At 35.4% G+C, this 72,089-nt stretch overlaps 2 protein-coding genes across 2 annotated transcripts in view; one reads left to right on the top strand and one right to left on the bottom strand.

Moving 5' to 3' along the window:
• The window catches only part of MGAT4C (MGAT4 family member C), a gene marked incomplete at both ends in the record, with an annotated part of 10,902 nt that extends 7,063 nt beyond the window's left edge, over window positions 1-3,839 (top strand). Inside the window, one exon of the mRNA XM_082850024.1 lies at window positions 2,698-3,839. Within this exon, the coding sequence (XP_082706150.1) occupies window positions 2,698-3,839 (1,142 nt within the window). The remainder of the gene's footprint in view (window positions 1-2,697) is intronic.
• A 50,880-nt stretch (window positions 3,840-54,719) lies between these two features.
• On the bottom strand, window positions 54,720-65,602 carry NTS (neurotensin; the record flags this gene model as incomplete). Its single annotated transcript, XM_082850353.1, has 4 exons — window positions 54,720-54,872; window positions 57,561-57,785; window positions 63,705-63,766; window positions 65,530-65,602. The coding sequence occupies 4 exons, from the start codon at window positions 65,600-65,602 to the stop codon at window positions 54,720-54,722; spliced, it is 513 nt and encodes a 170-aa protein (XP_082706479.1).
• Between the last annotated feature and the right edge of the window lie 6,487 nt (window positions 65,603-72,089).

Genomic DNA, 72,089 nt, shown 5'->3' with positions numbered 1-72,089 from the left:
GGCCTAATCTGAATCCGATACGATTTCATCTCGAGATCCTCAACTAATTACATCTTCAAAGACTATTTCCAAATAAGGTCACAGTCTGAAGTTCCAGGTAGACATGAAATTTTGGAGGAAACTATTCAATCCACTATAGACACTTTGGATCCAAGAAGTAACATACTACATTTCATGGATTTCAAGACATTATAGATTACAGAAAGTATCATGATCTAATTGATGTACCACTAAGAAAGTATAAGCATTATCAGTTTTAAGTTGTAAGATGCCATCAGTTGTGATATACAAGCTGATTTTAAAATATTTCTGTGTGAAAAATATGAATTTTAGAATAAGTGATACACCATGATATCATGAACTTCTTAGTAGATCGTGTGGAGACCACAAAAATTGAGTTCCCTGTTAAGAAGTGTTTATGCAAATGAGTTTGTGATCACCAGGTTGAGGAAATTGTAACAATTCAGCTTTCTTTAGATCTTTCTTCCATTTCAAATGTCTACTGCTCTTACACACTACTTACTAGGTATTACACCTTGCACGAGTTTCCTCATCTCACTGTGACTTAGTTTCCTTATCTATAAAACAGGAATGTTGATAAGTGCAAAGCTATCTCAAAAGACTGTTTTGAATATTCAAGATGCATATTACATGTAAAATACTCAGACTTCTGCCTTTTATGTAGAAAGTATTCTATAAATATTGGCTGTTATTGAGTATTAATGAGGGCTGGTGTCTTGAGTTAAATTGTAACAGATCACATGTTAGCTTTTCAGTAGAAGACAGGATCGTAAGCCCAGGTATTTCAATGAAACATGTAAATTTCTACCTCTCTAATAGACTAGTAAAAAAGATTTTTCTTGGAAGGGGCTTTTTCAGTATCGCGCAAATCAAATCATGTAGGTGTCTGTCTTGAAACAATGATCTTGGTGAATATAAACATTTCCCTATTTTCCAAATGGTGGCTCTGAAATTTTATTCAGTTCTGAGTCATGGTGAGAATGAGAGCTTTAAAAAGTGAAAACATTTTAATTAGAAGACATCTAACGCTTCTCAGAGGTGAACTGCCATTTCACAAGGTTTTATTTTATTCTCTAAAAATATCTAATTTCTAATTTTAGGTTTCAAATATCTGAATAAAAATTTCACCAGACAAAATTACTACAAAATGTGTTTTACAATAAAGAAATCAGTTGAAATATCTGTTAAGGTCTTTGTTAAGGTCTTTGGTCCATTAACAGATATTTTATCAAAGAATATACACAGATGTCAGAAAAACATATTCAAAAATGTTCTACATCATGTATCATCAGGGAAGTACAAATTAAAACAATCAGATAGCACTAAACACCTTTTAGAATGAACAAAGTGCCAAACATTGATAACACCAAATGCTGGCAAGGATGTGGAGCAACATGAAATCTCCTCTGTTGTTGGTGGGAATGCAAAATGGTACAGCCCCTTTGGAAGAAAGTTTGGCAGTTTCTTCCAAAACTAGACATACCCTTATGACATGATCTAGCAAGCACATCCCTTGTTATTTACCCAAAGGAATTGAAAACTTATGTCACACAAAAACCTGCACATGGATGTTTATAGCAGTTTTATTCACAATTGTAAAAACTTGGAAGCAGCCAAGATGTCCTTCAGTAGATAAATGGATAAGAAAGCTGCGGTACATCCAGACAATGTCTGGTAGGAGCACAACCACGCCTGATGGTTCAGTCTTATAGTTGATGACAAAACCCATTAAAACAGAGATGGAAAATCTAGAGACCTATAGTAACAGGATGAGAGTGAGCCTGGTGAGTTCTATAGTAAATTGGAGAAAACATGGCCTGTCTTGAGGATATAACTTTACCTGGCCCAAGATAAATGTTGCTTTCTATATTGAAGACACAGTATTACCAGATATTTTGAATTTTTAGTAAAAGTTGGCCTTAAGGATTATTTTTTAAAATATCCTAAAGCTTTAAGTGTTGGCAGCTAAAAAAAAAAAGAAATCAGTAACATTTATGTCTTAGAACAATACATCATACGTTTAAGCAATAATGCAGGTTTTCAAAAATAGCTTATGATATTGTTTTCATTCTAATTAACATACTAGATAAATTTCAAAATAAAATTGTGAAGTCCAGTTATGAATTATTCTGGTACAAGATAATCACAGTGATTAAAGAAAGATGCAAATATATGGCATGTTTTCTATGAAAAACTTAAAGGTGATTAAAAGAATGAGTGACCCTTAATTTTCTTTTTCATCATTTGAGACTAGTTTGTCATTCTTAACTGGATGAATTCTTATCTCCTTTTGCAGGTTTTTTTTTTTAAAAAAAAAAAAACAGTGTCAATGTTATTTAAATATCTATCTTCTCTAATGGGCATATATGAGAATATTAAGCTGCAGAACACTTTAAACCATATATCTTATTTCATAAACAAATGTTTAAGCAATAGAGCTCATACATCATTGTGCTTAAGGTGCAGTTTTTCCATAGAAAGTATCAATTATATATAAAGTACTATAACCTTTATATATTTAGCATAAGTCTTTAATGACAAAATGTTCTATATATAATCATTCACTTAGATTTACTTAATAGAGTAGCAGGCTTAAAGAAAAAAGATCTTTTTTTTATGTTATTCAAAACCTAATTTCACATTTAATTTGTCTTCCTTCTGAATTCTTTTGTTCAGGGTTTCTTACAATTGGACTTTCATCAGTGAGACGAAAAAAAGGAAATTATTTACTTGAGACAATCAAGTCAATTTTTGAGCAATCCAGCTACGAAGAGTTGAAGGAAATTTCAGTGGTGGTTCATCTAGCTGACTTTAATTCATCCTGGCGTGAGGTCATGTTACAGGATATTACACAGAAATTTGCCCACCATATTATTGCAGGAAGATTAATGGTTATACATGCTCCAGAGGAATATTACCCAATCCTGAGTGGCCTTAAAAGAAATTACAATGATCCAGAAGACAGAGTGAGATTTCGTTCCAAGCAAAATGTAGATTATGCTTTTTTGCTTAATTTTTGTGCCAATATTTCAGACTATTATGTAATGCTTGAAGATGATGTTCGCTGTTCAAAAAATTTCTTTACTGCCATCAAGAAAGTCATTACATCCCTAGTAGGAACTTACTGGGTAACCCTTGAATTCTCTAAGCTTGGCTATATTGGAAAACTTTATCATTCTCATGATCTCCCACGTTTGGCGCACTTTTTATTAATGTTTTATCAAGAAATGCCTTGTGATTGGCTACTAACTCATTTCCGCGGTCTGTTGGCTCAGAAAAATGTGATTCGTTTTAAACCATCTCTCTTTCAGCACATGGGTTATTACTCATCATATAAAGGAACTGAGAATAAGCTGAAGGATGATGATTTTGAAGAGGAGCCATTTGATATCCCAGATAACCCTCCTGCAAGTCTATATACCAACATGAGTGTTTTTGAAAATTATGATGCAAGCAAGGCTTATAGTAGTGTTGATGAATACTTTTGGGGAAAATCACCATCAACAGGAGATGTCTTTGTGATTATATTTGAAAATCCAATTGTAATCAAAAGAATTAAAGTGAATACTGGAACAGAAGATCGACAAAATGACATTTTGCATCATGGAGCCCTAGATGTTGGGGGAGATATTAGATATTTTAAACAAAATAGACAATGTGTTACTTACATAAGACTAGGGGAATTCAAAAATGGAAACTTTGAAGTATCTGATGTAAATCAAAAAATTCCATTTGATATACATTGTATGAGGATATATGTTACCAAAACACAAAAGGAATGGCTGATTATTAGGAGTATTAGCATATGGACTTCTTAGCCAATTAAATCAATATGTCCAGTTACTGAAGCAGGTCCTCCTGTTTCCTTTTTGGCTACCTTCCTCTTTTGCTCCCTTTATCCTCTGGAGGGAAAACAATGGATCAGATGTTCAAAAACTCATTTTGGCAGTTTTGATTTACACATAGTCAGCATACTTTTACTCTAATACACACTTACATTTATTTTAACTTCTGAAGTTGAGTATCAGTTCACAGTTAATGCTACTTTTGTTTATATTTTAATGTTATCATATTACTTTCAAAATTTCATCTGAATGTCGAAAAGTGACATGAAGGATTTCAAATGAGAAAACGTAGTTTGTTGGATGGTGAATCTTGAAAAATATTTGCCACTGTATGCACTTAGTTAAGAAGTGACTTCATTATATCATCAGATAACTTTTATTAAGCATCTCTGTGACTATGCAGTTGGTTAGAATGATAATTTTTTTTCTTGTAAACTTAGGTTTCCATAGACTTCTGTACATCAACAATGAATACCTCCTTATAGAAGTGATGTCTTTACAACAGAATTTTGTGTGTAGGTGGGGTGATGGAAAGAAAAAAAAAGACTTAAAAAATATCTTCCCCTGACTATATAAAAGGGGACATTGTTCAATGTATAAAAACTTGAACACCTATTGTCAATAAATTTTCTGTGGGAAGCAGTCTTTTTCTAGTTTCCCTTTTGCAAAGAAGAAGTTATGCTCAATATTTTCAGGTTCCATTGGGTACCTGCATTTAATAGAAGAAATTAAAGAAGGCTTATAGTTATTCCATTCTTAATGAACATTTTCAGTATATGCAGAAGATTTTTGAAATTGATTTTATATGTTTTGTATTAAAATTCATATGATTGAAACCATTGTGATTTATCATATACTTTTTTGGAATTCAAATGGACATCTTATGAAGGACAGAAGTAAGAAACAGAAATCAGTCACTTCTTCTACACACAGAGCTAGTTCATAGCAAAGCTAGAATGAGAGATCGGATGTTCTGATATCCAGACAATGTTCTTTCCCTTATGTAGAGATTAGTCTTCACATAATTTATGCTTTTGGTTCTCTGGTACGTGAGTCTCAGATAATAAGTTATTCTATTGGAAATAGCTTGTATAATTCTTCTGTAAGTCATGTTATCATTCTGTAAAATAATCCTAAAGTGTGCTAAATGATGCTCTTGTGGTATATGCACCCAAATGGTAAGCAAACTTGTCAAAATTTTACCGTGAGGGACTTGACAATAGTATCCACACCATGGGTCCATTAAAGCAATTCAGGACACCTTAGTGCATCCTAAAATCATTGTTTTTTCAGAATGTCCTGAGCTTGTCTCATCCTTTTATTTTTTGACAAACAGCAAAGGTGAAGGGGTTTATTATGAAGAGAAATAAAGAGCACTTCATGGATGTTTATGGAAAGACTCAAATATACTATTATATAGACAAATATATACATATATATATATATATATAGAGAGAGAGAGAGAGAGAGAGAGCACAAGAGAGAGAGATATTAGACTTGGGATAATGAGAAGGAATAGGAATCCCTCTTGTTCTTGCTTCCACCCTGAAACAAAATCCTTAGGACTCACTGGCATGATACAGTCCAAAAAAAGAATGGAAAGTATTTTATTAATTCTATTCAAATCAATTAAATTAGAAACTCAGACTTAAAAATTGGGAAATATTTTCTTTTATTGATACAATAGCTACTGTGTATTTTCTTTGCACCCACTTTGCACTAGTGTTAGAGAAAACAATGAACCTATAAGTATTAATATTCTGTGGCACATCTAAGTCTTAAAGTCCAAAGAAAAGATGAATACTGCCACTAAACTAAACTAACGGTAATAACTTTTGCTTTCATTTGGAGGATGCTTGCCAGACACTTAAAAATATTCTGGTTTCTTGGCTTTTCTCACCCTCTTTTATTAACTGGCTAATCATATATATAGTATTCTATGCATACCTCAGAAATCAGAAAAAACTTTTCTTCACTTTGAATGATAAAAGGTACACAATAAAGACATATAATACCAAGACCTAGGTAGACTCCATGAGGTGAGTTGTAAGCTTTTACATATTCTTCTGGGGGCGTTTCCAAAGACCAGCCATTGACATCGACTTCTGGAAAATGCTTCAAGAAAGATTACTTAAGATAACAGTGAAATTGGATGTTTGCTGGAGAATTGCAAATGCTAATGTGAACCAAAGGGATCACATTTCATCTTAAATTTGATCCTTTCATTACTAAAACTGGGTTTGAGCTGATCAATCAACTAAGATTGTCTCTATGTTTTCTTTACAGGTTGACTGTGGGTCAACTTTCTAAGAAAACACTTTGACAAAGAAAGCTTCTCCATTATGAATCGGGGACAAATAACCTTTCTCTTAAAAAAAAAAACCTGACCAAACATTCTTTATCTTTACATGGTTCAATGCTGTATATCCTATATTTTAAAATTCTGGATAAGGCTCTAATAATCTTGTCTCAGAAACACAAAGCAAAAAAGACAGGTTTAATTATATTCTGTTATTAAGCATTATGTGAGATCTCTGTCTTTGCAATAATTTAAAAAATACATATATTAAATTCTTTGTTACGAGTACCCATTGAAAAAGACTGGAATGTGACATGAATAGCTGAGTTATTTAATTGCTATGAAAATAAGACGCTGACAGATTTCAAGCACAAAATATGGTATGACTGTAAATACCCTCTATTTTTATACTTTAAACAGACTGAAAGATTACTTACACTTAAAATTCTTCTTAAGGGAGCCTTTTCAGCAGTTATGGACATCAAAGAAAAGCATCTTGGAAAAGCACAATACAAATTTGGAAAATAAACATTTTCGGAAAATACACATTTTAGCGGCAATAACAAGTGTGGATATAAAACAAGTACATAAAACTTGTTAATGCAAGCACTTTTACATTCTCATTGAAAAACTATAACCTTGTGCAATTTATAAAGTAGATATTTTCCAGTTATAAAAATATAATCTGGAAACCAGTGTGTCATTTAGAACTATTTCTGTCATACAACTACACTCATGACATTGGAACATTCCATTTCTTACTGAGCCAGTATTCTTGGGGAATTTTTATAAAGCTATCATAGAAAAACTGGCTGTACAATAATGGTGTATAAATGAAACAAACATATGTGAAATATATGATATGGCAGAGAAAGCACTTGCTCTTCTAGATGTCCGTACGGCACATTTCACTCAATATTTGCCAGTTTGCAGCATGTCCTTTAGAACATTGCTCCCAGGATTAACACTGAAAACACTGCTCTCAATCTCCTCTAGCAGTTGAAGATGAAAATGTAATTCTCTTCTTTGGCCTCATCAATATAACCATTAACGCAACACATTTTTTATCACCATACTACTGACTAATAGAGCCCACACTCAAACTTTATATTACATGATCTACTGATAAAACATGATTTGCCATTTTGTACATGTTCAATTGATTCTTTGAAGAGTTCTTCTAAAATTTAATATTAATTTCAAAAGAATTTCATTTTGTTTCTTCTGACCCACGATCCCACACTTTCCAGTTCTTGATTCTGTCATTCTGTGTTTTAACATATCCTCCCAAATTTGTGTTACCATAATTTAATATGTATGTCTTTTGTCTTCATAGGAGATACAATGGAAGAGTCATGCAGACCTGAGTTTGTAACCCAGATCTACAGTAACTAGTCTCTAGATGTGATAAAAGTTATTTAATCTCTTTGAAACTCAGTTCACTTATCTGTGAAATTGGAATAATTTTACCTTGAAGGATGTTAGAGCTGGAAATCAGATAACATAAACTCATCAAGAAACTTATGTTTCCTTTTTAGCCATGCTATACATATGTAAAAGGATATGGCCCTTCAAAACACTACCAGAGACCTTCATCCTGATCAATAGGAATCATAAACTTGACTACACATTAAATATGTTATCCACCCTCCTTTTTATATTATGACCAAAAGAATGTCATGTAGAATTATGTAAATGCCTTCCTAAAATCAAGATATATTTCTGTCATTCTAATCTATTACTTTAGAAATCTTATTCAAAATTTGTAATATTTGTTCCTAATGTTCCCATTGTAAATATTAATGACTATTTTTTTAAGAAATCTAAATTCATTTACTTTGGAAAATAAAGAAAAAGAAAGGCTTTTTGTAATTTCTAAAATTTTACTTAGAATCTTTATTAAGCTCATAGAGCTGTGGTTTTCAAAAAAAAAATTTTTAATGTTGACTTCCTGTTCTCTGGTATCTTTCCCATTACTGGCAAAAGTGACCAGTGCAATGATATAAGTGACCCAATCCATGATGTTCAAACTTGGAAATAAGCAGTTTATCCCCTTGACTACCTTGAGTTTCAGTGTTTGTATTTCTACTGCTTTGAATTTCTTCTCTATTCATTTCAGAATTATTCTTGTTAGGAGGGAAAAGGCTGTAATGCAACGTGATTTGATTAGTTCTTACTTTTTGATTTTCCTTTGCTTTTTTTTAATATAAATTCATTTATTTATTTTTGACTGCGTTGGGTCTTTGTTGCTGCATGCGGGCTTTCTCTAGTTGCAGTGAGTGGGGGCTACTCTTTGTTGCGGTACGCGGGCTTCTCATTGCAGTGGCTTCTCTTGTTGCAGAGCACGGGCTCTAGGTGTGCGGGCTTCAGTAGTTGTGGCACGTGGGCTTAGTAGTTGGGCTCTAGAGCGCGGGCTCTAGAGCGCAGGCTCAGCAGTCGTGGCGCACGGGCTTAGTTGCTCCGCGGCATGTGGAATCTTCCCAGACCAGGGCTCGAACCCGTGTCCCCTGCATTGGCAGGCGGATTCTTAACCACTGCGCTACCAGGGAAGTCCCATGTTTTTCCTTTGCTTTTAACTGTATTTTTTATCTACCCCAAGAAAACATCTTCTTTATTATTTTTTATATGTTCCAAAATCATTGCACGTGTGTGTATCTACACATCTGTCATGAGTGCTCTCTCTCTATATATATATTTATGTGTGTGTGTATATACACAAACATACATGCATATACATGTTTATATGTATATATCTGTGTGTGTATATATATTTGTACACGTGTACCTATATAGATGAAAGAGAGAGATGTATATCCTTTGCATTATTTTTAGCTTCCACACTTCCACTTATTCTTGGCTTTAGCTTTCATGACACACTGTCTTCCTGGTTATGTTCCCCTTCTGAACTGGCTTTTGGTTACTTGTCCTTACCACATATTTTATACATGACATCCTCTGAAAATATTTCTTATTAGAGATTTTGTGCAACTGTTTGGATTCTTTAAATTCCTTATTTTTTAATTTAAATTCCTTTGAATTTAAATAAAATTTAAATAAAATTTGAAGGTTAAAATATGAGTTTCAAGGGGTTGTATTTCCAAACTATAAAGATACACAGATAACAAGGTCATGAATCCCCAAAATTCTAATCCCTTCCACCTCATTAATCTGTTCATCATCAGTTAGTTACTCCAATTTAAGTCCAGAGTAGAAATCATTTCATTAATCCCCAAATCTTCTGAGATGATTTACTCTTCTGTTTTTAACATTGAGACTGAAATGTAGATTTGGGACCATGTTCTGGATAATTGGATATGGACATCTATTCTGAAAAACATATTTGAGACCAAAGTAGTTTTTTATTTGAACAGTTGCTTCAGCTTCCCATGTCACTCTGTCTAGATATTCTCTTCAAAGAATTACTCAAAAGTTAAATTCACTATGTGAGAAAATATGTAAGTTGTATATACTCATAGAAAAATACAATCATATTAAGAACATAGAATGTTCAAATTTCATGTCTTATAGGAGGAAAAAGCAATACCCTAAATAGCCAGCTCTTTAAAATGGTTCAATCAAACATACAGTGAAAAGATTCTCAATACCTTTTCTATTAAATGAAAATTTTCATGAGGCATATACTCATTAAATTTAATTATCACTTTAATTGTTTAAGGGTAAACAATGACAGTGAATAAAAAATATTTAGAAACTGAGTCTATACTTTCAAAATACTACGTGTTTGTTAATACAACTTAAACTACAATAGCCAACATAACCTATAATCTTTCTGCCTAACTGCAGATAAATACAATTTTAGTGTATAAAAGTCACCAAAAGTCAATGCATAAATAAAGCAATGGAGGCTGTTAGCACTCATAATTGAAAGCTAATTATAGCAAAAGTATTTAATTTATGGTATACTCAAAGGTCTGGAAGAGATGTAGAGAAGTTTTCCTTCTATCTACCTCCTCCTCCCTCACTTCACTTTGTGTCACCGAGGAAACAGAGTGCCCGAAGTACCACACAGAGATAAATGGCAATCCCATTTTCAATCTCCAAGGTTTTAAACTCTTAAAATATTATATGCATTTTTCCCCATGAAATACCTCACATTGGTTTAAATGTTTGACATTTCCTATATTCCCGTTTTAAAATAATCTAATTCACTCCAACTTTTAAATATATTTATATTTTGCCACACAGTTATTTTACAGTTTTTACTTTATCAGTAAGTGAGAGTATATTTCTAAAAAGTTAAAATAATGATCTCAATTCTACGAACTTCTTCTCTTTTAAAGTAGTCTTGTTTTGACTACAAATTACATCTGTAATCTTACAGTTGTGCACCACATGAGACAGTGTCAATAGTTGGCAGAAGTTTTTCATTCGTATTCGAAAATAAACACATAAACAAACTACAGCTTGCATTTTAACAATGAGTACTGTTGAACAGTATTGAGGGTTTACACATTTCTTTCTTTCTTTTTTTTTTTTTTGCCGTACGCGGGCCTCTCACTGTTGTGGCCTCTCCCGTTGCGGAGCACAGGCTCCGGACACGCAGGCTCAGCGGCCATGGCTCACGGGCCCAGCCACTCCGCGGCACGTGGGATCTTCCCGGACTGGGGCACGAACCCGTGTCCCCTGCAGCGGCAGGTGGACTCTCAACCACTGCACCACCAGGGAAGCCCTACACGTTTCTTTTTATAACGCATTGGATCTATTCTTGAATTAGAATTCCCTACCTACAAATAATTATACTATTAATAAAAGGATAAATTTAAGAAGAATAATTCCCTAAAAACTAATTTCTTTGATTCATAAATCAACCTATCTAAGTCAGTTATTTTCAAAAGGGCAAACTGATCTCTGCTAATGGAATGAACAATGGCTTTTCCCTAAATTAAAATATTTATAACCTTAGCTTTTTATAGAATTACAATAAAGAGGCTTTCCCATTTGAGTAAATATCCAAATTAAAAAATTTTAATTATGTTAATGCAATTTGTACTTCTATTATCAACATTTCTCAATCTCTAAATCATATATAACTGAGCACAAAAATTTTGTTTATTACATGTGTTATCTTTATCCACCATAATTTGATAATCAATCATGACCTTATTAGTGTCCTTGAAAATCACTTAGAATATCCAATTATTTTGGACAAACATTTGGAAAATGTGTCACTAATAGTCAAGAAGATTTCTAAGACTTAAGTGTGTATTTGAAGTATCTGTAATTTAATGCTTGCAGATTTGTTCAGTTAAATTCATGCACCAAAGTACATATTTCTACCCTCACTTTCTGCTGATTCCTTGTAACCATTCTCAGAGTGGTCAAAACACATCCTCTCAAAATATTCTCCATCATATCAAATTGCTATGAAATGAGTGATAATAATAACTGATTGCTAATTGAACTTTGACAATTGATGAGATAATCCTTTCAAATATTGTGGTAAGGAGAGGTTGCTGGGCAACCAAAGAATGTAAAAATCACAACAGGAAATACCGCATACAAGAGCTGGAAGGATTCAGACTGAAAATCTTTACTTCATGATTTTGCCTAAAGCAAGTTATCTTTCCTGTCAGCGTTACAAATTACCATGGCTCAACTTTTTAGTCTACAATACTCATCAAATTTTTGCTCCTGCAAATCAAAATTTGATTCTTGAGACTGTCAAAAGACAATATTACTTGACCAAATAGATCAAGCTCACTCTTAATGAAATCAAAATTCCAGATTAGACTCAAAGCTGTATTTTGTTTGCTATTTTATAAAATGGATAAACTGTTTTCTGCTATGGGATGTTACAACAGGAGGTCCAAATTAATATGAGCAATGATGAATCTGAGTCATGTGTTTCCTATAAAATCGATTAAAAAATATAAGTGCCCTTCTAGTTAAAGCAAACTAAACTGATCATCTTTGAAAAGTAAAAAGATATTTTGTAATTTTTTTTCTGATAAATCTTTCAACTGGAAAATTCAAGTTAATGTATTTATAGCTACACATTATCAATCAACACACCACTAATAAGTAGGTACTTAATAAGTAGTGATCTGATGCACTACTAAAAATAGCTGTCATAAATTCCATTCATAGTCACCCTAACAATTAGTATTCTGTTTTGTAAGAAGAAAGTGACATTAGTTAAATTCTTTTGATGCCTATTTTATTCTTTCAAATATACTTATTTACTATTAATGTAAATTGTATTACTATGAATAGTTAAATTTATTATAAATACATTAATTTTCACCATTTTTCTGATTTTCATCAGTAAATTTAATAATTGCTGCAATAAAGTTTATACATCACTCTCACAATACCTAAAAGATTTTACAAGGCGCACTTTTACTTAACACAATAACAATCTCCATGCCACTGCTTCACTGTTTTAATCTCATAATTTATGTGATTAATCTTGCTTTTTTAGCCATTTTAGGAGTCATATAGATAAAGATTGTACAGGTACAAAGATACCTTTTGGGTGAATTAGGGAACTAGCTTTACATATTATGTCAACATTCTTGATAAGTCAATTTATTGGTCTTACCATATAAAATATAATGTATAACATTAATCATTTTAATTTAAATTGCTTACAATTTCTCCATTTGGTTTCAAAGCAAAATAGAGTCTGGATTGTGAAAGCAATAGGAATTTGGAATAGTCTAAGAATAGTAAATGTGATTTGTTAAACCAATAATTTTCTTCAGAATATATTCAAGACAATTTATTAAAATGAGTGCACACAAGGAAATCAGTTGTGTCCAAATAGACCTAAAAATGACAAGAAACATATGGTCATGTTACAGCTGGACTATACTGACAAAGTATTCATAGGTTTTAAAGTAATCTAGGAGGATTTTTAAGTAATGTGTCTACACTCATATCACTTTAACAGCTTTCACTGACTTGACCAAAGAATGTAGGTTCTATTTCCAAGAAATACAAGGGAAAAAAAACTAATTTTTTCAATTTGGGGAAAAATTCAGGGGTTTTTTTTTGATAGAATTTATTAATTATGTTAATGAATCTATCATAGAATTCAAAATTTACCAGTTGATTCATTCCTTAATGAAATTTGAGTGATGTAGGAAAGGCATTGTTTCGTCTATTGACAATTTTAACAAATTAAATATTTCCTTACAAACTGAGTGATTAAATCATGATGTTAATAATTCATATTTAATGGAGGGTAAAAGAGGAAGACAGAAAGTGAGACAAAGTTATCTAGGTTCCAAAGAAAAGGCACCTGGGCTGATAAGAAAACAAAACAAGTCTCTAATTTATAGATTATTTGTATAGTCTCAGCATCTAAAACAGTGCTTACATGTAAATAACATGTTCTGAGCAACTGTGAAACAATGGTTTAATGACTTCATGTACATTTCATTATCTTATTTAATAATTGAAACAATCATGTAAGACACGAACTATTATTAAACTAACAGCATATGAGGAAATTGGAGTTTAGTAACTTGTCCACGGTCAAGTAACTAATATATGATGGAAAAGAGATTCTGTCTCAGGTCTGTGTAATTCAAAAGTCCATGCTTTTAACCACTACTGTAAATCACCTCCTAATTATGATGCATTCATTGACAATGAATGTATATGGCTATAAAGTGATTATTTAGAAGATATGACTATATTAAAAATAATATAAAAGTCTAAAACTGAATTTAGATTGAAGTTCTTTCATATGAAATGCTTTTTCTCATTTTAAAAAAATTTGAACATCTAAGATGTTTCTACAATTTATTTTACTGTACTCAGCCACAGCCTGGAAGTCTAAGGTTGTTTGGTTTTATTGTTTTGTTTTGTTTTTTCTAATTCCAGTTATTGGAGAAAGAAACAAAACTTATGGACTCTGGGTGTATTAAAGGACTTCCAAAATAGTAAATTTGAATTACTGCCTTATATGATAGTCTTTCATAACTCCAATCCCAAATCTGCCTAATTGGTAGTTTGGCAATATGTGTGAAATATTTTTGGTTGATTAACTGAATTTTTTAAATTTTCAGTAAATATTTTGGAAAGGTTGGAAAACACCAACAAACTTTAAAGTTACATTATCAGCTTACATGTACTGGGTGCTTAGTATGTATGGGGTATTCTCCTAATAGGTACTTCTGTTACTTATTAAAACAATGATTTTTACAAGTCGTTATGAGAAAGAATCACCTGGATAGTTCACTGAAAATGCGTATATCAGACTATTGTATTCTTATGGTACACATAGTATGAGTCTAGGAATTGTTAATTTTAATGTATTCCAGTTAACACTGATGCAGATGGTGCATGAACTCCTTTCAGAAATACTGCATTAAATCCTTCCAGCTCTAATAAGTAGGCATGAATATTATTCCTACTTCAGAGATGAGGTATCTCAAGTTAGAGTTACGCAATTTGCTCAAGATCACACAGTCGAGTTGGATCAAAACTCTGACCTTGAGAGTGAAACCCTAAACCCAATTCTTATGAACACTATTATTCTTTACTTATATTTACCTAAATTAGTAGCTTTTAAGTCTGGTTGCTTGTTAACATCACCAGGGAAGTATTTTGCTCATTCCTCAGCTCCTCTCTCAGAGAGTCTATCATAAGTGTTCTGTGGTTTCCAGGAATCAGTATTTTTAAAAAAATTCCTAAGCAATTCTAATGTGCAACAATGGAGAACAATTGAAAATCACTGTACCTCAGTAAAATTCCAAAGTTTCTCATTTATCCAAGTTGGAAAGGCCATAGATTAAGAAATGAGATAGAAGGTGCAGATTTTCCTTTGTTTTTCTCTCCCTGCCCTTGCAGTTCATTTCAATACTATTAGAGTTGGATTGAAAAATACAAGCTCCAGCCAACTTCCTATTGCCTTGTTGGGTCTATAGAGATCATCATACATGCCTTTCTATTGAATCTAGCATTGTAGTTTTGTTTTGTTTTGTTAAACACCTTATTGGAATATAATTGCTTTACAATGGTGTGTTAGTTTCTGCTTTATAACAAAGTGAATCAGCTATACATATACATATATCCCCTTATCTCCTCCCTCTTGTGTCTCCCTCCCACCCTCCCTATCCCACCCCTCTAAGTGGTCACAAAGCACCGAGATGATCTCCCTGTGCTTTGTGGCTGCTTCCAGCTAGCTATCTATTTTACATTTGGTAGTGTACATATGTCCATGCCACTCTCTCACTTCGTCCCAGCTTACCGTTCCCCCTCCCCTTGTCCTCAAGTCCATTCTCTATGTCTGTGTCTTTATTCCTGTCCTGCCCCTAGGTTTTTCAGAACTATTTTTTTTTTTTAGATTCCATATATATGTCTTAGCATACGGTATTTGTTTTTCTCTTTCTGACTTCCTTCACTCTGTATGACAGACTCTAGGTCCATCCACATCACTACAAATGACCCAATTTCGTTCCTTTTTATGGCTGAGTAATATCCCATTGTATATATGTGCCACATCTTCTTTATCCATTCGTGGATAAAGATAAACTTCCCTGGTGGTGCAGAGGTTAAGAATCCACCTGCCAATACAGGGGACACGGGTTCGAGCCCTGATCTGGGAAGATCCCACATGCCGTAGAGCAACTAAGCCCGTGCACAACTACTGAGCCTGCGCTCTAGAGCCTGTGAGCCACAACTACTGAAGCCCAACAGCCCTAGAGCCCGTGCTCCACAACAAGAGAAGCCACCACAATGAGAAGCCCACACACCACAATGATGAGTAGCTCCCGCTCACTGCAACTAGAGAAAGCCTGCACGCAGCAACAAAGGCCCAACACAGCCAAAAAATAAATTTAAAAATTAAAAAAATATAAAATGTGTCGATGGACACTTAGGTTGCTTCCATGTCGTGGATATTGTAAATAGAGCTGCAATGAATACTGTGGTACATGACTTTTTTTTGAATTATGGTTTTCTCAGGGTATATGCCCAGTAGTGGGATTGCTGGGTCATATGGTAGTTCTATTTTTAGTTTTTTGAGGGACCTCCATACTGTTCTCCATAGTGGCTGCATCAATTTACATTCCCACCAACAGTGCAAGAGGGTTCCCTTTTCTCCACACCCTCTCCAGCATTTATTGTTTGTAGATTTTTCATGATGGCCATTCTGACTGGTGTGAGGTGATACCTCATTGTAGTATTGATTTGCATTTCTCTAATGATTAGTGATGTTGAGCATAGGATTATAGATTTTTTAAAAACTGCATAAGTAATTTTTATATGGGTCTCGGCATATACATTTTATTAATTAAAACCTAGGAATCTTCATCTTAATACATAAAATATAATACATAAAATATAATCTTCATCTTAATACATCTTTTTAATTTGTTAAAATACAAGAATGTATTTTTTTAATGTAAGCTGAATTACCTTCCTTTTTTCCATAAACTTAAGTAAACTCATTTAAGAAAGGGAGAAAAACTACCACTTAGTTTTAAACTTTTTTTCATCTTTTCCATAAATAAATAAATTCTCCAAATGTCAACATATATGTCTTTCCTCATGCAGTCATAGCCCATATTATCCAAATCTCTAATTTACTTGTTTTTCTTTTTCCAGGAACTGGGTACTTTAAAAATGTATTTATATTTGTTAAGTTTTCAAATTTCATCTAACAGAGAACACACTGGCTTGCTCTGAGTGTTTAGAGAGTTTCAGGTTATTGATATAAGCCTTGATATATATTCCCACAGAGAAATTAAAGTCCTTACTCAAATACCTGTAAAGTGTCAGAAACCTTGGTGGTGGCTGATTGAGCCAAAAAAAGCAAAGGCAATGAATAGAATAAATTATGCACACACACACACATACTTTTACACACACATTCATGCATAGTTCCAAGGAGTCGCGTACATTAATTCCAGCTCACAAATTCTCATTATTATCTGGCTGAAGAGAATCATGTCTAATTAAATTCACTTGTAAAAGAAATCTGGTCACTTAATCTTTTTGAGATGAATCAATACATTCATATGTTGATGTTTTGTCTTATTCCAAATGTAATCTTTTTCTCCGCAAGGTCTCTAGCTAAAATGAAGTACTTTTTCATGAATGAAGAGATCTCATATATAATATTCTGGGGCCAATTTTTATTTTGGACACACAGCATTTTCAGATTTGATCTACATAAAATTAGTTTCAGGAACACTCATTTGTATTACTTATTTTCTCTTTGCAAACATTACTGGAAATGTTAGCTATCAAGCCTGAATTTAGGGGACCATATATACTTAAAATACAACGTATAGGGATTTCTTATAGTTATTTGATAGTCTCAGGATAACCAATTTTATCTTTAAACTTTCCATTGATTAGTATAGAAGAAATAACATTTTCCTCTAAGATGAAATGAAACTTGTTCTTTGTCAAACACCATTTAAATCAAAGGATTTATAATTAAATACTCTCGATTGATTATGAATCTGAAATGCCAGACAGTTTAAAAAATTTGTTCAAAGTTTCATTGCTAGTTAATACCAAAGACAAAAATACAAATCAGTGTTGTTTCTTCAGGCAATGCTCTGTCTGAGATTCATCAAATTTGCAAATTCAAAAAATATATATACATTCAAAGAACTAAGATTAAAGAAGATTACCTTTGCTTATGTACTCAGGTGCACAGTAGAATGGAACAGTTGGGTTTAATAATTTCACTAACAAACGATAAGATGACTACTTTGATTAAGTACCCTTATATTCTAGAAGTTTCAAACTAGGTAGGTGCTGGTGATGGGTTAAGTAGATAGACAGATAGGTATGTCAGTTTTAGAAAAAGAGACCTACAGCTCCATCCATAAGCTTAGCAAAAATAAAAGAAAGCGAGAGAATGTGGCCAAATCAGATAGGGATAAATATGAATGAATAAAGAAAAGCCTTCAAATTAATAACTAAATGATAGGACATCATTTTTTTATGTCTTGGTATTATTGTTTAAACTTATGATAATATAAAAATGAATGTTTCATAAATTATTTTGGATACAATCATAGATAATATAACCATAACACAAAATTTCTGGATAATAGAAAGTAGAAAATAAGCACTGATAATTTATTCAGTGCAGCTAAATGTCATTTGTTTGTCAGCTATTTAGTGAGCACTCTCTGCATTCCAGGCATGTCCCTTTCTTAGCATAGCCTTACAAGTCAGTTTTGTGCACATTTATTAAATAGAGATAGTCTATGAAAATCTGTCTATTTTGAAGTGTTGAAACAATTCAGATAATTGAAAAGGTGATTAATCTGACAATCTTAGATCTGTAGACTCGGCATGAACCATGGTACACACATGGACAATGAATGTTAATTTTAAGTAAATTTAATAAATAGCTGAATGTTCTAATCATTCAGAGTATAGGACCAGTTCTGCTTCAAATTCAAGTTTTCACTTCATGAAAGTCACATTTGTTCATAATTATTCCTTCTCCGGCTCTAAGTGTGGTTCTCATCCAATTGTTGAGAGTGTCCTTTTTCCCAAGTTCACAATTTTCATAGCAGTAAGGAAGGAACAAGAAACATTAAAAGCAATAGATTTTATAAAGAATCTTCACTCAACGTTCAACAACTCTCTTTAATTGAAAGAGAATATGTCTACAGAAGTTAACGCAGATTTCATGAGCCTTCGGCCAAGGTAACTAGGAAGGATTCATGAATAACTTCCACATTTGACAGAAAATAAAAGCCTCCAAACTCTACATAATAATCCAAGGGAGATCAGTGATAGTACACTTGCATTTCTCAAGGGCTTTCTGGAGCCTCAGGATCTTACCTGAAAAGTGAGTATAATGATAGGAATTTCAGGCATCAGTCCGCAGATGGGGTATCTATTTTGAGATGGAGGACTTTTAACAAATCACACTACCTAGGTGGCAACTAATTCTACTTATCCATATGCCTGACTCTGTAGGGAAAAAAAAATTATTGCTGCTAATAGTTTCTCCTTTATCATTGAAGTGTCAGAAGAAACAGTAGGTGAAAGCTTAAAACCTAGCTACAGTAATGGGAAAAAATAATTGTAGTTTTCAGAGGAGTTGCAGTTTTTCTGGCCTATATATTAGATAAGGGTATTCCATAAATAGATAATGTTCTCTGTATCAGTAAATATAATTACCCTCATCTAGTCAATTTCCTTCGCTTGGATTCCCCCTTATGGTTAAAAGCATAGTTTAATCAAGATATCTTTCTAGTTTAATGGGTGTTGCTTTAGGTCCTGAAATAGAATGATACTATTAGTTCATCCAGGTATAAAAAATCTCTAAATTCTCTCCATAACTATCATTCCAAGATTCAATGGCCAATAACATCCATGGGGACCCACAAAGCATATAAAGCTCACTGACAAGGAAACTTATTCTTTCCTAATCAACTCTTTTAAAGTCTTCAGATGACTTTTATAATTACAGTTTTAATAGTTGCTAAGGGGACTGTAATCATATTCTATGGTTATGTTTTCCACACATCTCATTGAGGTATACAAAGATAGTGAAAAAAACTGGACATAGTCCATAGTCTTACTATTCTGTTTTGATGATAGGGAGTGATTTTGACAATAGGTAGTCAATTCTTATTGCTTGAGCTCCATCATCACAGAATAACCTTGAAATCCTAATGAATTCCTGGAGCTTTAAATTGTATTTAATGCTGTCAGTCTGAGCCTCCCCACTATTTTAAGGTCAATGAAAAGTGTATATCAATTTGTCTATATATAGTATGAAGTGAGTATGAATTCTTACATAAGCAAAGTCAGGGTAAAAAGGGGAACTCAAGAAAATAGGAGACTGTGTTTTGCTGTTTTTGTCAATTGCTCATATTGTATCTAGCATGGAAATTTCCTAAGAGTGAAGTGTGTATAGAGACAAACACATGAAATATTCCTGAGGTAGTAAGACATAGAAAAAGAGAATAAAGGAGGAATTTTTTGTGGAGGATGACTGTAAATTAGAAAATAAACTCTCTCTCTCTCTATATATATATATATGTAATATATACTATATATAATTCTTCTGATTATAATCTAAATCATATAATTTCATTGTTCACTAGTACCATCCCCAGACATATCCCCTTTGTTTCTTAACTTTTCTCGCTCTCTGAAATGGAAATAACAAAAAAAAGAGATGTCTAAATATTCATGTCATGCATTTTTTCTGATCTCGTGAAAGTTTATTTTTATCATTTAGTTGGCTTTTCTCTGTTATAAGATGGTAAAAATCTCAGTGTTTTGAGGCTGCTAAACAATGCCCATACAGTTGACAGTCTCAAGAATTATTATAAAATGATGGAGTTAGACGCTATGTGTCACACTTTGTAAATCTGACTGCAGCAGGACTAGAATATTAATGAAAGTCAACAGCCATTTTCTTACCTGCTACCAATTTGTAATTCTTGCCTTGGTGGCCGCCCATATATTACAAAAAGAATATTGTTTTCTAATTTATAGTCAGAAAGTCATTGGAGTGACTAAGATTCTGTTCTTGAAATAGGTATTAAGTTCATTGTCTTATTAAAAAATGCATACAGCACTATAAATTTGTGTGAATAAAATGATTTCTTTTAAGCGAGGTGTAGTTTTATAAAATAAAGTGTCATATCTTATATAAATAAATACAGTTTCAGTAAAAATCAAGCTAGTAGGAGGAGGAAATTGTTTCAACTTATGATTTTCACATCAAATTATTATTTTTTGGAAATTTAGTTTAATAAGAGTATACAGTATGGGCCCATTCGTGTCATATGCAAAGAAACACCAACTATAAAAAGTCAGCCTTCAATTCATTCAAGACAGCCTTCAGAGTCGTTTCCCTATTCACTTCACAAAGTATTTCCAAATATAGAACAGTACAGCTCATTCTGCCTATGAATTATGGACTGCGCACAAAACAATAATTATCCCCCAAAATTAGTTTGAAGGTTAAAGAAGAAGGGAGAGAGGAAGGGAGTGAAGGATTGATTTGCTGAGAGTTTGCCTTCTGCTTATCCTTGTTCTAGATTTTTCATCTATTTCTCTCACCTGATTCAAACCACAAATTTGTGTGGAAGGTTAGTTATCTTTATTCTAACCAGTGAGGACACAGTACTTAGTAATAGACTTAAAGTAATAGACTTAAAGTAATAGACTTAAGTAATAGACTTAAAGTAATAGACTTAAGTAATAGACTTAAAGATTCTGCATCCTCCCTTTGTCAATTTCTCCCCCAAATTGAGATGCCCTGCATGCTGGTTCTAATTTTGTTACTCAATGAGAAAGTCACTTCTTTTTTGGTTGTATCTTTTCCTGTGTAACAAGGAGATAGAACAAAGATGTTTGCTGAAAATATCTTCCAGTTGTATCATGTTTTTGTTCTGAATGGGTAGTCCTTTGTAAGCCTGCCTGGGACTAGCTAGCAATATACGATGGCCACCAGAAGTAGCAGAATAAAATAACTGAAATAACAATCTATATCTCACTAACATCAGACCCCAATCAATGCAGTCAATGCAACAACTTCCTTTGAAACTGAATTGCAGCTTATAAGGCAATTCTGCACAAATTATCACAATAGGGAAAGCATGATATTATTTTTACAGTTTTACAGAGGAATAAAATATTGGCCCTGACCTAAAAGGATTTGGCAGTGATTTTTTTTTTCTTTGATAGGACAACTAGATGTCCTTTTTTTTTTTTTTTAAATTGAAGTGTATTTGATTTAGAGGTGAAGTTTAATACTTTTATAAGCACAAGACATAGTAAATTTAATAAATCAACATTAACACTTAGTAATTTTGTTGTTTCAGTTAACTTTAAGGAGTGCTAGAAGAAAATAAATATTGATCTCAAATTCAGCAAGTAAAAAATAGAAAAATGCAGAAACCATGAGAAATGGTTAAGGTGAGTGATGGACAGGCAAAGTTGCTCTGTGAAACTACAGCACAACGTAAAATATTTATTCATATGTCAGTGTCAGGCTTAAAAACAGTTTCAATTACTTTTTTGAATAGTTTCCTCCATTTGTCTACAATAGTAAAATACACTTAGAATAAAGCCAGATATGGATTTTCCTCCTTGAATCCAATCAAATATTCAAGCTTTAAAATTATAGGAACTTCTGAGAAGAAATTACAGAAATGAACAGGAAGGAAAGGGAGAGAGAGAAAAGAAAAGGAAAGGAAAGAAGAAAAGAAATGAGGGAGGGAGGAAGGAAGGAAGAGGGTAGAGAGAGAAAAGAAAAATCTGTAACTTGAAGCCTGAAAAGCAAAGATTTCGTACACTTGCCAATCTTTAGATACTATACCTCTTCTTTTATTAGCATACCTCAAAAAATTAAAAGAATTTCTTAGAAGTATAAATCTAATCCTCATGAGATTTTCCAGCTTTTCTGACGTTTATATTGATATTTCAAGTTTAAGACTTCTCGTAGATTAGATATGAATCATATGATTATAATTAAACAAAATTCTGAACAAGTTCCTCTTTGTTCTACCATATTATGAAATAAAACTTGAAGAATAAAGTTTGGCTACTGAGTCTACATATATTGTATTAAATGGTTAGTAGAAATTTAATGATATAGCAAAAGTAATCTAACCTTCTCTTTGGCCCAATTCACATGTATTTTTCTTATTTCAAAATGTGAAGAGGATAGGTATATACCAAAACACAGATTTTGTAAGATTATGTGCAATTAACAATCTGACAGTTGGGTATTATTTAATTAAGCTTAGCTAAATTGAATATTCATGCCACTGCCATGCTTAGGTTTTTACCTCTAAGAATATGCTTATCAGTTTTTTAAGGAGGTTCAATTTAGTAATAAGTATCTTTAAAATTGATAGTTCTAAATAACTTTTTTAAAGGTGAATTAATACCTATCCACACTCACTGGACAAATAAATAGAATTATCCTTTGCTTATTTAACAGTAAATAACTTGGTGTTTCCGAGTTCGTTTTTAAATATTAACTGCTCCTCACATATATTTCTGTTCTTCACAGTGTATAGTCAATTGTAGACACTCAATGTGAAGTATTATGATAATTTCTATCTCTGAGGACATAAGAAGATTGAGCCACAGAGAAGTTAAATAGATTTGAGACATGAATGAGTATGTTTGACATTTTAAACTTACACAATTTGAAATATCCAAAAAATTTGAACACTTAACTTCAGTCTCATATTTGGAAAAAGTTGAGTTGTGTATTCTGCTGTAGGCTAATGACAAGTCCCTCACAGAATCCAAGTGAAATAATTTGAATCCAAGTAAATAAGTTCTAAATGTACATGGAAAACAAAGCAACAGAAGCCAATACACAATGGTGGCTCCCTTTACCCAGGACCTACTTTAATATCTTAAACTTGAAAGTTCTCATACCATCTACACTCCCCTGAACAGATGAAATCTTTGCTGAAGGATTTCAGTATGTATTTTTACCGTATGATCTGTCTGGACTCACTCTTTTCATGACTGATAGATTTCTTGCTTTCTCATTCAACACTGCAATGAAAGGAAAATCCATGATTTTCTTTGACACAACAGAACTCTCTTCAGCTATATTCAGAGGAAGGAGACTAGGATAAAGGTCCATTTGCTTCTTCCTTCATAGCTCACTGATATTTGCAGGATATTTAAAAGTATGTCTTAAGGACTGTTGCTCAACCTCCAAAATGGTTAATTCCCTTCTAGCTACTACCGGAATTCATGTGTATGGTGATAGGAAGCCTGGAAAAACAATTTTTGTACATATACTTCTGACCCATGCCCTTGAAAAAGACCTAAATATGACTAACTTTTGAAACTTTTGCAATGAATAAAGTGACATGACCTCATTGCAGAAATACCTGTAAGATCCTTGGTCTGGGTCCTTCACAAATAATATGCTTTCATGTACAGATAAAAAAATTAAAATAAATATTAAACAGAAAAAAATAAAAATTAAGCACAGACATAGCACATCTCCTTGCTTAGAGCCAGTAGGATGTTATCACTATTTCTTTGATAAGAAACTAAATGCTGAATAAGTAGACTGCTTTGAGGAAATATAGATGACAACAAAATAACAGCTTATACTTTTTAAGCTATGACACTGGCAAAGTGCTTTCACCTACATTCTGTCACCATTTTGTCTCACCAACCAGTGATTCCACACCTGCTTAAAGACCTGTAACCATGAAATCAGCTTTCATAATAGGAAGACCTCCACTGAGCAGTTTGTAACATTGCAAAATTTACTTTGGTATTTGCTTAAGGGTATATTTCTATGTTTCTTTGTGTCAACTCAACAAAGCTTTCTAAGCAAGGTTACTCCAAAAATAATTTGGGCAATGGGAAAAGAAAAACAAAATTCTGTGGACTTAGTTTCTTTTTTAATTTCATATCATAAATTATGTGTTTCCCTAGTCTCTGACTCTCTTTCATATTTGCATGATTAGCATTGGCTGAGGATAGAACTAGGCCTCATGATTCATTATTTAACTATGTGATTTGTCCCCTGGGGTTTGGGTTAAATCTTACACAACAAGCTGAAAACTAAAAATTTTAATGGCATTTTTTTTTAAACAAAGTATTGCTGTTTAATTGAATTAAATCTTTTCTAAGGACTAGGTGTAACTTTCTCAAGTCTATGAACTTTCTCAAATTTTGAAATAATATTTTAGAAAGTTTATCAAATTGCTTCAACAACTTTAAAACCTTAAGTTTGAGGTGTCTGAAATGCAAACATAATGTATATATTATTTCTGTTATCTCAGCACAAACAAAATACCAAACCTATAGAGAAGGGATTCTCATGCTAGTATAAATAGTTTCTTCAACAAAACTGAGTAATAGAGCAATCCACAATTTCCTTTCTCTGCCAGTGTCACAGATGGCCGCCAAGTAGTTTGATTGAAAATGTGATGCTTGTATGTTTGCATAGACAGAGAGTTTTCAAAAAATTATTGCAATTCCCACTGTTTTCTCCACAAAAAGTTGAAGATTATGTCCAAATTTTTTTTTTAATCCAATTCATCAAAACTACCTACCACTGAGATCTCATCTGTCATTTGGAAGAGAGGTTTTAGTTGTGGTTTTTTTTCGTGAATCTGGTTTTGTAAAAATCACACTTCTGTTAAGCTAGTTGAGAAACTACTTTATGTGTTCAGGGACTTAATTTCATCAAAGATAGTAATATTTATTGTGCCCTAATGAGTCTCATAACGATCCCATGGTCAACCTTTACCGATTGAAATGTATGCATATATAAAATATGTAAAACTAATGATCTAGATGTTTTCTTCATTAGGTAGCACAAATAATTATTGTTAATCTGTGTCATGTATTTTTTTAGAGTTTGTAACATGGTGAGGTAGTATGCTTGCTGTTTTTATACCCATGCTTGCAATTTATTATTCATTTGAAGAAGCAAATTGAGAATTGTTAAAAATTGTGAAGACTGAACAACATAAAAACATTGTGTAGGGCTTGCCTGGTGGCGCAGTGGTTGAGAGTCCGCCTGCCGGTGCAGGAGACACGGGTTCATGCCCCGGTCCGGGAAAATCCCACATGCCGCGGAGCGGCTGGGCCCGTGAGCCATGGCCGCTGAGCCTGCGCGTCCGGAGCCTGTGCTCCGCAACGGGAGAGGCCACAAGAGTGAGAGGCCCGCGTACTGCAAAAAACAAACAAACAAAAACATTGTGTATACTTTCTATAAATATCTGTTTTCATCAACTGAATCTTGTACTTGTCCCCAAAAGAAAGAAAAGCTGTCATTTGTCTTAAGCATAACTGTAAAGGTGATCAACAAGAGAATCTTATGAACTGAAATGGGAAGAAAATATCTATTCTGTTATTTCTATTCTTTCATTCTAAATCAGGTGGGCATTAAAACATTCCCATCTGAGAGTAAAATTGATGGAAAATATCACCATAACTGTCTAATATGCTGAATTAAAAGTTTTATGCAATTAAAAGGAGAAGTTGACTTAAAATTTAAGAATGACTCGATTTCCAAAAGTTATGGGAAGATCTTGTGAGGCCTGTTCAATTAGATACTTGGATGAGATGCACCATCTAGTGGTCAAATTTCACATTCCCACTATGAAGGCCCAAAGACCCCTCTTCCTGGTGTTTTATTTTGAATATACTTTTTGTTTATCATTTCAGAAGTTCTGATTTTTTTATGAAGGTATCTGAAAAGTATTCTAATCCTGTAACCACGTATTTACTTAAAAAAGAAAAAGCACAGATATGTAAATCAACAATTGCATCACGTAAAACAAGAATTTTGTTTTGTTTCACTTCCAGTTCTACCATTTTAGTATTAACTTAAAAAAATAGAATGATGAAAAAGAGTATGGCATGAAAAAATTGCATACTAAAATGTAAAAGCATACAACACTCAGTCAACGTTATTCAAAGTTTATAAATGAAAACACTAATGGAGTTTGATATTAATAGTACTGTTTCATCAAACATCATAAAGGTAATTGTTCTTAATAAAGAGTAAGCTGATTCAAAAAGCATTTTTCTCTTGATAATAATTTTTCTCTAGGTAATTCTACTTCAAGTACATAGTGGCTTTCTTGCAAGTCATGGAGTAACCTTTTGTGAAACTGGATGTTTTTGTTGGAATTGAAATAGCCCTGAGTAGATATAGGGGCAGACAAGATTGAATCTGAATTTTTAGCAACATTTTAAATTTTAAATTAGAGGATAAATTGAATTGCTAATATTCCATAAGAAAAAGTAAATATCCATATGGATTTTAACTAAGAAATTTTCATTAAGAAATTCCAATTATTTATTCTAATATGAAATAATAACTGAAAAATCAACTTAACTGTCTCTTAATGACTAAAAGTTTCTTCCACTTTCCTTCTTAGCATGTTCCAAAAAGAAATGGCCCAACGATTCAGATTCAACCTAACTTGAATGCTAGGCGTATCTAGTCCTGTTCTTCTCATATTGTCTTCAGAGTCCAACTCAATAAATACAGCCCAGAAGGACTTCCCGCTCCAACAAATGAGACCAGTCAGAAAAATTAGGAAAGGATTTTGGGACTTCTACACTTCTGAGGCCACTGAGAGGCTACAACTGTTTCCTGGAATTAGCAAATGGGGTCAAAGCCATCTCATTCTGAGAAAGACAAAAGGACACACAGAGACACACACACATACATAAACACACCCTTAAAACTCATTTAGGCCCTTGGGAATGTAAATTGATACAATCACTATGGAGAACAGTATGGAGGTTCCTTAAAAAACTACGAATAGAGGGCTTCCCTGGTGGCGCAGTGGTTGAGAGTCCGCCTGCTCATGCAGGCGACGCGGGTTCGTGCCCCAGTCTGGGAAGATCCCACATGTCGCAGAGCGGCTAGGCCTGTGAGCCATGGCCGCTGAGCCTGCGCGTCTGGAGCCTGTGGTACACAACGGAAGAGGCCACAACAGTGAGAGGCCCGCGTACCGCAAAACAACAACAACAACAACAACAAAATTAGGCCACAAATATTGAATAATAAAATGCCTAAACTAAACGAAATGAGATCTTTAGAGAGCTGTTTTATTATAGTTCTGTGAATTAGGAGTACCACCTAGTGGTCAAAAATATTTATGCTTCCCTCATTGTTCTTTAATGTAGATGCCTCACGTCTGCCTCTTTCTTGTTAATTTTATTTTCCTTGAGCATATTCTTTCTTTATAATTTAGAGTTTTGAATTTTCAATAAAAGTAAAGTATTTTAAATCCATAAGAGCTTATTTACTTAAAAAGAAAATAGCAGAAATATATGAGAATATAAGAAAACAATATACAGTTGACCTTGAACAACATGGGGGGTCAGGGGCACGGACACTCTGCAAAGTTGAAAATCCGAATACAATTTATAGCTGGTCTCCATATACTCGGTTCTCTGCATCCAGACTTCTGCATTCATGGATTCAACTAACTACATATCATGTAGTACTGTCATACTTACCATTGAAAAAAATCTGTCTATAAGTGGACCCACGTAGTTCAAACCCGTGTCATTCAAGGGTCAACTGAATATTTTTAATCTGCACTCTGATTTAGATAAATTAATTTTGATAGAATTAAAAAATGAAATGTAAAAGACAGTAAGAATTAAACAAAAAATGTACTAAAAATGTAAGTACTCACAATCTATTGTTTAATATTTTGAACATTTGAATCAGAGATTAATATTGATAACTATCAATGTTCATAAATATCTTTAAGATCATTAAGTTGTCAACAGACCCCAAAATCATCGCCCTCAAAATGAATATTCTTAGCTGTCTACTTCAGCTACACGGGGAGAGTGGTAGGCTGAATAATGGCTCTCAAATATGTCCACATCGTGTTCCCCAGAGCTTGTAAATGTTGTGTTATATGGCAAGTGGGACTTTGCAGATGGGAATAAGTTAAGGATTGTACCATCAAGAGACTATTTTGGATTATCTGGGTGAGCCCAGTGATATTGCAAGAGTTGTTATAAAAGGGTGGCAGGAGGAACAACACACAGCAGAGAAAACAACATAATAAGGGATGCAGAAGTTGGAGTGATGAGCTTTGGAGTGGAAGGGCTACAGGGCTACACACGCAACGAGTATAAGCAACCACTTGAAGCTGGAAAAGACAAGGAAACGGATGCTCCCCTCAGAGCCTCCAGAAGGAACCAGCCTGCAAATACCCTGACTTAGCCTAATAAAACTGATTTCAGAATTCCTGCCTTCAGAACAGTAAGATAATAAATTTGTATTGTTTTAAGATGCTAGATTCGTGGACATTTGCTACATCAGGAAGAGAAAATTATACAAATACTTTGCTACAAATTGCTATTTGTAGAGCAATGACGGTTTTTATTTGAGCCAGAATAGCCCTGTGATTTCACTGAGGATTTTAGTTCTGAATTGATTTTGATATTTTGTCATTAGTATTCATAAGAAAAAAAGATAAACATTCATTAAGCATTTTCCTTAAAAGTTACTTTTTAATCTTGAAATTCTAGATCTCTATTAGTGTGGTTTATTAGAAGAAATGTTGACAGAAGCTTCCACCTAACTGTTAGTATTATCTTTACACATGTTATTTAGAAGGCCTTCATTAAAATGGGCCTCCAAATGATTCCCTGGCATCATGTATCCACTGGAAATACCTCACTGGTCCTGGGCCTGCCTTCCATGCCAAGGATACCCCTTTTTATCCCTTTCTTATTGTATATTGTAGTCCATCTTGTTAAAAAGTGTCCAGGTTAACAAGGAGTTAATCAGTAGAGACTTTCAGAAGTCCTACACTGTAGAGAGCACCAGGGCACTGAGAATGCTTGCCAGGATAGAGAATAAGGTAAATTAAGAAGGTCCTGTGAAGTGGTAAGAAAGATGTAAGAAGCTTATAAGTACGCACACACACACACACCATCACCATCACCATCACCATCACCATCACCATCACTATCACCATCACCATGACCACCAGCACCACCACCACTATCACCTTTGAAACCTAAAGCCCTTGCAACAATTTTCTCTTTGTATACTTTTCAGCAAAGCACAACCACTGGATATTCATATACATCATTATTTGTAGAGCACAGATAATGACCTCCACAGTCACAGAACATTTGGTAAAGCCAGCCATCCACAGACAGCTTTTGTTCTTTCTTTCTTTTTGTTCTTTTGTTAATTTTTAAATTTTCTTACAAAAGTTTAGATATTTACCAATACAGTCTTACTTTGGTTTTTAAGGCTTTTTATGAGTGTGTTTCTTCTGTTTTTTAAGTCACTACAGCAGGTACTGAGCAGCAGTCTCCTGCTGCTGCCATGTCCCGGGCCAGAATCAGTCACAGGGGGATTCCACTGCACTGGGGTTCTGTGTAGATATAGATGTAGATGACATCCATAATTATAAATATATATTTATAATAAACTATGTATTGCCACTTTTGATAGCAGGTTGTTCCAGGCATACCTAGTTTTACTGCACTTCGTGTTATTGCTCTTGACGGATACTGCGTTCTTATAAATGGAGGTTTGTGGCAACGCTGTGTTCAGCATCATGGGCACTATTGTTCAAACAGCTTTTGCTCACTTTGTGTCTCTGTGTCACATTTTGGGAATTCTCACAACATTTCGAACTTTTTCATTATTATCATATTTGTTATGGTGATCTGTGATCAGTGATCTTCGACGTTACGATTGCTCAGATGATGGTTAGCATTTTTTAGCAATAGAGTATTTTTAAATTGGGTATATACGTTGTTGGTTTTTTTTTAGACATAATGCTATTACACACTTAGTAGACTACACTATAGTGTAAACATAACATTTATATGCACTGAGAAACCAAAAAACTTGAGTGATTTGCTGTATTGCGTTATTCAATTTATTGCAGTGGTCTGGAACAGAATCCGCAGTATCTCCAAGGTCTGCCTGTATATGCAGAGAATTATCAGGGTGGCTATCATGGGCAACTGCCACTTTAAGTGGAAACCTTTTCCCCCAAAATTCTTAAGAGTGGCACCATTGGGCCTTCATAGAAAAAGCATGGACATTTTTTAAAAAATTGTTCCACCTATGGAAAAATTATGAGAACTTTAATGCCTATTACTTAAACTCCTGGAGGGGAATATCCTTTTCATAGATGTTTGCCACTCCTTCTGGCCATCCATCTATTTATTTATTCATTTAGTCATTCTTTGACTTATTTAATAAATACTTAATAAAGGCTTGTTTTGTATTACCAAGATCTACTTCTCTGGACATGTACCAGGTTTTCTAAGTGTATTATAATTTCCAGGGTTTCTTTCTCCTCTAAGCATCAGAAAATCCTACATATAATATATGAACTTTATATACTATTAAGTAAGGAGTTAGGCAACTCGAAAATGGTTTTATAGTACAATATGTACAATTAAACTTCTGTTAAATGAAAACTTTTATTTCAAATATGAGATAATGCTGCAAAGGAAGATGCAAATAGCAATAATGTTAAAATTTAAACTATATCATGTGATTTATGGTCAGCATATATTCAACTCAAATTCTATTACCTATAATATAACACAAGAAATTCTGGTTCACAGTGTGATAGAATGAATAGACACCCCTCTTCTCAAACGAGTTGAGAAATTTCAAGGCAGGGGAGAATATTTGGTATTAGTACCATTTTTCTTCTTGTGGTCCATCAGGAGAATTCTCAGGTAATATAAATGTTCTTGTAATCAATAAGATAAATACTCCATGAGCATAAAAAGACAGAGGGTTTTTTTTTAATAGGAGATATATTCTTATCAAATACTCTCTAGTCTTTGTAAAGAAATTATTGTTCATGATAATAGTATATGTTTGTCTTTAGGTAAGTAATTAAGTAGAAATTAAACCATATTCACTGCTGGTGGGCTGATCCTGAACCATTTCCGCTCCTACATTCCATAGGACCAGTACTTACCTCCGTAAGCAGATGAACAGAAAAAAAAAAAAAGAAGAACATTAATATGTGCAAGAAACAAGAAGGGACATGAGACTGGATTTCTACTATCCTGTGAAGAGTGATAATATCTTCAAATGGATGATGGTGGGATTAAAGAAAAAACTGTGAGTAATGCTGGGGATGAATTTTGGAATAGAGGGAAAATTAAGGGAACAAGAGAGTATTCTTCTTCTCCCTCTTACCCTCTGCATATACACTTATGAAGCCCAAGGATATACATTCTCTCAATGATGACAACCTCTACTCTGGGCAGTTTTTGAGTACTCATATTAACCTTTCATTGAAGGACTTCTTATGTCTCTAACAGAGTTCAGTGTGTGCATGAGCTTGAGGCAGGCAGAGCAGAGTCAGTGCTCACCCTCATCAGCTGGGGAACCACTGAGGCTGGACCTCCTCTAGTGGAGCCTGGGGGAGCTCAGAGACCCTCCCCCACCATGGAGAAGGAAAGAAACTCTTGCCTGGGAAACTTTAAGCCCATTCTCTGATGTCCCCTTTTGTCTCCTCTTGAGGGTAACTAGAAAAACTTCTGGATGGCACAAAGAGATGTGTCTTAAAAATGTGTATTAAGGTCAATTCAAGTTAAAAATACCAAATTCAATAATATATAAATGACAAGATTTTTTTAAAACTGCTGGCACAAAAGGAGATCAAAGTAAGGAAAATGATACAATTAGTTAACAGACTACTGATTAGTCAAGCTTTAATTCTAATAATAAGCTCTTCAACCAAAATGCTCATGTTTATCTGAAAATGCATTTTATTCTCCACCAAAATATGGAAGAGTTTGCAGCAATTCACTAATCTTTCAGTAAAGTGATTTTTTTCAGAAAGATTAAGAAAGGCTTAAAGCTCAATTGTGGAATCACCATGTTTTCAGCTCCTCTAATATATTTCTCTATCCCTTTCCTGGATCTGGCCAAGATTCTAAGGATCCAGTTTTACGATAAAGAGTTAAGAATTGAGGGCACAGTAACATACTCATAAATATGTGTGTGTTCTAAAATAGAATAATTCTCCAACCAATCTGCAAATATATAACCAATCTTTGATTAATTTAAGGGTAATCTACCAAAGGATATGGATATTATATTTATCTTTTGTCAATTTTCCGTATTTATTGACTATGATAAGGCTTCCTGACATCTAGGTGTTATAAATGCTTTGCTCATCATACCACTTATCACCATTAGGTGGCACTATAAGGCAAAAATTGAAATGTTTAAAAAGGAATTTCTGGATTTGCTTTTCCTCGCAAATAGTCTTTTGAATATGTTCTGTACTTCCCTGAAATTTATCTTTAATTCAATAATAAGATCCTATAATCTATGCATCCATCTTTGTATCTTTTCTTGCCTCCTGTCATGGTGTTAAAATTATGAAATATTCAAGAAAAACCGTCTGCCTTATATTCCTGAATATGAAATAATTTCTAGATAGACAATTAAAACAGAAAGTCATACTAATGATTCTTTTAAAATGGAACATATGATGATGTAACAAGGAATACTAGAATGTGTAAATATAAGTTACAGGTCCTTATTTCTGGAAAGATCAAGAAATGGAGTTCGTGTTTTGCATTTTTAAGAAAGTAATCACATAAGACTAATTTCTAAGATAATTGAAAAGCTATAAGAATATTCTCTCCTTTAACTCATCTTGATTATTCTAAAAGAGGATCTTAGTGACCCTCCAGGATGCATGTGAATTAGGTCCCAAGATTCACTGTGACTCAGAACAGCAGTCAACTGAGCAGCACAGATGAATTCCATAGTCAGGGTGTTCAAAGTTTTTAAACACATTAAGTCTCTTAACCTACAAGGTAGATGTGTTTAGATAATCTGTCACATGTCTACCAATATTCTTCAAATTACCTTTAATTATTTATTAACCCTTTAAAATTGTCCACAAATATTCATTTTAGCCCAGTTTCACTGCTAGAAAAGTATTGGAGAAAATGGAAACATGGTTAGGGTAAATGGTTGTGGCTCCACAATCCTATTGCAGGTGACATGATCTTATATGTATCAATAGAAAACACAAAAGATTCCACACCAAAAAACTGTTAGGACTAATGAATGAATTTAGCAAAGAGGCAGAGTACAAAACCAACACGTGAAAATCAGTTGCATTTCTACAAACTAACAATGAACAATCCAACAAGGAAATTAAGAAAACAGTTCCATTTTAAGGAGATGAAAGACTACAAAATATTGCAGAAAGAAGTTAAAGAAGACATAAATAAATGGAAAGATATCCATGTTTATGGACTGGAAGACAACATCATTAAGATGTCAATACTACCCAAAATGATCTACATATTCAAAGCAATCCCTACCAAAATCTCAATAAGAATTTTTGCAAAAATAAAAAAATCCATCCTAAAATTCGTATGGAATTTCAAGAGACCCTGAATAGCCAAAGCAATCCTGATAAAGAACAAAGTTGGAGGGTTGGAGGGTGCACATGTCCTGATTTCAAAACTTACTTCAAATCTACAGTAATCAAAACAGTGTGGTACTGGCATAAAGACAGGCATATAGAGCAATGGGAAAGGATAGAGAGTTCAAAATTAAATGCTCATACAGCTGATCAAATAATTTGAAGAGGGGCACCAAGAGTATTAAATGGGAAAAGGATCATCTCTTCAACAAATCGTGCAGGAAAAACTGAATACCTACCTGCAAAAGAATGAAGTCAGACCCTTTTCTAACATCATTTACAAAAATTAACTTAAGATGGATCAAAGCCATACACATAAAAGCTAAAACCATAAAACTTTAAAAAGAAGATATAGGGGAAAACTTCATGACATTGGATTTGGTAATGATTTCTTGGATATGACACCAAAAGCTCAAGCTACAAAAGAAAAAATAAAAACAAATTTGACCTCATCAAATTAAAAATGTTTGTGCATCAAAGGACACCATTAACAGAGAAAAAAAGCAACCCATAGAATGGAAGAAAATACTTACAAATCACATATCTGATAAGGGATTAATATCCAGAATATAAGGAGAACTTTTAAACTCACAAAAAACAAACAATTCAATACAAGAATGGACAGAGGAATTATATAGGTGAACATATTTTTAAAAACCAATTGCATTTCTTATAACTCAATAAAAAATAATTATATCTCTATGAAGCAGTGAAACAATTAAAAGTTATTCTTTATAAGAGCAATAATAATATGAAATATTTAGGAATAAATTTAACAAAACTTTGCAAGACCTCTCTGTAAAAGTTCTGTTAAATATATTATTAACAGGGATTAAAGGAGAATTAGATAAAAGGATTGGAAGACTCAATCATGTAGATGGGTTTGAAGACTCAATATCATAAAGTTGCCAATTTTTCCAAAATTGATCTGCAGATTTGATGCAATCTATAAAAATCTATAAAAATACTTACAAGTTTTGTGTGTTTGTGTGTATGTGTGGTTCTTGGCAAACTAATTCTAAATTTGCAATGGGATGCAAAGGTCCAGGAATAACTAACACGCTTTAGGAAGAAAAAAAAAGGACTTGTTTAATGAGCTATTACAAAGTTACAGTAATTATGACAGTGCAATATTTGCTTCAAGGACAAAAAATTGACGAGGATGTAGAAGTTTCATACATTACTGTTGGGATTATAAATGGAAATGACATCTTTAGGAAGCAGTGTGGTCTCCATAGAAAACTGAAGAAACGCAGCCAGTAACTCGACTCCTATGCTCTAGTCTAAATAAATATGTAACTGTGTGCACCGAGAAACATTTAAAAATATTTATAGCAGCATTATTTGTGGTAACAAAAGATTTTTAATAGTCCAAATGTCCACCAAAGGGGAAGTGGATATTTGTGGTGACATATATTTGGCAATAAAAATAAATGAACTGGGCTGCCGTGGTGGCGCAGTGGTTAAGAATCTGCCTGTCAAAGCAGGGGACACGGATTCGAGCCCTGGTCCGGGAAGACCCACATGCTGCGGAGCAAGTAAGCCTGTGTGCCACAACTGCTAAGCCCACGCACCACAACTACTGAAGCCCGTGTGTCTAGAGCCCATGCTCTGCAACAAGAGAAGCCACCGCAATGAGAAGCCCGTGCATTGCAACAAAGAGCAGCCCTCGCTCGCTGCAACTAGAGAAACATCGTGTGCAGCAACGAAGACCCAACGCAGCCAAAAATAAATAAATAAAGTAAATAAATTTATAAAAATAATGTAAAAATTAAAAAATAAATGAACTACAGTCCCATACAATATGGATGATTCACAAATTAATGCCACGCAAAGGAAGCAAGACACAGTTGAATATGTTGTGCATGATTCCATGTGTAAGATCAGCACAGCTAAGATAAGATAGTGTTTAGAGAAACATATTTTGGTGATAAAAATATATTTTAAAAAGATGAAAGTTACTATAAGAGTTAGGATAGTGATTACCCTTAGGGATAGGTCCAGGCTAGGGATTCTGGGGCTCTGGCAGTGTTTCATTTCTTCAACTAGACGGTCTTTACAAAAGTTTTTACTTTATAATAATTCATGAAGCTGTATTTTTAGATCTTCTGCATGGTTATGCATCATATTTCCCAGTAAAATTTTTAAACATAAAAAATACATTTATTCTCATCTTGCTCTTGTATTGCATTTACCAAGGAGAATAGAAATTTGTCAAACTTTCTACCAAAGATTTACAAAGACTTATATAATTAACTTGAGTCTATGGGGTATCTGAAGTTGAAATTTTAGATACCAGGAAGTAGCCACTTCATATCTTTCGGTGGATCTGATCATCCATCCTAAATTTGCCCACATAATTTTCCATGTAATTTTGTTTTATTTTTTTCACAGACCTACTTACTAGGTTAAATTTTATTGTTAGTTCCTTCGTTTCCTTATTTATTATTGTCTTTGTTCCCAGGTGTAGAAAAGAGACTCCACAGAGCAGTGACCTTGGATAGCTATTCTCCTTGATTCTTAGTACCTACGACCTTGTCTGGTACGTACTAGAAGTACAGGAAATAAGTTAGTGCTGATGCGGGTGATATTTTTCAAAACGTGTACGTGGGCATTGTCAAGAAACATTCCATTAAAGGAGGTTCTCTAGTTCAATAACTTTAGGAAATCCTATATCTTATATTTTCCTCATGGTGATATTCAATATACATCAGCATCCTAAGGGCTGTACAGAATCCTAAAGTAAAACAAATTGTTTAACATTGCTTAGCAGAGCATTTTCCAAATTTTGTGTGAAATTTCTGAGTAGCAGACCAGAGGCTTGCCAAAAATGAGCAGTCTGACAAATAAATACTAAAGAAGTTGTGACAGACTCAGCAAAACATACAGGAGTTAGCAGACTGTGGAAATGTTTAGTGGAAGTGACTTCCCAAGTTCCCAATTCCTCCTAGAAGACACAGAGGAATAGCTGGCAGTGCTAGTCTGCTTGCCCTGAAAGAGGTCTTTCTGGTCATTGAAAACTGAGTGGGTGTTTTCAAATCTCTTACATGTCACCATGAAACCTCAGCACAATTACCTTATATTGGTGCAAAAGCTAATTTTTGCAAGCCATATCTCCTGGATTTCACATCTGGCTTTGGAGTGTAATTGCTTCCCATGGCCCCAGCCATAGGAAACTACTTATAAGTGCGATCAGGCATCAAAATTGTGGAGTTCCGTTGAACCTACAATGTAATGAGCAGTCGCAGCACATGTACAATTGTTTATGTACAATGTCTTGAAGGGAGTGACCATACTAGGTCTGGAAACCCTTTTTGTTTTTGAAACAAACATTAATATCTCAGGGAACTAGTGTTACATATAAATACTTTGGAAACACTTGGCTAGGCAATGCAATGAATGTGTATACATTAACTGAATATTTTTTTTTACTGAAAATGTATTCTGTTTAAACTTTAGGTGAAAATATATTGACAGCATCTCAATTTTTACTTATATATTTTTCTGTCATGTAAATGTAGTCAATGACAATTAACTTGATATTTTTCAGGCCATCCCAATCTAGAGGTAAAAATTGGATCACTCTTTATTATTTGAGAAAAAAATCTTCAAAATATACTGAACTTTGTATTTCATTCACTTTTCCTTTTCATATTGTAAGGTTGAGTGATTTCATCACTTCCTGTCTCTGAGCTATAGAAAGGAAAAAAGCTTTTTTCCTTCACTCCCAAATTGGCATAAATTTCCCTACTCCCTTATAAAATCACAGAGGCTATTTACGGCAACCTTTCTGACCCATAGGCCAGAGCATTGGGCTAAATGTATAATTCTACCACTTAGTTAATGAGTATGACCTTGTTGCAGAGGCAGAATGGTTCTAGGAGCAGTTTTCCCTAGCTTTTAGTAACAAATAATGGAGGCAACAGAAGGTTTTGCGTCATTACTGATAACTCCTCTGGATTGATGCAGCATGGTGATTGCTTCAATAAGAGCTACAGTCAGAATGATTCTCAGAAATCACCCATTGCCAAAAGCATAGGAATGACCCAGGTTGAAGTATAGCCCACCGCAAAGAGATGAGAGATTCCTTTCAAAGAGCTAGGCAGCAATGTACTGGGTAGTTTTCATCTTTGCATCTTGCTGAAGAATCCAAATAGAACTGTGTACTTATTTCAAAGACTGTTTGGATTCCTGGGAAGAGGGCAAACTAAGATTCACAATAGTCTCTTTGCATCAAATCATAGATGTTTTGAAGGCATCATGCTCCTTTGTAGTTCACATAAATGTCCAAAATACATGTTGGTTCTTCGTCCATAAATATATAGAGATTCTGACTCTGGTCTCAGCACATTTACTTGATACATTATTTCCAAAACTAGGATTGAAAAACTGAACTAAAAATGAAAAGATCATCAGTGGCTGGTGGAAAACAAAATTAGTTTGGAATAGCTCTAAAAGTTCTCCAACCTAAAGGTTTTTTTTAGAAGTTTCCATTCAAAATACTCTTATTCCAAATCTTCCCCTCTATAGCTCCAGTCAATCTGACACATAAATACACAAAGTGTTATGTAAGAAATTTATTTTTAAATTGATTGTTATTGGAATGAGAGAGAGAGAAAGAACGACAGTATAAAAGGATGAAGGTCAGAATATATTACCTTTATATTTTGTTCTGAAAGGTAAAGCCATTTTAGTGTTTCCTTTAATTAATGAGTTTCATGTCTCTGTCTTCCATACAATACTTTCCCTATACCCTTACAGATAGTTGAATAATGATATTATGAATGAATGTGATACTCCTCATTTTCCTTCAACAAAGTTCAATGTACAGTCCCCAGTTCTCTTCTGTTTATTCTCATTCCCTAATTAGTATCAGAAATGCATATGCCATTAAATACTATCTATATAATTATGATTTTTAATTTTTACCTCCGGCTTGACCTCTCCTTTAAGTGCTATCTCCTATATTCAACCACTTACCAGACAATTTACATTTGGGAATATCAAAGGATGTCTCGAACATATATGAAACCCAATATGAGTCAATGTCAACTCCTGAACTGTGGCTTTCCTATTGTTATGGGTTGAATTGTGTCCCTTCAAAAATCCTATGTTGAAGTTCTAGCCCTAATAACTCAGAATGTGAACTTATTTGGAAATAGGGCAATTGCCATTAGACTTAATTGTAATAAGTTGAACTGAGGTCATAATGGAGTACTGTGGGTCCCTCATCCAGTGTGATGGTGTCCTTATAAAAAGGGGACATTTGGCCATACACATACACACAGAGGAAGATGCCAGTGAAGATGAAGGTAGAGCTCAGGCTGATGTTTCCACAAGCCAAGGAGTGCCAAAAATTGCTAGCAAACAATTAGAAGCTAGAGGAGAGGCAGATTCTTCCTCATAGCCCTCAGAAGGTGCCTATCCTGCACATACCTTAAGCTAGAACTTCGAGCCTCCAGACTGGGAAACTATAAATGTCTGCTCTTTAAGCCATTTGATTTGTGATACTTTGTTCCAGCAACCCTAGGAAATTAGTACATCTACCTACCCACCCAAAGGAATCAACAGTAACCACTGAACAGAAAACAAAACAACATTGCTGTCTTTTAGTGTCCCTAATTCCTCAGGCTGGAATCCTAGAAGCCATTCTGATTCCACTCACTGGGGAAACAAGACAATTCAACCTTCTTCTGCATGAAATTTTTAGTTTGTTAAAGTTCTTAATTTGAACCATTGACAAAACAAAAAGACAACCTACTGAAAGGGAGAAAATATTTGCATCATTTTACCAATAAGGGGTTAATAGCCAAACTATATAAACAGCTCAATATTAAAAAAAAAAAAGACTCAACTAAAAAATGGGCAGAAGACCCGAATAGACATTCTTCCAAAGAAAATATACAGATGGCCAACAGGCACATGAAAAGCTGCTCAACATCACTAATCATCAGAGAAACACAAATCAAAACCACAATGAGGTATCACCTCACACCTGTCAGAATGGCCATCAACAAAAAGTTTACAAATAACAAATGTTGACAAGGATGTGGAGAAAAGGGAACCCTCCTACACTGTTGATGGAAATGTAAACTGGTGCAGCCACTTTGGAAAACAGTATGGAGGTTCCTCAGAATTACCGTATGATCCAGCAATTCTACTCCTGGGTATAAATCTGAAAAAAATGAAAACATACATGTGCCCCAATGTTCATAGCAGCATTATTCACAATAGCCATGATACAGAAGCAACCTAAGTGTCCACCAACAGATGAGCGGATAAAGAAGATTTGACATATATATATATATATATATATATATATATATATACACACATATATACTGTATTAACTGTCTTTATTGCACACTAAAGGACAACTTGAGACACATGTAGAGAGTGGATTTTCAAAGACTATTTTCTTGACCCAGTTAAATTTTTATTCAGTGAAAAAAGTTGACATTGAGATAAAAATTATATACATACAATGGAGTATTACTCAGCTATCAAAAAGAATGAAGTGGCAATAATATGGATGGACCTGGAGGGAGTTATGCTTAGTGAAAGGTCAGACAGAAAGACAAATACTGTATGTTATCACTTATATGTGGAATCTAAAAAATTAAAACAAATGAATGAATGTAATAAAACAGAAATAGACTCACAGACATAGAGAAAAAACTAGTGGTTGTCAGTGGGGAGACAAGGAGGGAGAGGCTAGATAGGGGTATGGGATTAAGAGATACAAACTACTATGTATAAAATAAATAAGCTACAAGGATATATTGTACAGCCCAAGGAATATAGCCAATAATTTATAATAACTTTAAATGGAGTATAATCTATAAAAATATCTAATCACTGTGTTGTACACCTGTTGTACAATATTATTTCATATAATTACAATCATTTAATATGTAGTTATTGATATTTGTAACTGGCTTCTTTATTTAGCATAATATTTTTGAGATATACCACATTTTGTTTACTTATTCGTCAATTGATGGTGATGTGTCCCATGGGATCTGTCCATGTTTACCTGTTGCTGAGTCCATTCAGAAGCTGGAGAAAGAGGGAACTGCTACTCTGTGGTCCAGCTGAACAGAACAGCTATCCCACAATACAGAGTTGTGGAGAGAGGGGTTCAGCCCTTAGTTTGAATGTCATGGCAGCCCCCTGTTCTTACTAAGTTTTGTAGCTTTTGTTGAATAAATGCATCTCAATTTATTATAATCCTTTTAATCAATTTGTACAGATTTTGAATGACTGTTTTTGATATTTTGACCAATTTTATAAAATGTGTCTCTGGGAAAGAGGTTTCACAGAGCACCTCACAACACCATTCCAGAAACGTCCACTTCTGACTACTGATTTTTTTTTTTTTGTATTTCCTATTTATTTTTCTCTTCTTTTTCTTTTAAAGCCATCCTTAGGATTTACTAAGCTTATTTTTCCCTTTATTTGCTTATCTCATCCCCCCCCTTTTTTTTTTACCAGTTTTGAAGCTATTCTGTCTATACTTCTTATCTTGGTATTTAATACTTTAATAAATCATACATTGTTCAGAATATTAAGATCTCCTCAAATAGTTCAAGAACTTTAAAGGCTTTGACCCCAAGCCCCTTTTTTCTAGTATGATACTGCTGACCAGTATTTTCATTCTGTTAAGGTTTTTAAAAAAAAAGTCTTGGAAGTATATATTTATTACTCTCATTAAAATAGTGTATTGGTGTTTTGATTTACCTCCATATTTACCAATATCTCTAGTCACTACTCCTTGCATCTCAGGTTTTTTTATGGGATTATTTTCTTTAGCAAATCATTTTTTATGGTGTCAAATCTCTAAATTAAATAAATTGTCTTTATTTCACAACTGCTCTTGGAAAGTCCTATTACTGGGCATAGAAATCTAAGCAGAGATTATTTCTCTTGGTACACTGAAGACATCATTCGAGATCTTTTAACTTCTATTGTTGCCATTGAGAACTGAGCTCAGTCTATTAGCTAACTTTTGTGTAGGTGATTTGATCTTGTGGAGGTAGGAACTGCTTGCTGCTTTGAAGATCTTCTCTTTGTGGTCTGAAGCCTCACTAATAATTGTCTAGATATAAATATCTTTTTCTTTACCCTGCATAAAATTTATTAAACTTTCTGTAAGTTTTTGGAAATCTTTTCAAATAGTTAAGTGCTTCCCCATTTTTTCAATCCTCTATGTTTCTTAACTTTCTATCACATTTTCTATTTATGCTACACGATTGATCATTTATTTTATTTTACATTTTAGTTGATTTTGTTGGTCTTGGTCAGGGAATGCTTTCTGGAACCATGATTTCTGGTCTACATCATGAAGGATTTATAAAGCAAAAGGGGATGAGAAGTTGATTTGTAAAGTATTGATTTTAGCTGCAGGAACAGAAAACCTTAAAATTACCATCAGCTAAACAAAACATAAACAACTGGGTTTTTTTTCTCATGTGTAAATACAGAAGTGCACGATCCAATGCTGGTAAATTAGCTCCGCTTCTCAGGGACTTAAGCTCCTTCCAGGTCACTGTGCCACACTTAGTGTGTTTCTCTGGACATTAAAGTCCAAGATGGTATTTGTGTTCCAGGAGGGCAGGATGGAGGAAAGATCAAACACGAGGTATAAAGACTTGTGTCAGTTGTCTCTTCAAGGAGATTCTAGGAAGGCGTCACGTTAACAGTTTTGCTTGCATCCCAGTGGCCAATTTAGTCACATGGACATAGCATGTGATTTGGAAAGATATTATGTGTACACAGGAAGTATGTCTTTGACTTGCTGTCCCAATGCTTTGCACAGTGCCTCAGAGAGTAGGTACTGAGGAAATATTTGTTAATTAAAAGAGTAAACAAATTAATTTAATAACTGTAACTCTGACTTCTATCTGGATGAAATAAGAATCAGAGTTCTTGGGAAAAATTCTGAAAATAAAACAAAATCTCAGGACTTTAAATCTGAAAGAATGATGTTCTTAGAAAGCTAATATGGACATGGAACTTACTCTAGTATCTTTGTGACTGTTTCCCAGAGATTTCATGAAAATATTTTGACAGTCCTTTGTCAGTTTCATTTCAGCACATTTTAGATATCAGGAAGATATTGCAGGAAGAAATAAATGGAACATCTCTAAACTGCTGTCTGTAGGCAGCTTTCTCTTGATTAAAAATTGATTAGGAACAGCAGATGAGTCAGATTGCTTCCTTCAGGACAGTTAAACAGCAGGCTTCTATCTACTAAAGAAGTGGGAAATTCTTAAGTGAACAGAAATTAAGCTTTACAAGTATGACACTGAGGGTGTTTTAACACTTATTGAATTTAAATCCAGAAACATGAAGGCTTCTCTTGTAAACGCCAGATGCCTTGTCTTTCATGAGGCTGTGCCATGGTAAATGCAGACGCACAGTGTGTCGCTTCACACCTCCTTTTAAAAGGTACCAATAAGGGCTTCCCTGGTGGTGCAGTGGTTGAGAGTCCGCCTGCTGATGCAGGGGACATGGGTTCGTGCCCCGGTCCGGGAAAATCCCACATGCTGCGGAGCGGCTGGGCCCGTGAGCCATGACCGCTAAGCCTGCGCGTCCGGAGCCTGTGTTCCGCAACGGGAGAGGCCACAACAGTGAGAGGCCCGCGTACCGCAAAAACAAAACAAAACAGACAAAAGTTACCAATAAGATCACAAGACATGGCTTAAATTCCCTCACTTTAGTTTTCCCCAGGACCTTGCTGAGAACACTCAAAAACTCTTACTTAGATTCATTTGCACATATTTCCAGTTGCTAGTATTTCAGTATTCATCTCAATTCTTCCTCTAAAGTGAAAGTCCATATATTGGATGCCCTATAAAAGTCTGAAGTGATTTAAATTGGAACAAGGTAAAATCAGATGCAATCTAACGAAGCTTTGCAAAAATCTTCAAAGCACTGAAAGATTTTCCGTCACAGAAATCCTAACTGTATTTAGGCTGTTGTTCTTAATTAGAGAAAAACTGGTTTGTGTTGATCTTGGTCAGGGTAGCAATGCCTGGTGGAAGGAACCAATTTGTTGTCCAGGGTAGCTGGGCTCTATAAGAAAAGAGTAAGCTTCCAATGCTTCCTGGCTGGACATCAGGGATGCTTCCTGGATGGATATCAGACAGGTAGGATCACTCTCTCTCAAGGACTTCACTTTGTATGCTACTTATCACACACTGAGCTGGATAAGTGAATCCCTGAAGCCACTAGTTCATTAAAATGCTCATGGCACTCCAAATCTGGGAAGAGCTCCACTGTCCTTGTGAAGTAAGAACATAATAACTGCTATAAGTAGATTCCCTGTATCCACAGATAATCTTATAGTTGAGTCTACAAAGCGATAGATTTGGTTCTGGGGTCATCTGTTTAGAGGGTTATCCTCAAAGGAGTGGGATGAAAGTAAGAGATTGCAATCACTGCTTTTCTCAGCTAAGCAATGGTTTATTCATTCAAAAAACATCTTCCAGGCTTCCCTGGTGGCACAGTGGTTGAGAGTCCGCCTGCCAATGCGGGGGACGCGGGTTCGTGCCCCGGTCCGGGAAGATCCCACATGCCACGGAGCAGCTAGGCCCATGAACCATGGCCACTGAGCCTGCGTGTCCGGAGCCTGTGCTCCACAACGGGAGAGGCCACAACAGTGAGAGGCCCATGTACGGCAAAAAAAAGAAAACATCTTCCTGGGCGTGCCAGGATCTGCAACAGGATATAGAGATGAACTAGGCATAATATCTAACTTAAAGAAGTTTGACCTATTTTCAGAGAAGTATGCAATCTATTATACCATGCAGGAAACGTGCTAACAGGGACATAAACAAGGGATTATAGTAGCACAGAGGACAAATACAGAGGAGACCTAACTGAGCTTTGGATGGTGAGTTGGTAGGTCAGAAAATGTTTCCAAGAAATGGGATGTCATCTAAATTTCAAAAAGAATGGGACGTCATCAATTGGACAAGGGTAGAAGTAAATCCTAAGTGGAAGAAATGGCAAGAGAAAAGGTGTGGAGCAAAAAGCACAAGAGAAAAATCACAGAGTGATTTGGAGCATGTGAATATGAAGATGAAGCCAAGGAGATAGGTCATACACCAAGCATTAGTGTGTGCCATGCTGGACGCTGTGTGGCTTATTTAGATGTATTTTTACACTTAAATAAATGCAGAGCAGAAGGTGAATTCAGGTTCATTTTCATTATAGTTTTACATTTTATCAGTGACACAACTTTAAAGCCTTGCACTGTCTGATCCTGTGAAATGGCTGATTCGTTACATCAAGTTCCTTTGACTTCAAGAGTACTTCTGGGACTTCCTGGTGGCTCAGTGGTTAAGAATCCACCTGCCAGTGCAGGGGACACGGGTTCGAGCCCCAGTCTGGGAAGATCCCACATGCTGTGGAGCAACTAAAGCCCGTGCGCCACAACTACTGAGCCTGTGCTCTAGAGCCTGTGAGCCACAACTGCTGAGCCCGCGTGCCACAACTACTGAATCCCACGTGCCTAGAGCCCGTGCTCCACCACAAGAGAAGCCACAGCAATGGGAAGCCCGCACACTGCAACGAAGAGTAGCCTCTGCTCGCCACAACTAAAGAAAGACCATGCGCAGCAACGAAGACCCAATGCAGCCAACAATAAATAAATAAATTCATTTAAAAAAAAGAGTACTTCTATACCATCAACAATAATTCAGATGAAAACTGAAAAATCAGTTACCAGAATGAAATTATGCCCCCAGATGTGGCACCCTGTCAGATTTCCTATCTTAGTGTGAGGTGGAGGGTTTATGGAGTAAGAAATCAGGGCAGATGAAGTAAAATGGGCCTCCCATTCCCTCCTCAACGTATATTAATAAGTTAATAATAAATATTTGTGAGTGGTAATGGAGGGCAACATCATAAAGCTTTATTTCGTGATTTTAGGGTTTCTAGTACTTTTGCATATATCTTTATATAACCCTGTAAGAAAGACTAGGAAATTTTAAAACAACTCTAGTTCTTGTCATCTGTTTCCTTATCTGAGTTAATACTAAGTTTTTTATTTAGCCTGAAACTTGATACAAAGAAAATCTATTTAAAACAAACAGATTACTGGGTGGAAAAATAAGTCTCTAAAATGACAAATAGCAAACTGTTCCCCAAATTTGACTTTGTATCCAAATCACCCGTGTAGCTTATTAAAATACAAATATCAAGCTTCCCCCTCAGAGATTCTGAGTTACTAAATCTGCAATAGAGTCATAGAATCTGTATTTTTTACTCGGATGAAGAAACCAACCCTCATTTGAGAAATGCTGGTCTAGAGGTCTGTCAGCCACAGTAACATGAAATTCCTCTCAAGTTCCCTGGCTCCAACTTGGGACTTGGCGCTCTCCATTTCTAAGTAAGCTCAGCCCAGCAGAGTAGTTTGATACTTTGTAATAGACTAGCTTTATTTGCCCTGGGAAGTCTGTCTGTCTTTATTTATTTATTAATTTAATTAATTAATTAATTGGGTTGCACCAGGTCTCAGTTGCGGCAGGCGGGCTCCTTAGTAGCAGGCGGGCTCTTTAGGTGTGGCTCCAGACTCCACGTTCCTAATGCAGGGGGCCTGGGTTACATCCCTGGTCAGGGAACTAGATCCCACATGCATGCCACAACTGAGAGTTCGTATGCCACAACTGGGAAGTCTTTCTTGATGAAGAGCTTACGTAAAGAATAAATGCACCTTGTTTCTAATCCCTGTCCTGTAATGAATTAGCTCTGTGGCCCTAAAACCTGTGACTTCAATACTCTGTACCTCAATACAGAATGAGAAGAAGTTAAACATATCATATAGGAACGGTCACAGATCTCTTTCCTCCCCAGCCAACCAAAGACAACATGGTAATTACCAGCACACATACCCTCTCTTCAACAGGAGGAGAAGCTGTTTCAGAGGGAACTGTTCATCCACGGCTTTATGTTGCATGATCAGCAAAAGGGCAGAGAAAGCAGAACCTGAAAGGTAGGGGAAGAGGGGCTTTGCACAAGAGCTTGAAGCTCATTATGCAGACAACCTAGTCTGTCCTGTTCACAGATTTATCCCCTGTGCCTACCCCAATACCTGGAATAAGCTCAGGAAATATTTGTTGAGTAAATGAATAAATGAGACTAATTTGTTTCAATATTTCTGTAGCTGCTATGAATGATTTCCAAATATGAGATTCTTTCCTTCAGGTGAAGGTTTGATTCCAAGAAAAATAATTAAAATCATGTTAATAAATTTACTAGGGGGAATGAAATGGTCTGAGAGCCACATTATAGTTGTCACTCAGAGGACGAAACAATGATAAAAGATGGGTGGCTTATTTACAATTTTGTCCAATATTAATTCAGACTTCCAAAAATAATTATAGCATAGAGATAAGCTTGGAAGTGGTTTGGGGAATCCATCACCTCAGGCAGCAGCTACAAAGCCTGGGGCACCAGAAGTGTGTGTAAGCTCCATCCGGGGAGATACTGGCAGCTTCGTTTTATTGTTGCAGTGAGCCAGAAGGAGAGGTAGGGAAAATGTCCACAAGTTTCCCTGTTCTCTGTAGAGGATCACGGCCAGCCCCTAAATTTTTGCTAAAATTAGAAGTCAGGGAATTCCCTGATGGTCCAGTGGTTAGGACTCAGAGCTTCCACTGCAAGGACCACAGGTTTGATTCCTGGTTGGGGAATTGAGATCCTGCAAAGTGGCACAGCACAGCCAAAAAAAAAAAGTGGAGAAAAAAATAAAATAAAATTAGTATGAAGACAGACCCTTTGTAGGGAAAGAATGAGAGAGGGGCGGTTTTGCCTGCTCTCTCTATACTGAGCCCTGGGGGGGATAGTCACGTGCTTTGGCTGGTGGCAAATTATATTCAGACACTGAGATTGCTTTGCCAATCTAGCACAGGTTCACTGCGGGAATGATGATAATTTCACAAGCCAATAGTATACAGGATAATGTCTCTTAATAAGCCAGTAAAGAAATAACCTACTCCTTTTTTTTTTTAACATCTTTATTGGGTATAATTGCTTTACATCGTTGTGTTAGTTGCTGCTGTATAACGAAGTGAATCAGCTATACATATACTTATGTCCCCGTATCTCCTCCCTCTTGCGTCTCCCTCCCACCCTCCCTATCCCACCCCTCTAGGTGGTCACAAAGCACTGAGCTGATCTCCCTGTGCTATGCGGCCTCTTCCCACTAGCTATCTATTTTACGTTTGGTAGTGTATATATGTCCATGCCACTCTCTTACTTTGTCCCAGCTTACCCTTCCCCCTCCCTGTGTCCTCAAGTCCATTCTCTATATCTGTGTCTTTTTTTTTAGATTCTATATATATGCGTTAGCATATGGTATTTGTTTTTCTCTTTCTGACTGACTTCACTCTTTATGACAGACTCTAGGTCCATCCACCTCACTACAAATAACTCAATTTCATTTCTTTTATGGCTGAGTAATATTCCATTTTATATATGTGCCACTTCTTCTTTATCTATTCATCTGTCGATGGACACTTAGGTTGATTCCATGTCCTCCAAACCAACAATAGATTAATCACAATATTGTTTCAGGCAAGGGGGAGAGAAAAGGAATAAAGCCCAAATTTAGGTGAGGTGTACCTTTCTACGAGTTGTTCTTGGGAGGGTCAGCTTAGCCAGCTGCCAGTGCCAAAGCAAAAGTCCCTTGCTACTAGAGCCATTGCTGGGAACAAAGATGCCAGTGTTGACGGGAAAGATGATATCCCTCTCAGGGCCTCTGCATAGTTTTCACCACTGCCTGGCAAAGAGTCGCCTTGCCCAGCCAGGAGATCTTTGGAAAGCTGTTTCGATTAGCACAGGATAGCCTTGCCCAGACTAAACACTTTTGAGTTGCTGGTCAAACCTCTTAGTATTTAAAGCTTAAAATCCCCCAGCCAGAGTCACTCTTTCACAACAGTTCTTATCAATAAGCCCCCAGCTGTGCCTGTCAATTGCTGAGCTACTGAGTGTTCATGCTAATGATGATATCCTGACACAGCTTTCTCAGTGTAAACAACTTCATTCTTAGAACAAAAAGCAAGTGGATTCTAGATCATATCAAACAAGTACACAACACTGCGCAAGCGTGAGCACACCTGTTAAGAACTGCTCTTTTGTTTATCATAGTCTTACGGGTCTCATGGACATAAGCCATGTTGGCTTTCAGGGCTGAGTGTTTTGGGGGAGCATGTCCCTCAAATGGGAGCCTTAAAGTAGGGCCACCAGATGTACAGTCCAAATCTTTTGCTTCTGAAGGTGATACTAGGAGTTGGGCATTCCCTCCCAACTGTATAGCACGGTGCCAGGGTGAGTTGTATGGTGAGGGCATGCCTCAGCCTTTCCTACCTGTTTCAATCTGGGTATTTTCTCATTTGCCCAATGTGTAGAAGTTGCTCAGCTAGTCTCTGGATTTCTTTCAGAGGAAATGGCTCCATGGGTGCTTGTTAATTTGGCGTGCCTATGGGAGAAGGATTTCAGAAGCCTTCGATGTTGTCATCTTGGTGGACTCCTAGGCAGGGACTGGATTTAAATATTTAAGTTTCACATAGCTCAAACTAAGGGAAATCTCAAAATTTGCAAATATAGAACAAGGTTCCCAACTTGAAATCTCAAAATAATCTAGAATATTCCTTTCTTCTTTCCTCCTACATTCAAGTACCAGTTCATGTTAGTACTTTCTCTTTATATTTCACAAATCCATTCCTTCCCCTTTTAACTATGGTTGACCCTGAACAACATGAGATTGAGATGCACAGATCCACTCACACATGGATTTTTTTTCAATGAATACACTATAGTACTACACAGTCCCTGCTGGTTGAACCTGCAGATGCAAAACCATGGATAAGGAAGGCTGACTGTAAAGTTATATATGAATTTCCAACTCCACAGGGAGTCAGTGCCCCTAACCCCCATGTTGTTCAAGGAAGGGTCAACTGTACTGCCAATTTCACTTTGGCATTTTTGTTTGTTTTCCTCACAGAAGGGAATCTAAGAGACAAAAAATGAAGCCTCATCTCCCCAGGTTGCCACTGTTAGTGAAGGTGAGCTTTAACCTCCTACATTCTGTGATGTTTCACAAAAGACCAGGGACTTTGTGTGGATATCTGAGCTCATAACCAGTCTTTCTGAAGTGTAATCTTTAAGAAGGGGCTTAAAAATGTGTAGAAACTATGTCTAAAACCTCTTATTAGAAGAGAAAAGGCGATTCTGCTGCTAATTTATTCATTCATTAAACAAATCCTTACTAACAGTTACCAGGCCTGGTGCTCAACCTTGGGAATACAACTATGAATAAGAAAAACAAAATCCTTGTCTTCACAAAGGTTACACATTCGAGCGGGGGTGAAAAATTATGAACAAGTAAACAAATACATTACTATATAACTTCAAGTTATGATATGTGCTGTGCTGATGTCTACCAGCCAAAGACCACAGACAGCACTCTCCCACAAGGTCGGGTTTGTTGGTCCTGGAGATCTCATTCAATGGAAAAGCATGGGACCTCCCAATAACAGGGCATATGTAGGAGGCTTTTACAGGATTTAGACTTGTGATTTGAAGACTATTCTGCAAGTGTGGTTTTGCTCTGGTTTGGGTGTTTTCAGAAAGTGAGGGTATTTCTTCGATTGGGTATTATAGTGGTTTTTATGCTAGAGGTAGAAAAATAGAGCTTAGTTAAAGCAGTAGTCACTCAAATTATGTGGGAAAGGAGGATGTTAGATCATTTGGTTTGTGGTGTCCTTGTTTTTGCTCAGACACGATTATAGCATGGTCATGTTTATTGTCTTTTGCCATCATGGTTAGAATGACCCTTTCTGAAGTTTTATTCTATGAAATTGTCTGTGTTTAACTGGAGGGCACCATAGCCTAGCTGTTGGTGCCAGGCCAGCTCCCAGCTGATTGCTGTCAATGGCTGCTTTTTTTTTCTTTTTCAAATATGAAGAAAAATATAGGAATGTAAATGAGATGAGATCAGATGCATTCAGGGTGGTATGGCTGTAGACAAAGCAAGTGAGATGGATATTGACTCAGGGATGAAGGTTATTTAAGAAAAGTCCTCACTGTACATATGTCATATGTGCAGAGATCTAAATTATGTGAAAAATAAACTGTGAGAAGATTGTAACAATTAAAATAATGGTTGAGGCGTTGTAACAATGAGGCTGAAAAATACAGTGGCTTAAGTAAGTTAGAAATGCATTTCTCTTTCAAGTAACAATGTGGTTGGTCCAGGCCGGTGAGGCAGCTTTGCTCTACAAGCTCTATCAATCAGTGTCATGCTCAAGACAATGGTATTCACTTGTGTGGTTACAATAAATTCATATTTAAGACCAAAAAAACAAAATGAGGAAAAAGCCAAAGTGCAGGGAATGAAGTTTCTCTTTAAGTTATTACAGACCCACAAGTTATACACATTTTTACCACCCATTATCCCATTGGTTCCAACTTAGCCGTTCCTATGACAAGAGATGCTGAAAATGTAATCTTTAAGTGGATGTCCTGTGTACCCAGGAAAAAGGATTTTCAACCAGAAGAGCTTTCCAGAAAAGAGGTTTCAGCAACTGTTTTTTGTTTCTGGAGCAGAAACAAGCTGGATATAAGAATAACAAAAAGGCCAATATGACTGGAGGGGAATGAGTGAAATTAAACAGAGAAGTAAACCAATGCTGCAGCATTTCAGGCTTTTTAAGACAGAATTTGGATTTAATCCAAAATGCAAGGGAAAGACACTGTGGAATTTTGAGGAGAGACGCATGGCATAATCTAATTAATATTTTTTAAAATTTTATTCCTCTATGAGGATATAGATGAATAAGACGATAAGAATAAAGCAGCTGGGAAGAAACTGTCACAGTCCCGGGGGGAGGAAAATGTGTGGATTAGGGCAGTAGTGGTGGATATGGCAAGAAGCAGACAGATTTGAGATGTTTTTGGAAAGCAAAGCCAACAAAAGTTCTTAACAGATGAAATGGCAGGTCTGTATTAAAGAGAGGAGTTAAGAATTACTACTAGATTTTTGGCCTGAGCAGTTGGTGGGACCGTTCACTGACATGGGGAAATAAAGGAGTAAACCTCAGAAGAGAAGAGACAGTTCCTCTGTTGAAATGTAAGAGAGTGAGGCATAAATGCAAGGGAATTGTTACATTCAGTGGTAGGGAAACATGATTTTCTTCTTATTGCTTTGTATTTTGGGTGAGATCATTAGAAAGTCATCTGACGAATGTCAGGAGAATGACGAGTGTTGCAATTTAAGGAAGAAGAGAAGATATAAAACAATCATTAGTGAGAACTGGAGGCAAAATTTATCATGCAAACAGAGTAGGAATATTGGGCAGTACTAAGGACCCTCTTGAGATTTGCGATCACAAATTTTAAGCGTGACACTTCAACAGTTTGGGTGCTTTTCTCCAGCTATGTTCAGCTTCTCAGGTCAGGTCACGATCAGGGGGAGATTTCAGTTTAACTGATGGTGTTCCCACAGGCTACTATAATGTAGAAGGACAGGAAATTGAGGGTAATAAGGGAGTGATTTTAATTTTACACGATAGAATCTAAGCCAAGTAAAGTGCAAAGTGAGGGCATGATTAGAAGGTGAAGAGTGAAAAGAAATGGGGACAATGTATTAGATGGAATCATAAATGTTAGAGAGTGATAGATTATGTGAACTGGAGAGAGAAGATGACGTGTAGAGAGCAGAGTGCTTGGAATCGAGATTTTTGGAGAGGTTGAATTATTGGGAGTGAGAAGTACTATGGAAGGACCATGGAAGTGATGGGCTGAGGTGAAATGGATATAATGTTTATTATTGGAAGTGAAGATGTCAGGGACTGAGAAGGGAGATTATGGAGGGATCTTGCACGTGTATGTGGAAGTCCTCAAGGATAATGAATGAAGCAAGTAAAAAGGAGATCAGCAGTTGTTCAAAACACAGAGGGTTAGCATATGAAACCGTGTTATGCTCTGTAGTTTGTGAAGAAGAAAGGAAAACCAGTAGGAAAGTGGCCAGAAGAAGTGTTAAATTTAGTGTGTTATTAATCTATTCCAGGTACCGTTGTAAGCATTTTACACCATATCAGACTACTTTACCGTCCTCCAGACCGCACATTTAGTAGCTGAGGAAACAGAGAGGTTAAATAAATTGTCCAAGATTACTAGTGAACAGTGGCGCTGAATCTGGGCCTTCTGACTCCAGAGTAGACACTCTTCATCACTATGGAGTAGTTTCCTTCTTAGGATCAGTGCCTTGAGCACTATTTTTTTTTTTTGCGGTATGTGGGCCTCTCACTGCCGTGGCCTCTCCCGCCGCGGAGCACAGGCTCCGGACGCGCAGGCTCAGCGGCCATGGCTCACGGGCCCAGCCGCTCCGCGGCACGTGGGATCTTCCCGGACCGGGGCACGAACCCGCGTCCCCTGCATCGGCAGGCGGACTCCCAACCACTGCGCCACCAGGGAAGCCCTTGAGCATTATTTAATGTTGAAGCTGTTAGGACTATAAAAGATGGTAGGGAGGTAGTTGTGAGAAGTCATGGTTTTATCAGAAAAACTCAGAGATTGGTGAGCTACACTTAAATCCTACCAAGTGGGGTTTAGCCTAGGGGAGGGGGCGATCTCATCTAAAGGCCATAGAGTTCTCAAAACTCCTTAATTCCAGAATAAGTCAAATCCTGATATCTTCCTTCATAGATGACTATGGGACTAGGAGGCAACCTGTAAAGAGAGGTCCTCCTAGGCCCCCTGTCAGAGCAGGAGTCTAGGAGGCCACTGCTCATGGTGGGGTGTAAGGGCTGTGAGGGCTTATGAGACTGTAAGTACAGTGTTTAAGGAAATTCATGAGGAGTTATTTCAAATATGCCTTTTGCCTCAGAAATGGTCTCCTAAGTGGGAAAAATATTAGTCACATAAATTCCTCAGTGAGGTTAAAAATAAAGCTATCATTTACTGGATGTGAGGGAAAAATGTCAATAAAGGGTAACTCTTCTAATGATAGTAAATCTGCAAAGAAACATGGTTCTGATGGCTTGTTGTTTTTTTTGTTAGCTATTAAGTTTATTTAACAGAAAAACAAATTCAGTTGAAGATCATTCATTAAGATAAGCAGAATTAACAATAATTCATTAAACATTCTTTGAAGATGGTCCTATTTTACTACTATTACCTTCCCCATATCTGAGAGATTCATGAGTAAGTCTTGGAAGAGAGCACGTATTTCTTTTAATTCGATAAAACATTCAGTCAGATAATAAAACAGGTGCTATTCTTTTGTTTGGGGTTAATGACATGTAAGCTAGACTTTGCCATAAGACTCTGTTCTAATCTCTTATAATTTGGTTTAGAATGTCAAACATTTTGACTCTTCCAACAACCCATTAAGTGCTTTGCAAAATGACAAAACATTCTATATATGACTTAATTAATATCTACTCCAGTTATACACAACACATCATGCTCAAGACCTAGATTTATTTGAAAACATTTAGTCCAATTTATATTAATGCAGAAAAATCACATCTAATAAACCACAATTGTAGCAGAGACAAAATAATTGTGTTGTCATATTTCCACACAAATATAATTTGATATTTAATTAAAGGACGGTAAATCACAATCACATGTAAATAAAATATCCTCTCAGTAGTAGTAAGAACCTCTTTTGAGAATGTAGGGTCTTCTGGGTTTATTCTCATACAGCTGCCGTTTCAGAATGTAAGGAATTTTTCTCTTTATAACTTCTTCCTTTTCATTTCTGTCATTTCCAGTATCAAGAACCTCTTCCTGAATCAACTGCAAGATAGACCGAATATGAATGAAACATACATGCATAAAGTCTTCCATTTCAGAGTATTTGTCTACCTTTTATCTCATTTGCTATTCAGACAGTAAGATACATGTGGATGAGATGTATGCGGTTCACAACAATTAAATGTTTTGCCCAAGAACAGGTCAAGTGGCTGAGACAGGATGAGAACATGATTTTTCTGATTCTCTGTTCTGTGCTCTTAGTTCATCAGGCCAGCCTTTAAAATTTGCTTTCTATATTTGTCAAGGCCATATATTAATACCTCCAAATGAAGGAACACACTTAATATAATTTTGAGTATTTTTCTTTAATTTATGGTAGACCAAAAGATGGAAATATATCATAAATCACAACAAATACAAAGTTTTGAATCTAGTAAACCAGGTTTGGCCTCAAAGGTCAATAGAATTTTATATTCAATTAAGTTAATTACTGATTTGACTTGAAAGCCATTCTAAAGATCTATTGCTCAGTCAAAGAGAGAGGAATGCTTGTTCTGCTTACTTGTTCAGCTGTTGTAGAAATTAACATATGTGAAAGCTCTGTTTAAATGGTAAAGATCTTTGATTGTGCTGTTTAATAGTTAATCATTAAAAGCAAGTTCACATTCAAAACCTCAAGGGAGTTAATCTCTATGTAGAATCTTGTCTAATACCTCATCAAATATGCTGCATTCTAAAATTAGTTCCAAACACTTTTTCTGATAGTACTGTTCTGATTCAAATGTTCCGCTGGCATAAAATATTTAGGAACTCTTTCCAGAGTTTTGCACACGATTTACACAAAATTTTTTTTAAAATCAATGCTCAAGGTAAGAACTGTATTCATATTGTTAGACCTTCGCGGTCTCCTAGGAGTTTCGACTCGTCCAGGAAACAAGAGTCGGAAGCCGATGCAAAACGCAAGAGGTTTATTGAAGGCCGGTGCACCGGGGTTCCTTGGTCCTCACGCAGGAGGTCGAAGAAGGAACCCCTTTTGGGCGCGAATATGTCAGTTTTATAGGTTCCCACTTCCCCGTATGTAAATTATAGATTTGCTTGTGTTTTCCTGCTGATTGGTCCCGGCTTAGGCTCGGATCAGAGAGGGAACTTGTCCCCAGCTTCCTGATTGGTCTTTGACAGACACCTTTTTTACATTTTGTTTATCTCCCTCCTTCTCGGAAGGGGGCCGGACATCCTGGAAATTCACCCATTGTCTAAGAAGCCCCTATTGTCTGGAGAGTTCTTAATCATTAGCTGGAACAATGTCCCTCGAGTCCCACAATATCTGTGAATGTCTTCTAAACTTTGGGGTGACTATAACTAATACTGACAGGAGAGTAAGTTTTAAATCATAACCCGTATGCATTGAATCGTATCACAAGTACTTTATTTCAACCCACAGCTGTTCAATTTCATAGAAGGAAAAACAGCTACTGTCAGACAATCTAGTTTCTTAATCTTTTGTTTCTCTGTGCACATAGTCTGTAATTGTACTACACTCTGAATAATACTATCATTTTATTTTAAATCACTCAACAACATTTAAAATAGCAAAAGTTTTAATCCTATGTGCACCTGATTTGTCTGTATTATAGTTTATTGAGGGTTTTTTTTTTTCCTGGATAAACAGCACATAATTGATATTTCCCTATGTTAAAATAAGTATTTTTCAAGTTTTATTGATGTAATATTTTAAAGAGAAAATCATTTAGCTGGAATTGGAATTAAGGGATAAACAGTCCAGCAAGAAAAATTAAAACTAGATTTTTTTTTAATCTGGAAAATATCATTTTGTTTACAAGTTAGAATAAACACTAGAAGTTCTGCATTTCATTTCCTCTTTTCCACAGGGTATCTCTGTGACAGTGTGTTATAGAGATTGTTATATTAGCAGGAAAGGCATCCTCAGACCCTCAGATCCCCCGTGTTGGTATAAGCCCAGAATATGAAACATGAAGTAAATTTCTCTTAGGGGTTAATCTGAAAGAAATATTTCCCTTGTCGGGAAAATTTTAAAATTTTCTTCTTATTTTTTCTTAAAGCAGTTTCGTTTCTCTCTTCTCTTCCAAAAATTTCCAAACCAAAGGTGGTGAGTCACCAGTGTATTATTTAATAGAACTGATTCATCCAGTCCTTTGTGGTAGTTCTGGATAATGAAATTGGGCTGTACTAGCCATAGTGGACCTCGTTTAGCTTCTAAGGATGATTGAAATCCACAATCCACACATTCAATTAAAATAGAAATATGCATATATCCTTATCATTCTGGTTTTATTTGCCTAATATATTCAAATAAAACTGGAACCTTTTGTGTTCTGTGTTTGTTTATAAATAAACACACATGACTTACGTGTTTCTAAGAAAACATATTGAGTTTCCTAAATTTCTTAGGCATGCCACCACCACCACCAAAAACTGCCTAACCATGCCATCCACAATAAAAGCATATGTACCAAATCTGCCCTAAGACAGATCCCCCTTTTAAGACCAAAGAAAAGATATTTTGCTAAACTCCAAATATTTGCAGGACACTTTGAAGATCTGAAGGAATGTTAACCTCAACACATGGTTTATTCTTCCTTAATATTTGTAAGTCTTCCTGTTATGATAATGATCAGGATTAAAAAAATCAGTACAAATGAGAGTTAACTAGTATAACCACAATCATATTCATATTTTGTTTTTGTTTACCTCCCAGTGTTGAAAGGCCCTGCTGTGACAGATTTTTCGGAGCTGGTATATTGTCAGCATTGCTTCCAAGCTAAAGCCATCTAAGGTAGTTGGAAATTTCCTTCTTGTAATAAGCTCCTCCTCAGGAAACTCTCCTGTTTCCTCGGCTTGGCTGTTCTGGTTATTTATAAGACTACACACATTCAGCAGGCTCATTTTCCAAGAGGGAACACTTGCTTTACTGATCTGAAATGTAGAAAGAAATAGTTAATGCAATTAAAATTTGTGTTGTAAGAGTTAGAAATAAATTTCTATTGTGCTAAGCCATTACCTTTTAAGACCTAATTGTTAGTCTAGCCAAATAAAAACACTGTTATTAATTAGTAACTTCATATCACAAAGTTGAATAGTGTCGATACTTCATATCCTCTATTTATCAAATGCCATAAAGTTAATACACATACACACATACATGAGCAAAGCAAGAAAGAAAATAGAAATTACAGTAAGTAGAAATACATAAATATATATGTATATATCACAGGTGAAAATATTAAAAATACCACTCTCTCCTTATTACACTTCAGTTTAGTGTCTAATGGAACAGCGGCCAAGGTGATACTAATAGATTTGGATAATTACAGTAGTGTGAGACCACGAATCTATTCCACACATTAATAGTTGTCACAGGTAGCATCACAGATGATCAATTTATTTATTTGAAAATTATAATATTTTCTAAAATATCCTTTTCTAATAAGATCTTGTCTGAAACCATTATTACCATAATTAACAACTTTCTCATTTGCCAATTTTTGGAGAAACTAAGTGTGAAATAACTTATAAAACTTAACAAGCATCTCAAAGGGCATAGATGAAGAAAAGCATAAATTTTTTCTAAAGAACATAAAAAAAGCTTTTTGAATGACCACAAAGCTGTGATGAGAAGATTCAAAAATATTAGTATCAATTTTATTGGTGTCAATTCTCTCTGAATTATTCTCCAAATGCAATGCAATTCCAAATCAAAGTTCCAATTTGGAAAATATGGGGAGACTGGAAGTTTAGAGGAGGGAGTGTAGCAAAACAATTATGAAGTTAATTTGGAAGTATGAATATGTGAGAACTAAGAAGACTTAGAAAAATAAAAAGGTAATGAGGAAGGACTTACTCTACCAGATATTAAAATGTATCTTAAAGCTGCAGTAATCAAAGAGTGAATTAATAGAACAAGCATAAATATAAAACTCAACAAAAGAGAATATAATGTCCAAAATTTCATCCAAGTAAATATGATTGAAGAGCGTTATAGCAAAGTTTGCATTTGAAGTCCTTGGGACAGTTGGCTATGGGGAAATCTGGATTTAGATCTAGTTATAACTTTTATTGACATATTATAGTCTAACAATATCCAGATGGGTTAAATATGAGTAAAAATAAAAATATGTAAATATATAGAATTTATTTTATAAATTTGGAAAAATATTGTTAAGCAAATATCCAAACCAGAATCCATAAAGGAAAAGATAATTTAAAATACATAAATGTGTAAATTATCTCTCAAAAATTAACAGCCGGAACTAAAATCAAAAGCAAGACATACTGTAAAAGCTGCCACAAAATGTTAATATACCTAACAGAGGTGGAGCTCTTCCAAAAGAAACTGGTGGATGCCCCAATTAAAAAACAAACAAAACAAAACAAGAACAAAAAGACACTTAAAAAGTGTTAAACCTCAGATAAACAATATGAGCAGACAAGTCACAGAATAGCTATCAAAGAAGAAATATGGAACAGAAATATGTGGAATGATGTTCAACTTGGCTACGATCAGATCAGAAGACCCTAAAAAGTATAAGTACACTTGATGTACTTATGAGGATATGGAGAAACAGACACTTTCTCTTCTAAATATTTGTTGGTCTGAGTATATATTGGTATAATTTCTTGAAAGGTGTTTTGGCAATATGTATAAAAATTGTAAATGTGCATACCCTTTGATTAAGACTTTACCTTAGGGACATGCAAATCTGTGAGTACAAAAATATTCACTATAATGTTTTCAAACAGTTTGGAAATACATTCAACTATGCCCCTCGAATGAGATTATCAGCCTGTTCTTGAATTTTTCTGCTATGGGAAACTTAGAGGCAGCATGCTCCACTGTGTGGCAGCAACACCTTATGTCTTGCCAATTAATGGGATAGTACAATTTTACATTCGGAAAGCTCTTTAGAGATCATCTGATTGAGTGTTTTCCTTAGAACACTAGCTCTGTACTCCCTGTTTTTAAAAAGGAGTTCCACTGTCAAGTGAATTGGAAAACTTGAGTTTAAAGGAAGTTTAAAGGAAATTTAAAGGCTTCTTGAGCTTTTTACTTGCAAATATTCATTGTAACTTTTCAACGGTGCTAACATAATATCCAATGCTCCCCAAACTAATTGACCATATAATGCTTTATTCATAAAGTATCTGTCAGGACTTGTGTTGTCTGATTATTTTTTTGGATGAGGAAACTGAGTAAAGCATTTTGTTCTCTTCTGCCAGTTAAAACAGTCAGTGCATCACTCACTAGTATACTATTTAATATCACCTTAGCCCCTGTCATACTTTGGAAGCACCGCAGAGAGGGCACTTTTGACCATAGGATGTCTAAATAGACATGTATTTAAGAACATTTCTTATAAGGTTTAAATAGTTCACTCAAGAAAATGACAAAGACTCTGTCTTTGATGAAATCTGAGTTAGGATCCTCTGAGCCCTCTTCTTGACGAGGTCGCAACCTTGAGCTCTGACCTTGGTCTACTTAGTCCAGTTTTTTTTTTTTTTTTTTTTGCGGTACGCGGGCCTCTCACCACTGTGGCCTCTCCCATTGCGGAGCACAGGCTCCGGACACGCAGGCTCAGCGGCCATGGCTCACAGGCCCAGCCGCTCCGCGGCATGTGGGATCTTCCCGGACCGGGGCATGAACCCGTATTCCCTGCATCGGCAGGCGGACTCCCAACCACTGCGCCACCAGGGAAGCCCTACTTAGTCCAGTTTTAGCAAGAATCCTTCTGAGTCAAGTTAGCAAAAATGCCCCACCATTGATACCTGATCATCCTAGGATTCTACTGAGTTGTCTAGCAAGAATCCTCCTAGATTTAGAGTTTCCTCAGTAATTTTCCATACAATGATCCACCCCAACCCTGTTCCTTGGCTGTAAATCCACACTTGTCCTTGTGCTTGGAGTTAAGCCTGATCTTTGCAAAACCATAGTTCCTCTTGAATAAAGTCTTCCTTGCTACCTTTAACAAGTGTCATGAATAATTTTCTTTAACAATAAACATTCTTATTTATTAAATTATTTTACGTAAATGTCTATAATAGACCTAAGCCTATAGATAAGAAATTTAGAATATTGTCTTCTCTTGCTTTTAAAATGAGGAAAACAAGAATATTTGTGGTTCTTACTTAGCATTATTTGATTAAACTCCTAATACTGAATAAGATCCTGGTCAAATTTTGGTTTCCTTAATTAAATGGGACCTAATCTATATTACTAGTGGTCACTATCTATAATACACTGAAATCAAATGTATTACAAGCATTTGAATTGGTGAATTGGTGAATTCATGGTGAATTCAAGTATTTCACCTAAGTAAAAATAAAGTCATCTGTGGTGGAGCCCTCAAGTTCTTACAGCTGAATACAAAAGGTAAGGGCTAGTAATAAATCCTAGATTCTTATTGTTAGTACATAAATATTTATTAAACTCTTACTGTATTCAAGGCATTGAATTTGATCACAGAAAATTACATCATTCCAGCAGCTTTTTGAGAGCCTAAAGAAAACATATTCTTTTCTTCAAAGTTCTCTTTCTTAATAAAACTATACCAAAGCACTACCACTGGTAATAAAGAGAATTGTATTGTGAGAACTAATTTCTTTATCTTCCCCTTCTCGTCAAGCTTTGGAATCTCTCTTGGACTTCTGTTGCTTAAGAGTATTTCTACATTAGTATTTCAATGTCTAAATAGTTTTACTTTAAAAATTGAAATTACCTTTAGAGTGGAAAGAAGAAAGCTGAAACTTTCTGAAGCTTTTAATAATGGAGTTATACCAATATCAAATACTATTCTTTCAAAATTTTAGATACCGTATATTGGTTAAAATGGTCAAAAGTTTAGACTTTTCATTTGCATAGAACACTACACACACCAAAAACTAATTGAATCACAGAGAAATAAGTGATAGTAGTTTTATAAAAAATAAGAAATGGGCTTTATGTTCCCATCCTAGCAGCAAAATTGGGATAATTATGCTTCTGGGTGCTTCCTCATCATAGTTTGTATTTTACTTATTTCAAGTAAAAAAGGAGGCAATGGGATTCAATTTTTCTTCCATGATCTGTTTTAGAGATATATCCCATGACTGAATGAAAGCAGTATATGTTATTCTGTCTATACTTTGGCTACGTATTTCTCTTAAGAATAAAACTAAACCACTTCATATACTGAAATTGTTTTTCCCTTGCGGCATCTTGGCCAGGGAAGGAATCATAACCTCTACTCCCACATTTTTGCAAAGTAGCTGGCAATCCCCACACCATATCACATTTTGGAGATTATTTAGGACCTTTATTTGTCTACATAAACTTGAAATCATAGAGGTAAAATCTCTACCAAGACACTAAGGCATACTAATCTGTTCCATTTTTCAAAACAGACTATTAACTTCACTTGTTTTCCTATTTATGAGTTGAAGCGATTATAGCCATTGCTATTCTGATTGAGTATTAAACAAAGGATCCATTATCTTAAGGTTAAATGTATTTGTTCACTGAGTTTTACTGACTAAATGAAATTTGATCATTCTTGATAGGAAACCCACCAAATTATGGTAGAATTTGGTTTCAATGTGTTCAACTTTTGTAAATCTGGGCAATTGTGGAAATATATAGGTACTTAAATTTTCCCCAAATGCCTTTTAAGGACCATAGTAGAAAACGTCTTTGTTAGCTCTGAGATGACAGTGACCCACATTCTCATACAAACACAGAAATGGCTATTACCCCTTCACACCCACTATTGAACACAATTCTACTTCTATGCTAGGGGTTGTTGCACCTGGAACATGCTCATCCAATTAGGGAAGAGGCAGGAGGAGTCCTGAGCATTTCCTTTCTTACCACAGCGCCTGTGGAATCCTCAGCATTACAACAGTGATTGCACCGGGTGACTGCCTCACCTCAAGATATGTTCTTCTTTGAGAAACATCTTTTGGTTGGGAACCCTGTTCTCCAACTCTACATTTAGATACACACTGATTAACTCACTCCGGGTAAATCAAGATTGTGTGGTAGTGTGGTAATTGGGTATATTCTAATTGAGTTTTATTCCTAGGTACAGGCTGGAATCTAAAAACCTTGCTTTCAAGACCCCAAGAGAGGAATAATAAGGTCCAGTACAAAGTTTCACCTGATTCAATGAAAACAATAAGCAGGTACCAATAACACTTCTGTTATGAGGAGAATTTAAATCCAGGTGTGGACTTAATGTAAATGTCTAGGAGATCATAAACTCCAACCCCAACGTTTAAAAATAAGGAAACAAAGGCAAGCAATGTTAACTAATCCCCTTGCTTAAGATCAAATAGTTCATAAGTCACAGCTGTGGGATTAGATCTCAAGGCTTCTGTTTGCCAGTCTATTGTTCTTTACTCTCTACCACATTTCTTTCATGGGTTTCGTGAACTTTAATTCTTAATTTAGGAACTCCACTTCACTCTCCCCAATAGTACAAGAAAGGCAAAAATATCACTTAATTTTCATTTATGTATTTATCTTGAGGCCAATATACCTTTCATCATACACAATATGACTGGAATGGAAAGAGGAGTTTTAAAAATACATTTGCATGTCCACATAAATAATATGTGACTACTTAATTAAATTTGCAGTATAGTGATTGATACACTATACAGTATCAATACAGCTTCTTTCCCTGTCACATCAACACCCTTAAGTCCTTTGAACTTAAGGAAAAGTTTCCCCATAAAGGAAATGCCTCCCAATGAACTTTTCAGTCTCAATGGGAAGTTATTACTATAGGAAAAGGACACCATGTTTATAATGAGAGTTCATATGTTTTTCAGTCCTTGGTTTAAAAAAAAAGAAAAAGTTACCTTTGATGTATGCATATTGGTCAATAAATCTGCTTCTAACGCTTTCATTTCCTCTTCTGAATCTGAGTAAAATCAAAACCACATGTTTACTGTATAATCACGTATCATGTAATTATATTATAACCTAGAGATTTAAGATTAGCCTCAAAAAACTTTGTCTTAGAAGTTTATTGTCTTTGCTATGTATTCATTCTCCTTAGAATAACATTTGGAAAAAAACAATTATAGTTTTACTTTAGGCTAACAGAATAGAATAATAGAAGCACTTTTAAGAAAATAAACACAGGATTTTATGCCAGGAGAGCTATTGATGGTTTGGAGTTGTTTAATCACTGAATCTCATTATTTAAAAAAAAAACCTGATTATATGATAAAATAAAGATTTAATCAAAAATGCTGGATAATTTTTACTGGAAATAGTTTACATATACAGAATATATATGTATTGATATTTTAAAAACAACATAATGAAAAGGTATGTATAAGACATTTTTTCAAGATAAAAACAAAGGAAATTGCTTGCTGATAATTTTAGAATAAGAAAGACACTGAGATTTGTTTAATTTGAGATGCTATTTTACAAAACACACTTTGAAAGATTTGTTTCTCTACTTTAAACAAGGATTTAGAATGACGTGTACTTAGCAATTTTTTCACAGGCTATAAGGAAATTGTTTAAGCAAAAGTGGAGTTGTCCATCAATACATGTACAAGAGTGTGGAAAATGGATTTCTGATGTTTTTTTAGAATATTCTTTCCAGTTTCCAATAATGAATATTTCACAGAGAAGAAAAATTTAGAAATTACTATAAGGTAATAGAAATAAAGTTATAGAACACTATACTGAGTTAATTCATAAAATCATAGCAGGAGTTTGAATTAAACATTTCAGTGTCATATTTATGATATAACAGTATAAAACAGGCTAAATATTTTTGCTGTATTTATCCCTGGTTTCTTTTCACCTTGATGTGATCATTCAATTATTTTCCAACATTAATTAGAGCATATGGCAATCACTATAATATTTCATATTACTCTTTTAAGTTTAAATCTTATTTTCAAGGTGACCTATTGATAGATATTTGACAAAGTATGGTTTCATCTTAATTATCACATGCAAAATACTCTACAGGGAAATAATTTTTATCAATATAAGAATGACAATTTTCCAGTTACATTCTGTATCAACTTAAATGACATGCAAAAAAATAGTTAAATTAATAATACATCTATTTGTCACACAGAAAAGTTATATAAAATGTATTCTTAAAAGAGCTTGGTATTTTGTGTATTTTTCTAGAAATAATTTTCTACAAATAATGCTTTATTCATTTATTCATTAAACATCAATTTTCACTTTGTTATCTTAACATACACACAATTAAGAAAATAATATTTGAGAGGGAGAAGCCACCATGTCCTAAGAGAGTGAATGAGGAAGAGATAAAACATTTCAAATGCAATCAGTTTTAATTATGGGTTTGCACTTTGACAGGCACCACTCCTGTACTTCTCATTAGAGAGTGACCAGCTTGATTTGTTTCACATGTTTTTTTTCTAGTGGTTACATTGCAAAGGGGAACATGAAGTGTTTCATTGAAATCCCTTTTATTACCTTGCAGATTTAAAAAGGAAAAAGAAATCTTTCAGTTCTTGTAATCATAAAACAGAGAAAGAAAGTATCCAGCTTCTATCACTAAAAAGGAAATCCAGAATAAGGGAGAAACTCTTCTCCCTGGATACATTAACGTTAAGTGGCAACACACAGTAAAAATGGAAAAAGAAATCACTTCAGGGAGTTGTGAAATGCAGCTGAGCTTACCTGAGCACAGACTCCAGGAGCTGAAAGCCAGGAGTATCATGCACACCAGTTGGATTTTCATTCCTGCCATCATCTTCTTGAGCCTTCTAGCAAGCCCAGTCCATAAACGTCAGAGACAGGCTGAAGGGGGCTCTCTAGTGCTTCCTCTTGCCTCCAGCTGAGTTTGGAAGTGACTGAACTATGAGAGATGCTTTGACCATTCCCTATGTGTATATATATATGTGTATATATATATATATGCAGGGGATGATGTCATGAGTATACAGGGATTATCTCTTCAGGATGTGCCCTTCATTTCCATCCCTCCCCTCCACTCCCCACTTCCTCCTCCCTTTCTTCTTTGTCCCCCCCCCCCACACCTCTCCCCCACTTCTGAACCTCCAGTAACAGCGACATCTTCCCTAATTGACACTGCTGCTCCAGATTTCCGGCACGCAGGAGTCATTCAAAAGCAATTCCGTACACAGCATACTGGAAAAGAACTTCCAGTACCATTCTTTCCCCATTGCCTCTTATTCTCTGACTCTAAGAAGTTGTCATTTTGATTTTGTGAAGCATGAGATCTGTTATTTCTAATATAATCAAAATCTCCAGGATGAATGCCTAAAATCAGTAATTCTTTAGGTTTGGAAGTTCTTAAAGAGTCAGGATTCTTTTCTGATAACCCATACTTTTGAACAAGTGTTTTGTGGTTTCAGGACTGATAAGGTCTTAGACAATACATGCTAGAAAAAGAAAGCAAGTGGAAGATAAGCAGAAAATCAGTTATAATATTGGGTTAAACAAAAGAATTTAGAGAAAGGAGAGAGAATCAATTTTAAGAAAAGAGACTAGTAGCTCTAAGCAATAGGGTATTATTTCCTAACAAATTGAAAAGTCAATTTTAAGTAACTGAAAGATTGACTGAATTATGTATGCTGATTTATGGTTGAGTGTCTTAGAAAGACAATTTCATGTTTACAAAACCCAACTATAATTTATTTGTTAGCAGGCAGAAATATGTATTATTGTATCACTGATTGCTGTTTTCCGATACTTTCCTCGTTTTCTGTCTGCATCACTCTGCTCCTTTAGATTCATTCTTGCTGCCTCATCCTATTCAGTCTATAATCCCCTTTTCACTGGTTTTCGCCATTGTATCAGATTTCTTCCCCTGTGATAGTGATAAAGATGAGACTGTACTTCTGGAACGGAGACAATCTTAAATAACCACCGTCCACCAGTCACATTCTTAAGACCGCATCTTCACATATTTCATGAGTTACAATGACACTCATTCCCTCTCCCGGGTTCTCAGAAGAAAATTGCTCAAAGTGTCTTTTGGAGTGAAGTTTTCTTCTTGCATTAAGTATTTCAGGATACATGGCATGACTGGAAAAGATGGTGCTGTTAAAAATGTGAATATTTGAAGGTAAATGTGTCTGAGACTTGTTCACTTCTTAAACATATCAACCAGGCAGTAACAATCGAGAAAAGAAGTCTGGATTGATTTCTACAGAGAGTTGATTTATATCATATGGTATATGTCTACGGAATTGACTTCTCCATTTTATCCTACACCTAAGAAGAGGGACTAATTCCAAACATGTAATAATAATTTAAAATAGCAAGGAGTCATTCATGTAACTTAATGTTTAGGAATTTAACAACGGCTGATATTTTTTACTTCTTTTAGTTTGTTTTACAGACTTACATACTACACAGCATTGAACACAACTCACTTGAGGAAAGTTTTATATGTAAAGGGTAATTAATCGGCAAAGAAATTTGAAATATGTACTCGATTTTTGCCTTTATGCCACTAGGGGGCGCAATAGATGTTTAAAAGGATTTTTATTTTCACTTGACTGATCACATCAGAATTCTGAGCATTATGCTTTCTTCTCATGACCAGAGCATCTTTGTGACAGAATCCTTTCAAAGCCACTTTAATGAAGAAGTCAAGAAATTATATATTCTTTGCATGATATTTAAATTAGTTGTTTTATGAGCTTTTGACATGCAAATACAAAGAACAATCTTTTAAAATGTGTGATAGCAGCCTAATGGTAAAAAGAAAGTGTGAGTCCTATTTTTCTCAACTGACTTCTTTCATACATGAAGCTCAGGGAAATGTTGACAAAATTTATTCTTAATTAATTAGAAAGAAAGGGGGAGAATTAATAGTGGGAATTCATGTTGTTTTAAATATATCACTTCATTAGCTGTCAATGTAGAAATGATAAGCCTGAAAGAATTGGGGGAAATGTGTTAGCAAATGTCAAATAATTGAAAATCAGATAGATGCTATACACTACTTTTTCTTTTGGGAGAAAAAGAAGATGTGTAACTTTTATGGTACAATTATGATATAGATAAACTTTATTTGACCTCTAAATGGTATTTTTAAAAACATCTGTTACACCTTTGCTTTTCAGCTCCAATGCCTTCGAGCTATAGAAAAGCCAATTAAACAATTTGTTTTAAGAGACAGTAAGTTATGTGTGGATATTTGCCTTTAAACGTATTTCAGGAAGTACTTCAATGATGCCTTTTATGCAGGATTTCAGGCACCTTTCTATGGAGATGGGTGAAATATCTTTATTCTAAAGCCTTTATGCCTAAAATCCTTCCAATTTTTATTTAGCTCTTAAAATACTAATGAAGAGTTTGAACATTACCCTTGGACAATCTTCACGTGTTGGCCTTCTAGCTTGCGGTCACCATGAAGCAGCTAACTCTGAATAGGTTTTATCTTTTTATCTATCTAAATAGGTTTATCTGGGTACCTGTAGGTTACATTTCTACTGTAGGTAGATTTCTGAGCTTCTACTGTGACTTAAATCAGACTTTTGCTCGCTAATTACTTAAAAAAATCAACAGAGATGCCTGAAAGATTGGCAATTAGAAAGAGTGGTCTGTAAACATATTTAATTTGGAGATGGGAAAGTTCAAAAACTATTTGATAAATAGTGTGTCTTCAGTTTCAGATGATTTCTTCCTGTACCTTCGGAGGCTTCATCATCCCACTTATATACAGCTTCCTGGACGCGCCAATCTTTTTATACCGTAATCCCCAAAACTTACCCTGTGGTGTTTCTACCATCTGGAATCTGCCCTCCTTCTTCCCTTTGACCGCTCTGTCTCTCACTTTCTGACTTATCTTTAATTTTTAAAAGATTCTATTTTAGGCCTATTCAAGGTGAACCTTTCCAAGTTTGAATCCTAAAAGTTTAATCTACTTCTACTCTTCCCAGTTTCTGCTAGCTGTTTGTGGTAAACTGAAGGGGAGCAGAATGCGCCACCCCAAATTATGCCTCTTTGGCATATTGATTACTTGAGCTGGTTATTTTTAAGACACAGCCAAGGCAAGAGAAGCTCTGAAAACAGAGTAGAAGTTACCCTTTTATAAGGGACCTTTACGTTAATAAGGGGAATCTCTGTTTGAAAGGGTATCTCCCTCACTATACTACACCTGGAAGAGAAGGATGACTAAATCTCTGAAAACTCACCTCAGTGGAGAAGGCTCGGACTCTGTAACAATCATACCCGGGTTTACTGTGCTTTGCCTGATCATCTCCCATTAACAGGCCTTCCCCAAGCCCCTCCCCAAAATCTTTCTTTTGTCTTTAGCTAAAGATGGTGTTTAAGGTGGTGGGTTGGACCATTTTGGGGAACCACTCAGTTTTCCTGGGTATCTCCCATGGATCCAGGAAGGGTACCTGGTATTAAACTTCTGTTTTTTGTTTGTTTGTTTTTATTTTTGGCTGCGTTGGGTCTTCGTTGCTGTACATGGGCTTTCTCTAGTGGTGGCGAGCGGGGGCTACTCTTTGTCACGGTGCACAGGCTTCTCATTGCGATGGCGCCTCTTGTTGCGGAGCATGGGCTCTAGATGCGTGAGCTTCAGTATTTGTGGCATGTGGGCTCAGTAGTTGTGGCTCACGGGCTTAGTTGCTCCACAGCATGTGGGATCTTCCCAGACGAGGGCTCGAACCCGTATCCCCTGCATTGGCAGGCAGATTCTTAACCACTGCACCACCAGGGAAACCCTAAACTCTGTTTTTAACTGTTAATCAGTTACTATGGTGGCAATGGTGGTGCGGTCTCAACTAAGAACCTAGAAAGGCAGAGGGAAAATTATTTTTCCTCCCCTACATCTGTAAACTTCTAGAAGGAAAGGGTGCTCACACATCATTGTATATGCTCTTCTTCCAAGGCTTACAGACTGTAAGTGCTCAATACATATTCACTAGGTTGAATTGAAAAGCTGATTATTTAAAATTTCTGACTTGTTTTTCCATGTTTCCATTTGTAACATTCCTTTCAGCCACATCTCTACTTTAATTTCAATTACTAAAATCTCTTTTGTTATCACTAATCTTAATATTTGATATGAGACTTTAAGTCAGTTTTCTGAGACTTTGCTCTAGTCATTCTTTTCCTCCCTGACTGGGGAAGTCAACATTAAAGATATTTAAGAAAGCACCCTGGGATCATGTGCGTTCACCAGTTGAGTGCTTAGGATAACTTGCACATTTACTCCATTCCTCTAAATGAGTCTCTGGTTTGGAACCGTGACTGTGATTCATCTGAACAAACAATGATGCCAATCTCTTTGTAAACTCAATTGATTTTTCTGTTCAATTAAGGTCCATTTTCTAGACATACAGACAGTTATATGCATGCACAGACCCACACCCGCATATACTATCTTACACACAAAATGCATATAATCCTGTCCTTGGAGAGTTAGGTAAATGTAAACCAAATGTCCAATTTTCCAATCTATGTGTAATCATGCTTTGCCCATAATCTCTACAAATTCCCAGCTCATTTCCCTTTGGCTCTTCCGGTCTCTGCTCTCGCATCTGTATAGGTAATTAATTCGGAAAAATTGATGATGGATTTCTGTAGTCAAAGCATATTTTGCAACTTAAACTCCAATTATAACACAAGCTTTGCCTGGGATTCACATGTTAACGGGTTGCCATATTTAACTAAGGATATTCCATATTGTAGGTACTGCTGATCTCACTTATAATCTTGTTTCTCATGTCAAAGAAAAATATCGATATGTCCATGAAATCACTCACCGCTATGTGTATTGCTCAAGTAATTGTCCTTATAAGCTTCCTTTTTGAGTAAGACCAAAATGAAAACATTACAGGAAAAGTCCTTAACAATTTTCAACTTTTATTTTTCTTAGTTTTACAAATTAGAGTGTAACTGTTTAGAGTAAAAAATGAGTTTTTTTTTAAAGAAAAGCTTCTGCTTTTTTTTTTGTTGCTACAAAATCTAAGAAAATTTCTGTACCACCTGTAATACACAAAATAGAACAAATGTACTTGAGCTACCATTTACCAGAAGCAGATTCAGTGAAATACTGTATTTTTTCCTTATCTGAAGAAGATATTAGATGCTGAACTTGGAACATAACGGTTTATATTATTAGTCTTGGTCCTTGGTCGTATTATTTTTTCAATTTAGATTCTTTCCCTGCTGATCTTGTTAAATCTTATGGCTGTGGATCCTATCTATTCCCTAGTAACCCCTCAATTTTCATCTCTGACCACTCAGATTGCATATCCAATCACATCCGTAGCAGCTCTACTTGGAGGATCATTAGGTAACCTTACTGTCCAAAACAAAACTTTTTTTTATTTGAGGTAAGGAGAGACTTTATTCAAAACAATTATTGCAAGGAAGGTAGGAGGACTATTGCAATAGGGAGATTGCTCCAATCATAGATAGGTCATAAGATCTGCAAGTATCTCCTAAACCAGTAACTTTAATACAGTGTGAGAGGTACTGGAATAGCACACACCTAAGAAAGAGGCCTAGGACAGAGATGAAGGGGTGGTTAATTCTGCTGCTAGAGAAAGGTACAGAGTGATGGGAACAAGTGAATTGTGTCTTGAAAAGCAAGAAGTCATCCTCAGAATTAACAGTGGCTTAATTGAGGGCTTACCCCAGCCCTGTTATGCTAAATTGCTTTCCGCATGATCTCATTTATTCCTCACCAAACTGTAAGTTGGGTATCAATACATTTCTGCTGAATTTGGACTAAAGGGTCTTCTGAGCAAAGCGCAAAGACACTGAGGCAGGAGGATGGCAGCTTGGGAGCTGGCAGAGGAGCAGGGAGGGGGAAACGCCGAAGCTGCAGAGGTTCCTTCTCAAGCTCTTCTTTAGCCAATGCTCCCTGAGTTGTTGACTCCAAAGGAATCGTGGGTACACTGCTCAATCATTTGTGTGTCTATTCGAGGGTATTCTGTGAGCCCCGCATGGTACTAGGTGCCAAGGCTACAACCAGTGGGCAAGACAGCATGGTCCCTACCACCCATCGTGGAGCTTATATTCTGGTCAGTTCCATCCCAGCATGGTAAAGACAAATAAGAGGGTGCTGGGAGCGACTCCTGGTTCTGCAGGATGAAGGGGGCTTACTGGAGGACCTCAAGCTCAGGGTAGCTGAGCACCATCAGACACGCACAGGTGTTGACATTGTCGCCCTTCACAAAGGACGTGTCCACGCCCCTGACCCTCTGCCGGCCCGAGAAGGCGGGTCCCGCTGCCACCACACCATG

The sequence above is a fragment of the Leucopleurus acutus genome, assembly GCF_964270905.1.
Source record: "Leucopleurus acutus genome assembly, chromosome: 11".
Taxonomy (NCBI): domain Eukaryota; kingdom Metazoa; phylum Chordata; class Mammalia; order Artiodactyla; family Delphinidae; genus Leucopleurus; species Leucopleurus acutus.
Note: the sequence above shows the minus strand (reverse complement) of the source record. Positions and strands in the feature narration are given on the sequence as shown.